This window comes from Schistosoma mansoni, chromosome 2 (assembly GCF_000237925.1).
Source record: "Schistosoma mansoni strain Puerto Rico chromosome 2, complete genome".
Taxonomy (NCBI): Eukaryota; Metazoa; Platyhelminthes; class Trematoda; order Strigeidida; family Schistosomatidae; genus Schistosoma; species Schistosoma mansoni.
Genome location: NC_031496.1, coordinates 20,302,664 through 20,374,752, shown reverse-complemented (window position 1 = coordinate 20,374,752; position 72,089 = coordinate 20,302,664). Strand labels below are relative to the sequence as shown.

Below are 72,089 nucleotides of genomic sequence, written 5' to 3'. Positions count from 1 at the left end.
TGGATCGAATGTTAGATATGAACAATTCCTCACGATATAGTATCGGTGATGGTTAGATAGATTTCGTGATAGAACTGATCCTTAAACATTAACGACCCTCAAATGCCCTGGTACGGCCGAAAGTGGGGAGGGCTCGTTCTCTCTCGAAATGCTCTCACACAGCCACGCGCATACAGCATCTGCCAGAAAAGTCCTACTCATTGCCTTCTCGTGGCGGGGGTTTTGTTTACGAAATTGAGAGAACGAAAAGCGGATGTCCGGCGCTTTAACCGGGCTGGTGGACACAGTGAGTCTACCTAAGGGAATCGAGAAACCCTGATTCCAAACCAATGGTGTACATGTGCCCCAGTACCTGAGGGAACAAATGGCGTATGAACCAATTATTGGTCACCGGTTACCATGGGACTGCATCTCATGAAGCTGCTCCACTGCCTTATGGATTGGACCTTTAGGTCGAAGGCTCGAGGTGTGGCCTCCTAAGGAGACCACCTGCTTCGGTCCGGGCAGTATCCCATTGCCGACACAAGTCAAGTGACTTATATGGCTCATACGTATTCGGTGCCCCTTTGTACTAATGTGTTCAAATAAATAAAATATTAACGTATCGCTTTAACGGACCCACATACAAGAAGTAGTGCATACTAATCAAACAATGATCAAACAGAATTGAGAACTAGCTAGGAGTCAACACAACAACACTGTAGCTAAGATGTCAAAATTATTATCACAGTGCATCAACATATCATGCACTTTTGAAAGAAATTCTACTGAGATTTCTATCCAACTTTCACAGGTGTCAGTCAGTCAGTTACAATGTAGGACCAGGTACATATATGCATCGGTCCAAGTTGCCATACCTTGTTAGCACAACAAGATGAACATCCGATTCATTGAAGTAGTTAATTTAGTGGTGGTAGTATATAAAAGAAAGGTTGTATGTAGGGATATAGTATAGGGAGGAAGAAAGTTATGAAGCAATTTTAATCTCAAGGTTTAAGGGGAGATAAAGAGTGCATACACCTACGCCATTGTGATCGATTCTGAGCCATGTCACCTAGAGTCTCCAACGATTGGTTACTTTCACAGGTGGCAAGTTAATAAATACCAATTTAATTTTATGGAATCGCTGTAAGGTTTTTTCAGTCATTTAGCACCACAAATACTCAAAGTGATTATTATTCTGAATCATATGTTGAACTAAATGTCAATAAAGATGACTTCTGGAGGATAATTTTTGAAAAGCATAATCACTTTCAATTCAACATTGCTTTTGTTTCTTTCGGCTATGCCTCTTAAATTTTTTATACGAAAGTTTGTGACTGTCATTCTGAACTTAGTCTACTTGTAACAACAGGTTGGTAAAAGCCGGATAATGAGTGACTTGAACTTTATGTATTCATGTTTTTTATGTGTAACACGCATAAGTTTATCCTTGGAAAATACTATTTGGATAGCTTACAGATACTACATTTGTCGTGTGATCAGGATAAACAATAGTGTCAATAGGATAAGCTTATGGTCGGTATTCGGCACGCCGAAGATAATTCAGAGGAACTACGTAATAAAACAAGAGAACTGAACACAAACGTTGTGTAAATAGTCACATGATTAGGATTTAAAAATGCAGAAGGAAGTGTCAGATTTTTAACTCACTAAGCAGTAAAATTGGTTTGCACTATTTACTCTTCGGTTAGACAAGTAAACATATGGTCTGAAGTATGAGGATAAGAGAGGACTCGTACGATAGAAGTGATCTAACCGACAACAATGTATTTTTGGACCGAGAAACTATACTTTCTCAACAATTGAGAATCAGTCTCAAATTTAATTATAAAAAATAAACAAACCAATATACTATAGTCAATACTAATCCCTAAAAGCTTACTTCAGCACCTAATCGCTTCCATACAGAACCTAATTCGACGCCGATAACTCCAGCCCCGATAACTATAAGATGTTGAGGGACCTTAGTTAACGATAATGCGCCAGTGCTTGATACGACAGACTGTTCATCGACATCAATCCCAGGGAATGGAGTGACTTCACTGCCTGTTGCAATAAGAATACGTTCAGTTGCAATCCGTTCTTCACTTCCGTCAGCCTTTTTGACCAAAACTTCGTTGGGGTTAACAATCGAACCAAAACCATTTACATGATCGACCTGATTTTAAATGAGTATTAAGATTGAGAGTGTTGGTGTTTAAAAAATTGTTTGGTGGTAGATGAAACAATATATACTACTCAAGAAGATCTTATTAAATAACACTGGTAATCACGAATGGTTATTCTTTTACAAATGATCTACAGTTTTACCGAGGAACAAATAAAAAGCTAGTGTTATCACTAATATTAACAACGAGATACGAATACTCCTAATTGGTAGCATCGACGGTTTCGTGTGTGAAACTAGCTAATATTATATACGGAAGAAACCATTTTCATACCTTTAGGCTGTGAACTAAGACTGCAATGATGACTGATAAGATCGAGTATTCCACGGTAAAAACGGTATAGGAAACGTATTAGTATCATTTAAAATCAGGTACCTAAGTCTACCACTTTCTGACAAATCAAGGGTAAATTTTTACCAATTACTTTGTTACTCTGATAGAATTAACTGTACAGAACCTTTTGGGAGTCATTGTGCACCATAAAAGTAAAATCTTACTAGTTTTACTGAAACGTCAAATTCTTTTAGTTGTAACACTCAAACGGGACTCCTACATAGACTTTCCTTTGGTTTTATATTTTGGCTGAAGTATCCCAGTTGGGTGCAGACTGGACAAAGCTGTACGATTATAAGAACTGGGCCGAAATCGAACAGCAAGAATCTTTAAATGACCCAAAATTGAATTGTATTGCACTATAATCAGAAACAACAATTATTGTGATATTAGTTCTAAAAACCTTGAACGCTGATTTAAAGCACGGCGAATGAACATAACCACATGGAGTTATTATAAAAACTGGATCACTGTTTTCTGTGAAAAACATTTGTATGTGATATTCACAGAAAAAGCTTGTCTGACAACATTTGTAGCTCATTATCACGCATATTCTATAATACAGGTGAAGGTTGTGACACCAAACTCAAGGGAGCCAGGCAGATTTAAAGTGAGCCAAATTTTTATCTTTTGTTTGTTTTAAGAGCGCACGGAAACCTAACGTCTACTAAGTCTAACCATACCTTCGGAATTCAAAACAGGATCTGACACCGAGCAGGCTGTGAAAGACTTATGGCAGAATGGGTATGATGCTTAAATTTTGTTCAAACATACCTTGTTTTGTTTAAATAGGTATGCTATCCCACCAGTTAGACTTGAAACAGCTTTTTCTTTAGCTTTCAACATAGCAGGTAGGTTTAGCTTAAAACTTTCAATATCAATTCCACGGTGTTGCATTTCTGAGGAATTGACGAGTTGATATAAATGTGAGTTATTCAACAACGATTTGCTGGGAATACAACCAACATTTAAGCAAGTACCGCCCAAAGTTTCGTTCTTTTCTACACATACTGTCTATAAAAAATACGATCCAGGTCATGTTACTCATGGATTGCAAACAAACCTTCAAGCCCAACTGTGCAGCCTTAATGGAGGCAACATAGCCACCCGGACCCGACCCAATGACAACAACATCCGCCTTAAGACGATGAGCTACAAACAAATGTATGTTTAGTGATTCTCCGTGTGTTACCAGAAACTGACAATCCTCTCGAGAGGGACTTCATAGTTGATCCTATGTGATGTATCTAAAGGAGCATTTGGTTTTCTATACATAAAAACATACACCAAGGAGTCTGACCATTCTTGCTGCGCAACCTCAAACCCACCCCACTAGCAACGGCTCCACCGAATTTGACGCCAAAACCCATGCATGCCGATTTCAATATCCAACACATACGATATCTTTGTGACTGGCTTATATAAACCGGTAGACTTCTCTGAGGTTACCCCTTGTTGATCCTGTGCAAATTCAGACCTCTTGTAACATCCCATGAGCGGTATTCTAGACATTCTACTGCACTAATTCTTGTAGGTTTGGTAGTTATCTGTGTGTTTGTATATTTTATAAACAGGGTGAGTGGGCTTGTGTCAGGTCAGTAAAGTTTCTGGGTACCAGTGTTTACCAAATTTTCAGGCGAAAAGTTGGTTTACTGCGACATGAAAATTAATAAATAGAAAATTCGAATGCTATTCAAATGCAATTGTTTCAAGAACTAAATAAGCAAATAAATATACATGATAATTATGATAGTAAGTAAAATACGAGACACGAGTCAGATACAGCTATTCCAAGTGTGAGATAGCGACGTGTGAGTTATTACGTTTTTGTGAATTCTCCTCTTGAAGTTATCGACTGAAAGATCTGAGGTTACTTTATCTGGGAGCTCATTCCAAATAAGGAGACCGATTAATGATAAGTAAGCGCGTACCAGGTTTCTCGCTCTTTGACATGCAGTTTTCTAGTATTGTCCCCTGGGTATTCATGCTGAAGTAACCTGGGGTACGTTGTATGATGTAGATCATGATCAGATAACCCCAATTTTCCTACTGTTCTGTCAGAATAAACCCAATTGTTTATCTTCGTAGGATTTGTTCATTCGCCTTATAACCCGCTAAGTTCCCCATTCCTGTACTTGACGTGAGAAATGTACGTCACTTTTGAAGGGAGTGGGAGGAACTACGTTGTGGACTTCAAGAAGAGGTTGTAAGTTTTGAACGATACTAGAAACAATTCTGGGTGACTGTATTAGGTTTTTTTCGCAAAAAGTGAAGAGTTGCCTTTTTTCTTGACTGCATCCCCAATGTATATTGACCTGGTGTGTTTGTCATACCTGGGTTGTTCTCTGCGAACACAGTCGAGAGAGGGTTTCCATGGAGAATGCAAGCTTTTTTCCCACGGGTTTGGATGTTCATGATATGATACTTTGGCGGGTTAACTTTAACCAGCGCCATCATTGTAAAGTCGTTTTGAAGCTCAAGGAGAATAACATGAACCGATATGTTTGCGTTTCAGTAGGTTGTTAAGCTGTCTCATGTTACAAAATAAATTGGACTCCCCGGACCGGCTTTTCTCCAGCCCGTGTTGGACCTCAGGGAGGATGTTGTTTTTGTTTATGTGTTCTTCCATTTGGTCATTTGCCAGTCTTTCCATTACCTTGGTATTGGCAGTGATCCGACTAGCCTGTAGTGGAATGAGTCGTTCTTACTTCTTTTTGGGAAGATCGGAGAGAGTAGCCTGTTCTTACTCTACTTGAAGTTGCCGTGACTCAAGTGAGTGCCTGAAGAGGTCATACGTAGGTGTATTGACGGCTTCCGCGCATAGTTTCAAGATTACAGGGCAAACCTCATCATATCCTAGCGACTTTCCTCGTTTCCCTTCAGGATTCTAAGTTAGAGCTTCATGAAACTGGATAAAGATTGATAATTCCTCAGTGATAAGAGGGAACTAGGATAAAGGAATGTCTAGTGTATGCATATTTCTAATTTAATTTTTCGGCGGAGTTAGCAGTGTTTCTGAAATATCTAGGGGTTTAACGCTAGGGGCATTGAGAGCACAGATCACCTCGTATATGAGTCTTTGTTAATTCATGTACCGACAAAGACATTTTGAGTTGGCTTTTATTTGAGCCACTGGGTTAATCAGGAAATAAATCTTATCAGCTCAAACTTCGACGTTGCATCTATCTCCAAATACAAAGTAAGGGCTTCTGTAAGAGTTATTTAGGTAAACTTCATATTTGTACCAGGCCCTCCCCTTGTCTGTGGCAATCCTTCCTTGTCTCACTTAATCCAGAACCTTTCCTTTTCTAGGAGTGTATTTTGCTTGACGTATGTTGGATAGAATACCTTCCTGATTAATATATTTCATTACCTCCAAGCGGTCATCCAGTATTAGCCTTCAGCGCTTTTGCAAATATGGAGCGTGTTGAAGATGTTCCCTTATGGTCGTACAGCTAGCGAAAGTCATGAACATTATTGTCCATCCGAAATACCTTGGAGGACTATAAAAACAGGTATTGGTTAGGAATTATGTCTTTAAAACGCAAGGAGGTTCTTCCTACCATTTCCGGGTATGAGTAGAAAAGAACGATTACACTGCGACGGATCGATTTTTCCTGGTGGTTATTTGAAAAATGTTTCGTAAAAAGAGTGCAATATCTATAATAGCGTATAAGCGAAGCTATTCCTACTTTCTAACAGATATTATCAGTTTAAACAGCACGCGACTCATGAATAAATGTTATCCTCTGAAAATGTATTCACTTCACATCATTGTGACTTCCGCAATATACATGGTTTCCCTGCGTATGTGCCTTGTTACGTCTGAGTTTCTTCCCTTTTCCATTATTGGAGCCCAGTAGATCGACCTACTTGCAATAGTACAACCCCATTCCAATTCAGGCAACAAAGTGTATTCGCAAATTACAAGTAGTCTGTAACAGCTCAGGTTGGTTGGTTAAGAGTTGACCCCAAACAACCAAGCATATGCTAAAACAGTATTGTTCAAGTATTCATTCACTTCCTTACTTTTTGTAAGCGTTATATTCCCTATTATCTTATATTGAATGTTGAGAGCCTTTGTTTGTCTGAACAGATAATCCCACGCTCCACTGTGACTGCGCGAAGATCGAAATAAAGACCTATTCACTACTTCTCTGGTTTCTTCTATCAATAGCACGAGGGTTACCTTAAGGCACGAAAAGTCAATCAAAATATTGCTCTAATAGTAATTATAAAAATTAAAAGAAAAACCTTTAATTTTTTAGGCTTTCGGAGCAAAAGCTTCCAACTACCAAAACAGATACAGAGTGAGACCAAAATGTTCGAAATCAGCAAACAGGTTCAGAAGTTGAATGAGACAAGTACATCCGGGAACGGCGAAATTATTGTTCAATAAAACAGTTTTAATCGATCAAATGTCTTCAGTACTCTTGTAACATATCTGTTTATCGCTTGCCTTATTTACTGTTTATTTACATTACACTGAAGTCAATTTTAGTTATCGTACGTAGAGTTTACATACAACAAAACCCAATGCTTTACTAATTCATTTTACACTGACCGTTCACCTGTTTATTTGAATGTGTTAGATACGTGTCTGGTCTTTTAATACCAATGTTGTACCAATGGGATTGTTCATGTTGTTATATAAGTTGGGTGGAATTTGTATTTTGCTGGAGACGAAACGTAGGCTACAGAATCGTTTCGTTCACCTCTTTAAATAGAGTCTGCGTGGGGAGCTGTTGTAGCTAGATGAGACATAGTCACAGTCGTTGACGAATAAGCACGATTACTCTCAATCAAATAACAAATACCTAGTTCTCGGCTTGTTTTATTGTTCTTAAATTCATTTCTGTAAGCTAAGGGAAATGAAGAATTATCGGAAATCTGAAATTTATCACGAGTCCTTGTATTCGCTTAAAGGAATGATTTCAATTACTTCCCTATCGCTTTATAAGAAAGATTCAAATGATATTACAGAATCCAATATGTTCATAAATATTTACCGCCCACCATATAATTTCCTCGCTCACAAGTCTTAATGTTAAGAAACTGATTTGGGCCCTCCACGGCGTTCGATAAGGGCAGTTCATCAATTCAACTCAATTAGTCCTACTGGTACTGACGATTTTTTGCAACCCAGTATTTATTGAGTTGGGGTTGACAGGTTTACTTCGGAGCAATGCCATCACTGAAACAAGCTGCTATTGTGTTACCAGAAAGTCGGCCGATTAATTCTAAAACAAAAATCATACCATTGGAATTCAAAGATGTATTAAGAAGAATAAATGAGTCAGTTAGATAGACAAACCAGCAAAAATGAATGGATAGAGTTAAACGGAGATGATAGGAATCGAAGTGAACGGGGAAGAATATTTGTGACCGACAATGTTCTGGTATTAAAAATGAATAAGTTGAGAAACATAGGATGCAGAACTATTTAGTGCAAAACATCATTCTTCACTATCAAATTTGGTTAGCTACTATATCGAGCGAAAGACAGAAAACATTGAGTAGGCGCGTGGTGGACTAACCATCCCTCTTGGCAGTAGACATCCTAGCTGGTAAAACGTTCCTGAAAGAAAGAAAGACCTTATTCAGCTTTTTTCTTTCGTTGATATCCAAACCACTTAATAAACAGGCTCAATTAATTAATGCTTGTAACGGAAAGAGCACGTTGAAAATTCCTCCACAGAATTTCGTTGGACAGTATTGTCGTTTGCTTGTTTCTTCTGACTGTCTTTTGTTCTAACTTTCACTCAGATCTCTTGTTAACAACACCTTATGTTCTTCAGTCTTCTCTGTCAGGGCTTCTGTTATGTGATCCTGGGTGAAGATATAACTTAAATTGCTTAATTTACTGCTGCATGTCGCCGGATCACTGATAATAAAATCGTGTCTGACTAAACTCAGGATCACATCGCGTTTCAGTGTATGACTGTTAACCTTTGATCATCTACTTGGGAAAGTTGCCAGAATCCCTGCAGATATATGATCCACTTTTGTTAAAAATATATTTGTAGATTCTCAGGTATATAACTATTGCCTATTTACTATTCCTTTTTTGTTTAGCACGTTACTTTGCGCTAGAGAAACTCTTGAATATATAGCGCAGGCTGTACCGTTTGAGGTATTTTGTATTTTTGATATGATATGTTCACATTCCTAAACTTAAACCGTCTAAATTGACTACAGGATTTGTGTTATGATAAAATTTAATACGAGTCACTCAAAAACGCTTCATACGTTAAATAGAAGAACATAGTCTGCATTAATGAATAAGTTTTAGTCCGTTAGTTCTACGTGTAACCCGAATATTATTACTTCAGTTGTTACGATGCTAATTATAATTTATTTTTGACAGCAGGTTCATGTCACTTTTATGGGTGAACAATAATTTACAACATGGATTTACAAATGAATTACTGAAGTAGGACTATTAAAAGGGTGAAATCATATGAATAAGTATTTGCAAGATTGATGTTTAAATCGGTATTAATTGCACTTTTCTGCGCTAATACAATAGTAGACGTAATTCTAAAACTGTAGATTTTCCTTGATTTGACTACCTAATCTATAAGATCTCACTTGAGAACCACACTGTCGTCGTTATTGACAGTCAGCAACCTTTGAAGAACACTTTTGAGTTTTAGAATTTAGTTATCTATTTAATATGAAATGGAAGAAAAAATATAAAGTGACGCCGCCTGCATGGTCAGTCATTGTCATACAGATTGATTCCCCTGAGTTCACCATTCTTGACCTTCTCCAAGTGTTTATTGTAAAATGCAAATCTTCTCAGTCACCGTATGTTCGGCTTCAAGGATCGTGTGGTTAGGGACCAATACCACTTTAGCATATGATAACATCATGAAGTATGAACCGATTTTATGCAAACAGTAAGTAAATTGATGTCTTCCTCAAGTCACTCTGTCTGCGAATCTAGCAAACAGCCATATAAACTCCTCACAATGGACATAAGCTATTCATCTCTAACACTCAGAAAGATACAAACAGGTTTTTAAATCCCTTATATGACTTCTAGTTAGAATCAGATATTTAAGGCAACAGCCAAATGATCAAGATTTTTATTCACAAACTGGTATGAGCTGTAGCATAAATTGCTGCGTCACCTTATGTACGAATGGATTTCGTTTGAAAATATTGAAGACACGATCTTATTATTTTATCCAGAATATTCGTCCTCACCTTGTTAGGAGTTAGGGTTTAGGGAAAAAGGTGATCTCCTTGTTGTAAAAGTTTATGTAGACAAAATTAAATATTAGAAACGTAGAATGTTTGTTGGGTTTGGAAGCAATAAATGATTCCGTGGTATTACCAAAAGATTTAGTCAGTGAAGCACTCCACTTATAGTATTTACAAAACAAGATTGACGAGTATTTTCTGAAAAACAATGTACGAAATCGTATAAAATACCTTTAGGCACAGCACTGAAACAGTAAATATAACTACAAATCAAATAAAGAATAACTGAACATTGTCTTATCTGACAAGTTAAATCACAGAGAAAATACAATTCCTTACCACGAAAAATAGAAAAAGGCAAAATGTTGGTTAAGACTAGTTAAGTGCAAGCTTTTCAACAGGACCACATCCGAAAGTTTCAAGGATGCAAAGCAATGTTAACATGGACTGGAAACCAAAACATCACAGACGTTAAATTCATAACCGCTGGCGATTTATTTAAAATTCAGTCGCTGAAATTTTACAAATATGTTCTTCCTGCTAAATATCCTACACTAACTCGGCGCCCAAATACTGTGAACCTATTCGTTCAAATTTGTACGAAAGTTCAGATATGTAGACGGTATAGTAAAAATAATTGCAAGTGAATCAAAAAGAGACAAGATATATTTCAGTAGAGTCGAAAACAGAAGAAACAATATATAGAAAGAAATAACAGAAGATTAGTCTTTTAAAGAAATACGAATGAAGGGATTTTCCAAGATATTGTATAGAGACCTACGAAAATGGATTCTACGATACCATCGTTTTTAGTTCATGCTGCCAAAATCTACATTGACGCCACTATTAGGAGTGCTTTAGGTATTATACTACAGTAATTTCACACTTCTCCACATACAATATCTAAACTTTGCACACTAGCCTGAAAGTTGCGTTCTGCGTTATGATTGTCTAATTCCTAAGGTATACTTTTACCTGGCGGATCAAGCTATTATTACCACACGCCTCTTGTTGGTCTCCATAATAAGTAGCGGAAAATTTCGGTTTGGATGTGCCCAAGCTAAGTGATAAGCATAAACAGTTCAGTGTCGAAGCCTGATATAATCTAATTCAGTACCGATGAATTTAATGCTAAAAGTGACACTTCCATTGAATTATTTTTCGGAAGATTCTGTAGACCAGCAACGATAACGACATTTGTCGTTTTCATTTTGCAAGAGATTCGCGCGAATGTGAGTGTCGCCTGACCATCAATCAAACTGGACAGGTTTTGAATCCTCGAGTAGTTGAATAACCCATTGATGTACCGAAATCGTCTGTTAGATAAGTCACGAGGAAATAATACTTCGTAGAATAAAGTGCGACGTCAAAGTTGAATAAGTGCAATATGTTATAACGTCAAATCGGAATAACATCCTTTTTAGGTATACTGACAGTTGCACTGAATTTTTGTTTGGGTGTCGTTAGTGTAAAAGTTGGATGTGTGGATAAAAAACCTGTGCGAAGACTATGGTGGGGTTCGTGGAGAATTTCAGAGGTTGTTTAGATAATTTTCAAACTCGTATTGCATGTGAGCAAACCAAAAATGGAATTCACATGACTTTCGTTTAATAAGGAAGTCGAGCTATGATTTACCGTGTGAGATAACAGAGAATACAAAGCTTATAGTAAACATTAATTAAGATGGTAACCGCCAATGTGACCAAAGTTTATAAGGTTTAGATAACGTGGACATTTCATAAAAGGCCGATGCAAAGAGCATATTATTTAGCGCTAAGTGATATACTATGTACGACAAATTGTCTAGTTAGGAAATGGACTAAGATTGCTTGTGCACATGCAATAGGTTTTTCCACAGTATGACGACTGCGATTAGACAGTAATTCGAATCTGGATTATATACGAGGTACTGTTGGTTAAATTCTTAGATTAACACAGCATTGCAGACTGAATTTGTATTAGTCTAAAATTAATTGAAGCCAAATACATAGCACTGCCTGACGAACAGTTTAAACAAGATTAAAGATTGCAGGAAATTTATAGTTTATACTCACCCTAAATTTCTAGCACTCGTATCCTCCGTTTTGCAACGGAACTCGGAAATTGGGAATTAGACAGGCGGTGGTCAAGTAAGTAAAACATTCTAAGGGAATGTTTCTGATGGAAGTCTGTTGATAGTGATTAGGCAGAAAGATGGATTGCGAACTGACAGTTAACCTTGTCTCGCTTTTACAAGTAGATACGTTACAAACAGTTGTGCGTTGATGTTGCCTTGTGGCTATGTATACGAGTGGTTGATATTTTGACAGACATATTACAGAGGAGCATTTGCAAGCTGCTAATGCTTGTTAAAGAGCCACAATGGTCGATTATAATTGTAGTTGACTGGTTAGTTTTATTGGTTGAACTAATTGATTAAGCTTCAATAAGCTTCATGCTATTACGACTTCCCTTTACTCAGTAAACGGAACGAAGGTCAAAGACACAGTGGCACGATAGGTCATTCTAATCAGTTGTCCCCAGCCCCGTTAACTAGATCAAGAAATCTTGATGTGACGCAGAGAATATGTTCTACACACACCCAAAAAATACGAGGTCAAGCTTATTTGTACGATGATAGAAACGCCCTTGGGAGAGCCACAAAATAGCGTATAAAAAAAATCCGTCAGTCAATGACAGCCAAGGATTTACTAGTGGAAAATATAAGCTGGAGTGCATCTCCTGGCGCGAAAACATATAATTCAAATTTTAAGAATAAAATGAAAAAATTACTATCTTTTCCGAGTGAGTTCTGGGAGTTTAACTTCTCAAACAAGTTTAAATTCCAATAAACATTGATATGATTCAACGAATTTTCGCACTGATTGATAAACATAGGCAACGATAAAAATGAAAAATGTTTAGTACAGGATGCAATAATAAAGATTATAATGTTAGGTTGCGTTATCCGAAGTCTCGCTCACCAGCGTAGACAAGCAACGTTGATGACCTCTGTCGAATGATTGGAGGCCTACCAGAGTTAAACGGGAACAGTGTCACAAAACAGCTGAATTCTAAGTCACACTTCGTGGTCAGTATATGACGTGGACTACCCGCTCGACGTATTAAAGTACTATGACTGCTTTGAAGACTATATAACACAAAGGACGTTATTATAGAAATATATTAGTAAGAATGAGTACAGAGAAGATAGTGAAACCACCACCATGTGCGCCACTCCATGGTATACGATTGACTGATGGGTGTTGGTCGTCCTTGACTTTGATAGGGATCGATGATCTGCTCGGATGATTTGGCTAGAGCTCAGTGACATTTCACTGCCCCTACAATACTCACTCACCAGATTCAACAACCGTTTGAATCGGTACCAAACATGTTTGGAGTAGTCGCGCGCTGAAGGTTGCAAAATGGTTAATATGATTCAGGAATTGCTGAGCTGTAAGATAAATGTAGAGGAGGCGGCAAAGACTGGTAGGGAAACAGCGAGTAATAATATGTTGCTGGGACGGTTGAATATAAAGCGATTAACCATGCAAATAATAGAAAAAATATGACGTTTCAAAGTTGTATAAAGTCGCGTTGAAATAGATAGTTCTGACATGTAATTAAGTTCCTCAGATAAGAAACATTATGTTTACAGTAAGAGTAATGATGTCACAGTGATAGCACGATAAGTGCATTAACAGTCGATGCCGATGTTGGTACTACCATCTGTTTAAAGTACAAAAGTCAGATAGTATTTAATGATTGAGCGGCATGAGCAATGTGTTACGATTATATCCCTTCCAATTAAAACTGCTGTTTGGAATCCTCAAGAGCAAGGAAATACCAAGAATAAATAGTTTTGGGATTACGAAACACTGGTCAACCGATCACTTATCCTTATTTTCAGAGTAAGAACCTGACGGAGATTGGGCATTGAGGAATGAAAGGTACGCATTTCGGTTTTCAAGGTAAAGTCCTCACAAAAGCCTTTCTTAGTGTGTTCTAGAGTTTAGTAAATTGCTTGTACCTAGCAATAGAAATGTGTTTCAGATTTATCGAATGATCTACACAAACGCTCTCGGGACATCTGTTGCAAATTGAGATATTTCGCATATAAGGATTCCTGTCTCGAAGAAAAAACAGATCTATAATGTCCCATTGATGTCAGTCACCTAAGATTTCTTATGGAATTTTTCAGCATATATTTCTAAGGAAGTTGATGTGCTTGGGTGAAAAGCGGAATTTCATACATTAGGTATTTGACAACGTTGTCTTTACTAGTTTTGGGACATATTTCAGTCAGAATTTCCAAACGGTATAGCAAACGTTTGGTCAACTGGTTAAACGTTTTAAGGCCAATAGATTTTTTAGTCTGCCGGCTTTAAAAAAATTCTGATCCTTAGTATTGCTTGTGGCGGCGCAACTACCTAAAATTTCCCTGCAGGCGGTTTTTCGCGCTAAAGATGGTGGTTGCATGACATTGGAAAACTTTCCAAACAAAGCAGTTTTCAATAAAAATATTTCACGTCATAGGGTGCACTGCTTATATTCTTCAAAACTCTGCAATCTATAGCTTTTCATCATCCTACAAGTATAGTAAATGTCCTAATTATACTAAGTTAAACCTTCAGACAATCGAGTAAGGAATCATAGAATTTTTTTTCTATGGTTCTCCTATTGATTTGTCCATTATGTTGTACCATCAAGTGTAAAATACGTACTTCCTGATGTGTTTTCGTGAATAATAACATTTTTAGATAGCTTAAAGTTTGTAGCTGTTTAATTTGTCTGCAAAATCTATTAGCTGTAATAATTACCTCTGGTTTTACAATAACAGTACTAACCTATGCATAGCACACTCATAAGGAAACGTGGAAACGTTTATTTGCGCCAACTATCATTTTCCTACATAACTTTTTTATGAATAAATAGAGTCTAACGTCTTACGTTCTTTTGCATTATCGGTTTAGTGTGTAAGTGCAAAAGCATCATCGGAGCTGCTGAAATGTTAAGATGTTTTTTCTTTAAAAGTTAGTTTATCTTCTAATCAAAAAGAATGAAATGTTTTCACTGGTAACCAAACTGTGGGATCACCGTAGCAGCTAGTTTATTAAAGCATACCGGAGGTTTGCAATCCAAATGAATGGTTTTCCAGTTGTCTAGTTTTTCGACATAATACTTATTATCTTTCTGGACAACATTGTTCGTATGAATTATGCGGCACCTACCGCTATTATATTATCTTGTTTGTTACTACTGTTAACTATATTATCTTATTGCTTGTATTTTCGGGTGGCCAACATATTCTACCTTTTGTTAACCTTTTACTGTCTGTCTGAAGTCTTCCACAACCTAGCCTTAGATTCGCTGAAGTATTGACATGAGATCTCCAGGTTTTGCCAGATTCGAGAGACTGGTAAACCTAAACCAAGTAAAGCCAGAAAGGTACCTTGAGATAAGTAATGAGGTAGATATACTATCCTTATGTAAATCAGAAATAGTTCACGCAGATTAATCCCAGTCACTGGTTATTCTAGTTCGAACGGATATTTAGAAGTTCTCTTGTAAAATCTACAGGTTACATGTATTCGATCTTATTAATTTTTCAAACATTGTCGGTGTTTGATGTAATCATTAAGTGGGTACTTTATAAATACTCGTGTGTAAAAGAGACAACTAGGTGTAATTATTGATATGCCTCATTCGGAGTTTATATGTTACGACTGTCAGTGAAACCCTGGACAATATGGCTCAAAATCTTTTACACTAGGATTATTGTATTCACTATTTATTATCTAAACTTGGAAGTCAAACACTACCTTTATATTTACTTTATTACGGGTTCATATTTTCCATTTTAATTTCAATAATTTTGTTTGGTTTTCTTTTTGCCCCATTGTGTAACTTGGTAATTTTGGTCTTGGTGTTTTATAAGTGAGGCTTTACTTTGTTGTGCCTACTTGTGTCATAACCTAGTTTAGATTTGGGGAACACAGTCATCATTTACCAAGTGGGAAACTCACTGAAAATGTAAGGAAGCTTTGAATTGGATTAATTTATTTTTAAGCATCTTTACGTAATTTATTACTCTATGTATACTTTAATACTTGTTTTTATATAGACTTGAGACGCAGATTTTACCCATCTAATGAGTAGTGAAGTAAGTACTGGTGATGGATTTATCACATGCTGCTAGGTCCCCAATTACTTCTTAAAATTCACTCTAACTGGTCATACAAAAGCGGTCTCATCGGTGAAATTTAGTGAAAATGGTCAGTGGTTGGCAAGTTCGTGTAAGTACTCGATTATTGGTTACATTTTCCCTTTGAAATAATACAGCAGCTGATAAATTAATCAAAGTATGGAATGCTTATGACGGGAAATTTGAAAAATCTATCAGTGGTCATAAACTGGTAGTCTTCACTTTAATAATTTTTATTTGCTATGCATATATATTATGTTAAAGGGAATCTCAGATGTTTCATGGTCTTACGACTCAAGATTTCTGTGTAGTTCCTCCGATGACAAAACTTTAAAACTATGGGATCTGGTCTCCGGCAAGTGTCTAAAAACTCTTAAAGGTCACAGCAATTATGTTTTTTGCTGCAATTTTAATCCACAGTCAAACCTGATCGTTTCTGGCTCGGTATGTCTTTTGTCGTTGTTTTTTTCTAACTGCTACTGGCATAGTTTGATGAAAGTGTCAAGTTATGGGATGTGAAAACAGGCCGATGTATCCGCACGCTTCCTGCCCACTCTGATCCTGTCACAGCTGTATGTCATTATATGTATGATTTTCTTAAAAGCCTGCTTAGGTTAATTTTAATCGCGATGGTTCACTTATCGCTTCCAGCAGTTACGATGGACTATGGTATGTGGTTTAAACTGTATTTCTTGAACCATTAATCTAAATTTTAGTCGAATCTGGGATACCGGTTCTGGTCAGTGCTTAAAAACATTGATAGGTAACTTGACTTGTGCATACACATACGCTGCTCAATTGATTGATTTTCAGATGATGATAACCCTCCTGTATCATTTGTTAAATTCTCGCCTAATGGCAAATATATTCTAGCTGCTACACTTGATAGGTATTTCAGTTACCTAACATGACTAAATCCTAATAAATTTTCCAAACACAGTTGTCTCAAATTATGGGATTACACTAAAGGTAGATGCTTAAAAATTTATGGAGGGCACAAAAATGAGAAGTATTGTATATTTGCAAATTTTTCGGTTACCGGAGGCAAAGTATGTTTAATTATTTATTTGATGATTGTTTTTGATTAGTGGATTGTTTCAGGATCTGAAGACAACTGCATTTATTTATGGAATTTGCAAACAAAGGAAATTGTACAAAAACTTTCTGGTCATAATGGTTTGTTTTTACATTTTATTTCTAAGCTTTTTAATTCTTTTATAGATGTTGTTTTGTGTACTGCTTGTCATCCACAAATGAACATGATTGCTTCAGGATCGTTAGAGGGCGATAAAACAATTAAAATTTGGACTAGTGATAAGTGATTGTTTCTGGTTTATCCTGCTTCTGGATCATTGTATACTATTTTTTTAAATCTCCAATGCTCTTTGTCTGTATATGTTTGTATCATTTGTTTTTCATGTCACAGGTTATTCATGTGAACTACATGTTCATCGACTCATCCTACGTAAATCATTCACTATTGACATTTTTTGTTTCAAAAAGGAACAATCTATTTTCTATTGTAAATTGTCTGACTAAGATTGTCCGTTTGAGTGTTTTTTTTTTACCGATCCTTGTAAAATGAACTTATTATGAATTCACACCTTAATAGTAAAATACAAATACGGTTACTAATTAATGGATGGTAGATTGATGTAGCTAATTGAATAGTTACTCACAAAACCACGTTTACAATCCCAACTGATTAAACTACCAGGAAGAAAACTAAACGATAATCAATGTAAAATATACTTCTTGATCCTTGAGTGCATGAAAGAATGAAGTGAGGATTTTTATATGAAGTTTAGGAAAATTAGCGGTTTGGTGCTTTGAGCAATAGAATTATGGAGGAATTATTGACTTTCTCCATACCTGTTATCAAAAGCACGAAAAGAATCACATCACTTCGTAAAGTGGTTATCTAAAAAATCTCACTGATAAAATTTCTTAAATCAAAATATTGTGGCAACCTTTTAATCATTAAACATATTCCAGAAACCTGTGACATAAGTAGATTGTACAATCCCTAGTCAACAAATTTCCCATACTTTATACGAACCGAAATAGTGGATTTTTCAGAGGACTAAGGCGATTGGAAATCCCGACTCAAAAACTACGACCTAGACCATTTCTGATCAGTGAACGGATGAATGGAAAACTTAGGGAAGTTTTCTTTGGCGTTAGGATATAACAGCTTAGTTGTGGAATTGTCGTTATTGACGTGAAATAAAACAACTGTAGCATCATATTTGGTTACAGCAGCTAACGTTAACACACTTTAAATTTCAGACTGAAGGTATCATAAGTATCTGGAAGCTTCAGTTATCAAGATTTTTGAATATTCTTGTTTATATATTTTAAGCGGATTTTTAGGCGGGTGTACTTCATATCCAGTTATTCTGACTGAGAAATACACTTTCTCAGTTCATATTTCAGCCAAAGCACACTTAACCTAGGAATTATTACCTACAGACGCAATTCTAAGCTTATCCTCAGGTTGTCGAGCACAGTGTTAGCTTGGCCAAAGTCAGGACAGGTAAGCTATTCGGCTTGCTAATAGTCTGTTAAACAGAAGAAGAGCGACATAAGTAACGCACTGAGTAGTAATTAGAGGAGAGAAAAAGTGAGTCAAGAAAACCTACTATCCCGAATGGGACAAAACGCCCGTCCTGTACTCCACGGTTAGCGATCAACCACCTCTGCTTATCATGCTTGTAACTTAAGATAATCCGTACATATGCCAGAGACTGATCAACTGCAGTCCTTAAAATCAGTGGAAAGATCCAAACAACACAAATAATTAAACCTCACCCAATTGCACAAGCTAGTGGTTATCTGGACTCAGTATCTAAGTGGACAACGCAAAGGAGTTTGAAGAAAATGGCCCTGGGATCGAGTCTCGTAGTGAACGTTAACTCTGGGATGGAGGCACATACAGCTGGCGAGTCCCGAAAAGGACGAAGTGCGCGTCCTGGATCCCTTTGCTGAAACTTAATATCGTTTATGACAAACATGGGAGATTGTGATTAATGAATAAACAATACAGTCATACAAGATCAAAGGGAGTCAAGGTGGTGGTGGGCGTTTGATGCTGACATTGATGGATTCGTGTATCGGTCGTGCCTTACACTTAGTTTGGAATTAATCTGTTCACTATCGAAAAGCAACAGAAAATCATTTTCCTAGGGAAGTGATAGGTATCCGAAGATTCTGGTTAATTGACAATTCTACTAAGTTAGATTCCAGTGTGAAGGTTCACCATAATGTTTATGAAAATATAGTGGAAGACTTCAAGATTGCCATAGGGTTTTGTCTTGAGTCAGTGAGTAGTACAACCTTCAGACTGCTATTCGGTTTGTGACGAACGAAAGAATATTAAACCTATGGAGATATGGAGACCATATAATAATTTGGATTCTTCCGGTTACTTTCCGTGTTATCTGAGCGTCGGCAGTTAATATGAGAAATGGAAACCACAAGGTTAGTATGAGTTGAACGTAAACAAGCCACCTATGATAGTGTCCCAAGATGTAACACTTAGTGAGTTATCTCCACCATCTCCGGCTTCCATGCTTCTAGGCCTCAATACACTGTTGATTCAGAATGGAAGCAGTTCTTCAGACAATCTTCTTGAAAATTCCAGATTTCAAAAGGATCAAGTAGAACTGCACCCACTAAAATGTCTCATAAGTGAAAAGGATTAGCATACGTCACTTTGGTCTTTGCTAGTTGTAGGCTGATATTGTTTAACATCATCATCATTCATATAACTACCCAAATACACGGGCTCCCCCATCATTCTCATCAGTTAATCACAAAGGATAAGCGCAGATGATTAGACGCGATTAATTTGCCGCGTGTTTTTATAAAATTTACTTAGCCTTCCGATCAGGATATTACAATCATCCTAAAAAAGTATTGGAATTCCTTCCAAATGTTTATTACGCCAGCTGTTTTGATATTTATCGACCAAGAGAAACATGACACCCTGGACAAAGTAGCCAGACCAGTCAATCAATCAGACCCATTTCTAAAGTGCTCTACTTGGCACAACACATTCTCAGGATCCGACGGCATATTTCTCTGGAGTAGTAAGTTGTAAAACATCAAAGAAATGTATCAATAAGAGCCCAGTCATAGGGTTATCTTTATTGCAGTTGAATTTACACAGTTACGTATAACACCATCGTTAGCTCACTTAGTATTGGCGAACACAATTGAGGACTTTAATCTAATAATGTTGTCGGAGACAAGATAATAATAACAATTTTGATGAACTGTTACTTTTTTCTAGTCATTTACCATACATACACATTATTTTTAATAATCCCACTAAGCAATCAGCTCCTATGATGATTCGCTTTGTGAAAAGTCGATGAAAGATGATTATTCTCAAATCCTAAACAATACTGTACGTATTTGTTAGCAAGATATAGATTAGAGTAAAGCATGTTCCGTGCAGGATTGTGTTGGTGCCCACTGGTTGGCTGTTTCCCAACCAATCAGCGCTGGCAGAGACTTGGAGAAGTCTCTAGAATCTTATGTAAAAATTATAAGTATGCTAACGTTTTTCATACTGTGATTCCGACGTTCCTGTTCAATCGTATTCTGACTTGAGGATTAGTCAAGTGAATTAGTATCCAAGAATACTAAGCAACAAACGCAGCTTGTCGTAATAAGTAAACTTATAACAGTATTAGATTTATGGATAGGTCAGCGACCAGAAATCGGAAGTTGTGTCAAGTTAAAACCTAGTGACGATCAATACCAGTCTTAGGTCCCAAGACTTTAAAATAGAGAAAATATCTTCTCTTTTCGGCTGTATTTTTTCTACGTTTCTGACTTAGTTACACAGATTTTTTACCATCTATTCTGAAACATCTGTATTTCAAAGATTAACTGACCTTTGGCCTTATCTATTGGGTATATCCTTCACACTAACGTTATCGTGGCTATAATGGGGACACTTACAATTATCCATATGTATTATCATGGGGTTAAATATAATTTGTGCTTTCGAACGATCATTAAAACTATACATATTAAAATGAAGGCAAAAAAATCAATTTTTCTCAGCCCATATGTACCTTCAGCAAAAATACATTGTTAATCAGAAAGAAATCAAATACATATTATTAAAAATAATAAAATAATAATGCATAATTCAGTTAGCTAACAAATCAGATCTATAAATTAATGTCACTGTTTATAGTGTGACCAGATCTCTGGTTTCGACATGATTGAATACAGTATCTAAAGTTTCGTTTGGCGGACCTTCTGCAATTAATCGTCCAGACTGCATGACTATGACACGTGAGCATAAACGACGAACTGATGCAAGTCGGTGGGCTATGAGTAATATTGTGGCTCCTTGAAATTCTTGGTCAAGGACTTGCTGTTTGTATGGAAAATGTAAAACACTGTTACATAAGTGAGATATGTGTTCTTGGTATAGTACATTTTGTTATTAAGTGGGGAATTAGTCATTAGAAGGACTTATACAAGCCAGTAGTTACTTTTTCAACTTATTAGCAAGGAAGAAAATATCAGAATATAATCTGCTCATTCAAATATATTTTTATCACGAGAAATAATGATGAAGAAACAAAGTTAAAGATTGTAATTTATGCAATAAAGGTTAACCTGTATACTGAGTAATTTCTGAACATTACGAGCGCAATGAAATATGTCAAGTTTGTATTTTCGTTTTAATTAATTAACAAAACAAGAGGATATTATAACAAACTGATAAACTAGTTATTCTTATCTCATACGTTGATAACTTAAGGTCATAATTAAAATGTTACTGAAACATGGCGAGGTAGTTGACACTGACAGGTCCGTAAATCTAGACCATACGATTTCACGACCATTTAATTTAAGACAGAAAGAAAAGTGTCAATTAACTAATAAAATACAAGCAAGGTGGGTAGTAATGTACTGAACACAATTTTTTAATTTCCGCTTTGAATTTATGGAAATGAGTTAGCTGTGTATGTCAATCTGATAGTGAAAGAATCCAAAAAGAACCACATCAATACGTTATCTGAAACTGAATATCTTAATGTCGAAATTACAGATAAATACTTCAGCTGGTTGGAAATCACAAAGAATATAGAATTCGATTCATTGGATAATGGAAGAGAGGATTAGACAATAAAAAAAGATATGAGAGCTATAACATCTGAACTTTTAACAAGAATATAAATTTCAGCAATTATGATCCAACTAATGAGAAAAAAAGATTGATAAACTATTTGTGCAGTAATTTAGACCGGATTCCGTTCAATAGCTTAGCCAAAGATATATCACAATCTAGATTCTCTGTGAATTAATTTAGACACTTGGTTGATAATAGTCGCATGGTAGATAAAACCAAGTCATTTCGAGTGATCTATCGTATACCTCTTTACAACAAGCTGGAGCATGCTATACAATAACCAAAGTCTGGACAGTAATGCTAGTTAATTTATCAATTAATGACTAACACAGAATGAAATCTTACATGAATAGTTTCTTCACATTTATTGTCTACTGAAGCAGTGGCTTCATCTAAACAAATGATTTTTGGCCTAGGTTGACGAAGTAAAGCTCGAGCTAAACAAATCAATTGCCTTTGCCCGGCAGATATATCTCGTCCAGATTCACCAACTTCACGAAGTAACCACTGAGAGGCTTGTAAACGACTTGTAGCCAGTTGACATTTCAATAAAACTTCTTCTAATACAGAATCATTTAGTTTACTGGCAGTAATTTTTTTAGGAGAAAAAAAGATAAGTGGAGGTGTTGGGATTATGAATAAATGTGGTAATAATAATGACTAAACTTAAACAAAGAACGGTTAAGGAAAACTGGCGATACAGCCTTGAAGAATTAGATGGTGGTAGATGGTAGAATGTATAGACCGTTTCTCATCCTATTTCAGGATCTGCCACTGTTTTATTGTTTCAAATATCATAGAATAAGCTCGTATACTATGGTACCATCATTATAAATGATAGCTGATATTGAATACACTAGTAGGATATAATCTATTTTACCTACCTTCTATTGATATTATGATGTACTAATCTAACCCTATGGATGAAATACTTATCATTGGTTCGATAAAAATCCCTACTGAGAAAGTAATTTGGTCGTTGTTGTGATGTCTACTGGTGTATGAATAAGGTGGAAAAAAGTAAGCGACAACCGATCTAGGACGTCCTATCAGTTCATTTAGTCATTGACTGTTGGACTGAGTCGTGTTGGTAGGTTTAGATTACCTAGTTAGGGTCAGCACCATTATCGTAACGAGTCGCTGGAGCTGTCAAATGACATGATTTAAAATCGGTCACAATGGTACAGATGCAGTCACTCTTTGTATTGTTTTGGATCTTGAGTTTTATGATCATATTACACCTTTATCCGGTGAACTTATTTTTCCTAGAATTATACTGTCTATACCTAGTCTTTTTTGTTACCATTAATACCGTTACTACTGCTATTACTATGGCATTTCTTTTGATAATTTCACCTCGACGAGCTGATATGGTATGGAAACTTTAACCGATGCACGGATGTGCCAGTTTCTACGTTACGTACGACTGACTGACGTGATTAGTTAACGATGAGATACGGGATTCCATCTCGGCGTAAGTTAGTTTCGACATTAATAAGTTAACAATGTTTTATATGATAAGATTAATCACAATAGAGGGAAAATAATTTCTAGTGAACATACTTCTCAGGATCTAGATTATCTCGTAAACACCCAGAAAAGAGAAATGGTTCCTGGCAAATAGTTAGAATTCGAGAACGAAGTAAGGTGAGAGGAACAGTGCGAACGTCTATTCCATCGACAAATACCTTGTAAGTGAAAAATAGTTAGGGGAAAGTGAAGTATGGTAATACTAAATAATAATAATAACAGTTAAAAAAATAAAGTACATGATTGATGAAGATTTCGATATCATTTGAATTAGATAACAAATAAGTTGGTAAAACGAAGTGATTAGGTGAAACTTATTCTCTGGGAAATCAGCATGCATATTTGATGCATCAGGTGAAAGTGAGCTGTGATTAGTCAATGAAGGTTGACAAAAAGGCCCACTACATTTTTTTTTGCATGAATCACTATGATTATACCGAAACTCTGGTTTACTACTCGGATTTTCACTGGACGAGGACTGTGCCTAATTGTATCAAACATACTATTGTCTGGTCTATACTCTGGTATTCTGTGTTTAGTTGTAAATTAGTCGAGTAGTCTAATTTTTTAGTATCTATTATAGTATGTCCAGTCAGATTAGAGTCGATTATCATACTATCGTATATTCGAATGAAACAAATATTGATTGAATTTCTCCTTGAATGTTTAGACGATTGATTGACATCTTGAAAATGAAGTATTCATTGTATGGTTCTCAGATTTTACTAAGACGTTCTGTAATTTTGTATTCAAATACATTCGATTGTCCCCACTTGTGTCCTCGTTCACTACAATAGTAGGCAAGGGATGAAAATCATAACACAAGTAATATATGGATAAAAAAATATATAATTAATTCCAGTCTTGCATTTATGTTGTAAGCTGATTTATGAAATCAGCTGACCAAATAAATTCGGGCTTCGTAGAAAGACTACCTAATTTTCAAACATCCGTTTGAATGTTCGAATTCCATTTTGATTAGCTTAATGCTATAACTCTTAAGTGTTTGAATTAGATCAAAGTATACAAAGTAGAACTTTTCTTGTCGAGATAAAGATTGTTGGTTGGAAGATCATACATTTACTACTTAACAATCAGAACATACTATTGGTTACATCCTAACTTTTAAATTTATTGAAATTCTTGGAATTTCGAACAGGTATATCATTAGTATAGTGAGTAATTTTGAATTTGATATAACGAGAAGTGGAGTATCATGGGTTTATTTATGATATGATAAGTAACTTAATCACATTCTTTAAGTTGAATATTTTGGACATGAATAATAATGTAAATTCCTTAACATATTCAGTTAATTAGGGAGTGGTTCCACCTTTTGAGATCTATTCCCATGATATTTGGAGAACGATTCCATAAGCAAATGATGAGTTCGAATATATTAGTCATTTTAGTAAATTTACAACACAATTAAGCTCCCACAATTTCTAGGGATACTTTGTATGATGGAGATCGCAGCTCGACAATTAGATTACATCAACATTTAGAAGATGGATATAATCAGTTCAACATTCTACACAGAAAAATGATTGAAGGAATACAAGCAAAAAAATCACAGTGTTGTCAACTACAGTCGTGAATATCTTGATCAGCGGAAGTAACACGCTCATTCAAAACATAGGTACAGTAAACCAATGTTTATTTAAAATGAATTCAAAATCAAGAATGACTTAAGTATGATGAATGTATTTCAAAGTATACAACGTGAGGCACTATAAATATATTTACACATAAAGTAAATCTATGCACACGATCAAGAGGGTAGGTGATATTCAACACAGCATTTAATCTGGGATGGCTTTCTAAATGCTCTAATCTCGTTAGAAAACATTCATCGGTCAACGGCCAATGGAAATGATACGACTGACTACTGGCGAAACCACAGGGGTTGATATGAAGGACGACCTCAAAGCTAACATCTTACTTTTAAGGCAGGAACCTTCTACACATCCCAGTTCTACTAACCAATATGTATACCATTATTTCATACCAGACAAACATGGCTAGTAACTGCTTGGATTTTTTGTGTTACTGAAGATCAGATCAATTCTGATGATAGTTCGCCAGAAGCTCTAATTTCATTAGTTGTGTTTGAGTAGAGAGCCTTTATGAGGTTAATGGTGCTTGTTTGGTACTCCTTTCAGTGACAAACACTGACACAGAACCTCACGATCAACAGAGTCAAATGCCGCCTTAAGGTCGAGACATACTACTTCTCCCAGGAGATTCACTTGTTGACTTAGAATATGCCGATGACATAGTTTTATTTGGTGAAGACGCTGACATAATGTAGAGTCTTCTTATTACTATAAGCAACTATGCAGGCATGTTCAAGATGAGATTCTCCACCTCGAAATGCAAAATGTTACTTCAGGATCGGGTTGCATCGACACCTGAACTAATGATAGGGAGTGAAGTAGTTGAGCGTGTTGACCGCTTCACTTATCTTGAGAGTCTCATCAGCCCTTGTGGTCTGGTGTGTGACGAAATCTCAGCACAGATAGAGAAGGCTCGTCTAGCTTTTGCCAACTTGCGTCTTTTAAGGCGTAGGCGAGATATTCATCTAGCAACCAAAGGACGGGTTTGCTGCGCCGCAGTTTGTTCCGTCCTACATTATGGCAGTGAAACATGGCCGGTAAGAGTAGAGGATATTCGTAGGCTACTAGTGTTCGATCATAGGTGTCTTCGACGCATTGCTCGTATATCCTGGGACCACCGGGTAAGTAATTTAGTTGTTAGGAAACGGGTACTAGGTAAGGGTGGCAAATCGATTGATGAAGTAGTGAAACTTTATCAGTTGAGATGGCTGGGACACGTGTTACGTATGCCCAACGACCAACTGCCCTGACGTGCAACGTTTCATGGTGTAGGAGTAGGTTGGAAGAAAGCTAGGGGCGGCCAGATCAAAACGTGGCACAAATCCATGAAGTCACTGGCAAGTGAACTGAGCCATGTTGGTAGGTGTAGACTACCTGGTTGGGATCCGCGAGATGATAGCAACGGATGATTAGAGACCTTGAATGACATGGCTCAAAATCGTTTGCAATGGCGCAGGTGCATCCACTCTTTGTGTTCTCGCAAATTTTAATCTTCTGAATGTTTCATATCCCTTGCTTTTTTTATATTTCCACTGTTTCACTGGATTGTACTCCTTGAATAACATCTTCAAATCATAATTTTTCCGATTACTGCCTGTACTCTTACTACCTCTACAACTATGGGATTTGAATCAACAACTGCATCTCTGTGCTAATGTGGTATGGCAACTCGAACTGATGTACGTACGTACGAAGTTCTAAGTTGTGACTGACTGACTGAGGATCAGAATCATAAACTTTATTATATTTAGTGATGATATATTAGTATCACAAAGTACCACTTTGGATGTTCGAAGGTGTTGTCAAGGATTTATTATATTGCTTATTAGAAAGCGTACAACAGAGCAACTTGAAAAACCTAAACAAACGTAACATACCTGACCGGTGGCACCTATAAATCCCGTTTGATTGGCTACATATTGGTTTGTATAAGGTCCAGGGAGGTGGTCAACCAGACGTAATAATACTTTGATGAGACTACTTTTACCAGATCCTGTGCGGCCAACAATTCCAACACATTCACCGGGTTTAATAGTAAAAGTGACATCGTCAAGAGCTTTAACAGATTGTTGATTAACTGATTGGGAGTTTTGACGGTAAGTAAGCGAAACATTGTTGAAAAAAATGGATCCAGATGCTGGCCAGTTAGGCAGTAGTCCGGTAGGATAAGCAATACCACTTTTCCTCTCTTTCGGTAAACGAAGGTGACTGTGAGACGAAGAACGAGGTTGAGGCCCCTTCAGAAGAGTAATTACACGAATACGAGGTGATTTCAGATCGTTTTTATAAAAATTGTAACAGATAACATTTAACACAGCAATTTAGTATTCCCATTTCCGTAAGAATTAGAAAGCGTATCTTACATTTATATGTTGGATAAATGGTTTAAGAGCAGGCAGATCTGATAATCCTATTCAACGAAGGAGGTAAGTTGATCAATTTTATAACACTGTCTCTTAAAGGGCTGCCCAGGCTTCGTATTTTGTAAACTTATTGAAGGTTACTGAACTCTTTTTCGTGGTAATATGAATTACAAACATGAATTCAATCACCTAAGCTACAACAATTCGTGAATGAGGAAGCTGACCGAGGAGAAATTTGGAACTGTCCAACCATTACTGATTTCAGGGACGAGAGCTTTGTTACTGTCCGCTTTGTGTAACAATCTAACAGGGAGCGGCTAAATCCGCAGACCATCTTCAATACGTGGCACGGTGTTCTCATAGGTCAATCGTTCAGGTTAGTGACGTATATATTTATACGCAGTGTCGGGGATTATGCCGAACTGCAAAATCATATCACATCCCTTGGTGGAAATTTCGAGTATCAAATGGGTGGAGATAATGGTCTAGAACAATTTCTCTTCACCACAACGGATTGAATTGATTTCTGTTTTCGTAGTAACGGTGTTAATCTACGCTTGGAAACATAAAGTTTTTCAAGTTAAATAACTTACTTGTCTTGACTTTGGTCACCTTAAGACTCAGTAATCAACGGCCTAGGGACTAGTTTAGAAATTTGTCTGTAGATAATTAAATCCTACAGTACGAGTTCGCAAACAATAGTAATATGAATAAAACTACATAGAAATTAAACCTAATTATTTAAAATTACCTTAAGTATATCCTGTGGGGACGAATATATTACATATATAGCTAGTAACTATTTACATCAAATTGTTAGAATGAGACTGACAAACATATACAAGAAATAATTAAATATAATTCTAAAAGAAATTTATATATAACTAAAAGAAGAATAGTAAACTATGAGCTAACCGTGGGTTTAATTGATACAGTATCGTGTTCGATTGGAGTATCATCAGTTAATTCTTGACAGCGTTCTACAGCTACAAGATTTTTCTCTGTTTCAGTCATATCATATACAACACTAGTCATTAAACCAGAAATATTAAGTGCATACACAACCGACAAACCGATGGAAGCTACCTGAAATGAAGAAAAAAAAAGAATCTTGTTGTTTAGTTTGAGATTGGTTGTATTTTATCGAATCTTAGGGACTTATTGAACTGTCTGTGAAACATATGGTTCGTAAGGTGGAGTTAGAGTTCTGCAAACCATGCATTGAAAACTTTAATGATTAGTTAAAGTTATCAAAGAGAGATGGAGAGAGTAAATTGAGCAATCCAACCAATTGAAAATGATATCATGAATGTTTACCATCTTGAATTGGTCGAATTTTTGTTTATGGCTTCCGCATGTTTTTACATGTTAACTACCATAAGAACAAAACATTCTAATCTATACGTAGAAACGTAACTGTTATCCATGATTTTGTGCAGTTATACATTACTGTTCAGTATAGTGTATGCACTATCTTATTTAAACTACTATATTTATTTAAAACTACTGCACTGATTATATTAATTTGATTTTAGAAACAGACGAAATAATAAAAATAAGCTGTAGATGTTTTAAGTAGGATTTTCAAACAGATTCAGATTTGACAGAAGCATTATGTGTTGTGATCAAGCAGGAAATTTGTAAGTTGTACACAAGTAAGCTCAGCACTCAATCATTAAATGAATGTGGAATCAAATTAACTATACCTAGCTTGGCTTTAGGGGTATATTATTTTACTTCTGTACAATATATGTGACTTGTGAATAACTAGTGGTATTGCAACAAATTAATAAAGTTTAGATCCGTGCCGTATGTCCAGGTTCGGACAACAGTATTTGGCCGTGAGAAATGGTGATACCACCTGAGAGTCGAGACTGGAATAGGTAGAACATGGTTGAAAGTCGAATGTTTTAACTATTGGGTTGTCGCTGTACGTGAAAACGATGTGTACAAACTCTGATTCATTGAATTTCGTATCTTTGTGGTAATCGTATTAAGATGAAATAAACTAATATGTACACAGATATATACTTATGAGGTGAATGATATCCTGTCAAGTACCTACACTCATTAATTATATCATCAATTACATGCCTGTAGCTTTCAATAAACGCCACTTCTTATCGGAAATTGAACCATCTAACCTCTGATTAAACAATGACAAGTTTTAATATGGTTTCAATTGTGTTGTCACCTGAGCTAGATGGTTAAATTGCAGAGCTTTCATTGTATTCCTGGACAACATTAGCGTCTACTCTATGTAGAAGTGAGTTTTGCTGCTATTCCACAAGTGCCATATCAGTTTATTCCAATGGCCTTGTTTGTGATTGTCTGTCTTTGTAGATTTTGGTTCTTTTCATTTGTCATTGTATTCACCCTGAATGTTTTTATTGTTTGACCCCCAACCTTGTGATTGATTAATCACTTCTGTATACGTTCATAGATTGGGTGTCTATCACAATCCAATTTCAATCAAAAAAATAATAAGAATTAGAAAAATTCACGGCGAAATTTGTTTGATTTTTATTGTGACAAGACAACTCTTTAAGATTGCACTATTCATTATGCACTTCTTAAAACCACTAGATAACTAAAACCATAATTTATATCTACGATTAAACTAAAATATAACATGGCTAAATAAAAAATGACTTCATGTATATCATTGATATGGAAATATAGTTGAGTACATTTTGAATGATAAACGAACAATAACTTACATGTGTCCAATCAAATAATCGACCAACTAATGATACAATGACCACACCAGTAATCACAGCACTGCCAATTAATTGTAGTCTAATACTTAACCAACAACTAGCAGCCAAGCTAGCTAACTCAGCACGTATTTGATCAGATAATTTACAAGCTGTTAATTGTCGAAAACGGATTTCTTGACCTAAACCATGTATTACTGCTAATCCAGATAAAGTATCAGTATAATGATTATAGACAGGTGAACGAACAATACTGGGAATTGTGAATAGTAATAATATCAACATTAATAGAAAACATTTAAATTTAAAGTAAGAAAAAAAGAAGTGAGATAATGTATACTTTTTCTCGAGATAAGTGGTTTATGAGATTAGGTATGACTAAAAAGTAATTATTCATGAAAAAGTTCAAATAGGACGAAACGCGCGTCCTGGATTCCCCTGCTAGCCACTATCCATCTTTGCTTACGATGCTTGTGAATTTAGGCTATACGTATAGTATGCACATATGCCAATTAGAGACTGACCAGTTGCAGTCCTAAAACATCAATGGGAAGATTCAAACAAACAATACTAAGTGAATTTAAAATTCACCCCATCGCACAAGCAAGTGGCTATCAGGACTCAGTGGCCGAGTGGATAACGCCATGGCGTTTGAAGCGAAAGGTACTGGGTTCGAGTCCCAGAGTGAACATCAACTGTAAGATGCAGGTACATCCAGCTGACGTGTCCCAAACAGGACGAAACGCGCGTCCTGGATTCCACTGCTAGTCACTATCCATCTTTGCTTAAAAACAGTTAGTTACATAACCAATATAATTCAAAATAAACTTATGGTAAAATGATTTTGACTAGATACTTATTTTCGAACATTAATTCAAACATGTATTTTAAAGTAAATGAGTTAGTCTATATGTAAGTTATGTATAAAATGCAAGCAATATTATCTAATTTTTAAAATTTCTAAGAAGGCAAACAGTGAAATATATAAATTCAGGAAAAGATCGATAGCGACATGAAAGTTTTAATTTGTCTAGCTAAGCTTTTCTGTTAACGAATCATATTTCAAATAGAAAGTAAGCTATATTTTTATATAGTTGAGATCATGAGTCAATTGAAGCTAGACCACCATGGAAAACATGGAAGCACTGAACGGCCGTTTCGTCCCATTGCGGGACTCATCAACAGTGCGCATTCACGATCCCGCCTCGCGGGATTCGAACCCAGGATCTACCAGTCTCGCGCCAGAGCACTTAACTCATGATCTCAACTATATAAAAATTACTAAAGTCTCCACAAAACCCCCTTCAGATAGTAAACTATATGTTGAGCAACCGATATTTATAATAAGTATGTTGTTCGTCATACAAGTTTATAATATACACTAAAAGTTATAGTTGTATTCCAAACAAGCATTGAAATTAATATAATAAAAATATTGGATCAATTGAAAAATGTTTATGTATGTACAGTAAGAAGTGTTAGTTATGCAACGAATGGATTTGTAAGTATGTGTTTTTCGATATGTAGTTTTGTTAGCGAGTTTTGACGAAAATGAAACTTGGACACAGATTTCACGATCAATAGACTGTGAACGTCCAGTGTTCAAAGAATTGGAAAAACTCTAAGAGTCCCAGCAGGCTTCTAGAAATATGGCATTCAGATCAATCGGCCATCAATAAACATATCAACGTGGATCCAGCAAATGAAATTATACAGAAGTGATCGATCAGTCACAAGGTTGGGGGTCAAACAATAAAAACATTCAGGGTGAATACAATGACAAATGAAAAGAACCAAAATCTACAAAGACAGACAATCACAAACAAGGCCATTGGAATAAACTGATATGGCACTTGTGGAATAGCAGCAAAACTCACTTCTACATAGAGTAGACGCTAATGTTGTCCAGGAATACAATGAAAGCTCTGCAACTTAGCCATCTGATTCAGGAAACATAATACCACCAAAAGCATTCACATGTAAGTTTCATCACAGACAGATATTAAATAAAGTATCACAAACAACTATTTCATCCTGCTTTGAGACTACTTAAGAGTGTACATCAAAAGAGATCAACGTCGAGAACTCCATGTCTAATAGTGAGCACTCAAATTCACACATACATTCCACTTGTCGATTGGTGAAATTCAAATAACACCGAGGGGTGTAGTGAATCGTTTACTAATTGTGAATCAGCTATTACATAAACATAATTCATGTATGTCCATGAGATCTTATTAATGTCGCTCAAATGTTTTACTATACCGATGAAAATTCCGAAAAGCCTCTTAAATAAGTTGTCTGATAATCTAGTAATTTCATGAAATACAAAATCAAACATACAACTCTTAAGCTTTAATTATTGAACTTGTTCACAAGAATAAGTGGATACGTAGATCTAATGGTTGATAAATTAAACTATTAACTGTATGTAAATAAATAATATATTTGTAATATCCCAATGAGTAGAAAAATGAGATTTTCTGACGTTTCGTGACTCAGTGTAAGCCACTTCTCTGAAAACAATCTACCCAATGCTCAATTTATTCAAAATTATCATATTAACTGTATGGTCACAATTTACAAACTAGTTCCACCTACTTAATAACATAGTAGTATGACTAGAGTGCACGGTTAAAGTGTAACTCAAAGCTAGGGAGATGAACAAGTAATTAATTAATAGGTCACAAAAATATCTATAAATACCTCAATTGAAATATTGACAATAATATATATTCGATTGGGTGAGTTAAAGTCAGTCAGTACTTTGAAAACAAATAACTTATTTCTCGATTGGCATCAATTTTTAACTTTCACGAAATCATTGTTACGTTGTATAACAAACAAATTCTAACAATTATCTTATCTCGAAAAAAACATTACAGAGGTATCTAACCTCCACTTAGTTTATATACAAGATAAACAGTCGTAGGTTTGAATTTCACCTCATTTACATAAGGCAGTCAGAACAAATAATCAACTTTTAAATAAATAACAAATACAACTAATAATCTATAGCATAAACCAGTGTAATCAAAGTGAACTATTATTAGTTCAATAATAATAATAATAACGACAATAATAATAATCGATCGAGATAGGTGATCAAGATGAATTGTACGGTCTTATGCCCCCGAATGCCCTGATACGGTTGAGAGTGGGGAGAGTCCGCTCTCCCTCTCGAAATGCTCTCACATGGCCACGCGTATATAGCCTCTGTCAGGGAAGTCCTACTCACTGCCTTCTCGTGGCGGGGTGTTGTTTACGAAATTGAGAGGACGAAAAGCGAATGCCTGGCGCTTTAACCGGGTTGGTGGACACGGAGGGTTTACCTAGGGGAGTTGGAAAGCCCTGATTCCAAACCAATGGTGCACATGGGCTCCAGTACCCTGAGGGAAAAATGGCGTATGAATCAATCGTCGGTCACAGGCTACCATGGGACTGCATCTCATGAAGTTGTTCCACTGCCTTATGGATTGGACCTTTAGGTCGAAGGCTCGGGGTGTGGCCCCCTAAGGAAACCACCTGCTTCGGTCCAGGCAGCATTCCAGCCCCCACACAAATCGAATGAGGTTTGTGCGGTGCATATGTATCTGGTGCTTCCTTGTACCAATATTTATGTGTTTAAATAAATAAAGTACGGTCTTATAACAGCATTTACAAAAATGTATTAAAACGTAAACAGAATTAATGTCATTATCAGTGGAAGTTTTAAAGTTTGTACAGATTTCCAACATTTAATAAACACTAGGAGATAAATCGTAAAGAGTAACATGAAAACATTATAAAGAAATCATAGAATAACTACGAGACTTAAAAAAAATCAACCATATAATATAAATTGAAAGAGATATCAACCAATGACTGGTAGATTGATTATTATTGTAAAAGAAAAAAAATAAATTAACTCACCAAGAAATTCGCTTTAGATCTCTAGCAGCTCCACGATATTGCCTTTGAATAGACCAGAAAATGAATACAAGCGGTAGCAGAAAGAAAATTAACGTTGGTAGTGATACACAAACAATAACTAATGCACCCAATAATCCAGCTAGACTGGCAAGTAGAATATTTAATTGAAATGGTAATGCGTCATCTACTGTACCAACGTCAGATGAGAAACGATTCAGAATACGACCATGTGGTGTAGTATTAAAGTAATTCAGTCGTCCCTACAATGAGAGAGAATTATATATAAAGACTACAAACGTCCCATAAGTGTCTTAGCATTTATGAAAGAATTTTGGTGAGCATGTTTGGAAAAATTGCAAGGTCAATAATTATGATCATTTACATATATGTATGACGTAAGGAAAGGTTATCGGGTGTGAAATAGCATGTATATGCCTTGGATAATTCTACAAACTTACAGTGTTAGTTATATTTTATTTGAAATGACGAAATATCAGAGTTAAAGGTTTAAAAGCAATAATTTGCACTACGTCTTCTAGTATAAGAATAAATTAGACGCTGAATAGTACTGATTTGTGCATATCAATTACCAGATTATTCAAACCACAGTGGATCTTTAAGGTTACTTGTCCCAAAGTCTGATATGGAAATCCCAACCTTAGTGTTATGTCTTCTACTGATAAGTACCCTTTGGAAATAATACTTCACCTCACTTGTCCCACATCTAAACAAGAATTAGAAGCGGACGAAAACATATTCTGAAGTTTCGAACAATCAAACAAACTAGTAAAAAAATTGTAGTTTATATACGGTCTACATTGGAAATTTTTTAGCACATTCTTAATATAACCGCTGGGAGTGATTTGTTGAAAATGTAACAATCAATGAGCTTTTTCCTGATCTAAGTATGCAATAATCAAAACTCTATCTTGCTAACACTTGCCCTTAAAGTATGCAGGGGTTCCTCGCTTCACAAGTGATAAGCGGTTCCGACATAACAATCAGCGACGACCAGATATAACAAAGTAGCGTTCAATCCACAAGACATATCAGTGGCGACGAGGTGGAAAAAAAGAACCAAGGTCAGACAGTAATCGGACGAAAATCAGTGTAATTATTTCGGGCAATCAGCATACAGAATTGTCGTCGGTGTCCTTGAACGACATTGGTTGTGAATTAGCCATACAGTATTTTCTATTACCGTGCTGATTTATACGGAAACAGAAAATGGTTCTCCCTTCCGATCAATTGCAGTTGATATTTTAATGATAACAACAGCGTTTTAAAAAGAATCAGTTGGAATTTATAGAAAAATTACACATACAGCTGCTGAATCACCCATACTTAGGAGATGTGACGGAAGTTAATGAATTAATTTCTAAATTGCGTACAGAGCTGGAAAATGATTGCAGAATGAATGAATGTGTCAGTATCAGCCTCCATGAATCCTTGATAAATAGTAATTTAAAAGAAACAGTAGTCGTCATACATGATCCGCCAAGTTATCCAAGAATGTCCATTTCAGAAACATGTCCTGCAGTGGGTTTGAATCCCATTACCCCCGAATCACAATAGACAAGCAGTGATTTGTCCAGCTCTCAGAAAGACGATGTCTTGTTAAATGCTCATGAAATTGTTGCGGTACCCGCCTACGAGGAAACAGAAGATGAATCAAACTGCATAATGAAGGCAGTTGCACTAAATGGAGCTCGTCATTCTGTGACAAAAGTTCCTGATGAATCTACTTATCAGGATCCTCTAGTTGTTTTACCAGATATCGGTTATTTTAATGACTCACATGTTTTCGATGAAATTTCCCACAAAAATGAGAAAAATATGTCGGATTATCAAATGAAATTTTGATAGATGCTAATTATCCTAATGGTCCATTATCTAATAATGAGATTTTCAATAAATCTGATGAAAATTTTTCATAAGAATCAAACCCTAATGACCTCACATCAAGTGTCGTTGATCCTCACCATCTAGACAGTTCTAGTGGACTCTCTATTCAATGCGGGAAATATGTTTTTAATAGGGTCATATTAATTGTAACTTGGGGATATGAGGATCCAACACTATTTCGTGGAGTAGGATAAAGTCAAGATTTAAACTTCGAGTCTTCAAATAAAAAAGAAGGGGAGGTGATGTAACGGGGTGAAAAGTTAAGATTAGATTGATATACTCATTACGAATTTTATTCAAAATTACTTCTGTTTTAATTCAATGTGATGATTACTCAGTGTAATATTTGTTTTGTTTTTCAGTGTGATTTTTTATTCTGTATAACATACGATATTCTTATAACATGAACTATACTCAGCATGTGATTTGTTATAACTGTGATTATTTTTCATATATGTGATTTCATCCTAATTATTAATCAAAATGGGTGTACAATGAATATATAAATGAGTGTATTTTTGACTAGGGTCGTCGTGTTTTGAGGTTAATAAATCTTCACTTATACAAGTCTTTGTGTTCTTAATTTCGCGTCGTGGGAATTGCTGGCTTTACGAGTATACGTGATGAGCGGTTCCGACACAACAATCAGCGACGACCAGATATAACAAAGTAGCGTTTAATCCACAAGATATATCAGAGTAGATAGATGTCCCTGTTAGTCGATCAATATAACGTGGCCATATTGATGAACCGATTGACATCTAATAGACCGCATTACCTATACTTCACAAAATTCGACCGGCTACTTATTTGGAGTGTTTACCAGGGTAATTCACAGCAAGTAATTTCTGCTCCACAGTAAACAGCCGTCTCTGTGCCTCATAGCGTTGGTTGGATTGTTTCTCCGTGAATCTGTTTTCTTGAGGCTTATGGACTAGCATCCGACGATTGGTATTGAGTAATGCAAGGATATGCCATACATAAACTGTACCTTGCTATCACCAATCATCGTTTTTGGAAACATAAAACAATTGACTAGTTACCGTAGTATTCTTACTACAGAACCTTGACTTGGATGCTCCATGATAAAAAACTCCCGGTCACTTGCTGTACGTATCAACTTCCAGAAGACAAATTTCTTCGTGAAGTGGGCCAGAGAAGTTCAAGTGTATACGCACTGACACAGAGTTGATCATGTCTGTACATTATTTGATGCTGTTTGTCCGGTGCCAGCTCACAAGTCTCAATGGAACAGATATATGGAGAAACAACCAACCAACATTATGAGACACAAGGATGATTGTTCACTGTGGGCTAGAAAGTGCTTACTATGGTCTATGAACAAGTAGGAACATGCTGACTATTTCACTTTTAACTAATACGTGCCAACGGTTATATTCAGAGGATGTAAAAATATTTTTGTTAACTGTATCTTTTATTCGAAACTTCGCTTACAATTCTTGTTAAGATTCGGGACAAGTCCAGTGAAGTATTGTTTCCAGAGGGTGCTTTGCAGAAGGAGAAATAACACATGAATGGACATAAGTTAGTGATCCATGGTTGCATGAGACAAATATTCGTCAAAAAACTACTTCGTAAAGATGTTAGTCATTCATTTTCTTCATATTAATAAAACATCAAACAGTTCAGATGTATCTTTTAAATAAGTCAAGTAAACAGAAATCGGTGAAAGTATAATGTACTGACGACTCTGAGAACTTTTAAACAAATCGGAATACAGTTAGTATGTAAGAATAATTTATCGTAAAATAATACATCAACTTACAATGTATATATAATTGCATGATTGATGAGCTTAGACACACAGTGGGATTAACGACATTAGATTCATAGTATTTCTGGTATATAAACTCGTCCATATGAAAACATATCATATTACCTGTCGATCTTTTATAAATTAGAATAAATGTTTTAAGCCTAGTCCGCATAGCTTCTACGTTGCTAGTGTGGACACAAGTTGTTAGGTCTACAAGATGTCGCTTATGTATGACCACACGATGAACACGTCCATGTCTGTGAAGGCACCGATACGCTCTCTAGTAGTCTGCGTAAACTGTTTTTCCTGGTTAGCAAGAGAGTTGGGGATTATCCGTTGCGAACATACTGAAAATGTCCTTTTCCTGTAGTTCTATCCCAAATTCCGAAAGTCTGCTACTAAGATTGAGAAAACTAATACTGAACCAATCCACTTCCACATTGCCCTGTTATAATTTCGTTTTCGAACTACAGTTTCATCAATTTCCACGACCCTGTCAACACCTCTAAAGGATAAGTTCAGGTTCTTTAGCATATCAAAATTAATTTCTCGACAGTATTAATACCATTGTATTACTGTAGCTTTTGTTACAACAACTGGGACAGTTCCTTGCGACAATGATGCTTACAGAATCCAGTAGACAACAACTAGTATAAATAGTAAGCAGTTCTGTTCCCATTAAACATTCCAGAGTGATATCATCATTAAAAACAGTAGTAGGACGATTGTACGTCAACACTTCCAATCAAGATATGTTGTCGTATCTTCAACCCTCCATTAGCAATGTGACTGATTCGTTCAAGTTCGTCAGTATATTATACTTTTAATGAAAAATCTTTTAGTGTAAATGAATTAACGTTCACTTTAGTTTAGATCTAGTGTTTTGATATTCTTGTATACCTTCTTCTGCTTCAATTCTTAAATATACACATAATTATTTTAACTACTCTCATTTTCATCACGTTAAATTTTTTGTCGCTAAAATGATAAGAAGTTTAGCAAATTAGATAATTGGAAATTTGTGCCGAATTCCACATTGTTTATGACTGAGTGACTGACTGACTATTGTTTTCATGGGTTTACGTCCCGAATGTCGATTAAGTCACTGCTGGACTGAAACTTTCAGTGTAAGTGTATGGTAGGATTTTCAGCATGCATTATACTAACTTTACACAAGAATGTAAGAAAATAAATAGCAAGTATGATATTCATATTTTTCGTATATTTAATCAAAAGATTTACACAACTTCAGTGCCAGATGAGCAACCCTATTTATAACTCACTAGATTGATCTATTATGTGTTGTAAGGAGTTTAGTAATAGTGTAATGAACAGAGTCGGGGAAAGTAAACCAATTTGTTGTATTAAGCAGAATCACACACTGAGTTTGTGAAATATGAAAACAATACATTGAATACATTATTTGCACAGCTTCTTTGATCTGTCTCTTATAAACTACATGATTGTTCCAGTCCTGTTGCTACTCTGACTGCTTTTGTCTTTCTCTCTCTTTTCATTTTCCTCTTCTGTCAGTAAGAATCCTACTCCCGACTCCTGATACATACTACTTATATCTGTCCGTATAAGTCGCAGACACCACCATACCATTTACATGATTATCATTACTATAATAATAGTAAATTGACCTAGGAGATACATAACGCTTATTAATAGTATGCAACACATTTCCAATACCTATTAAGAACGTAAAATCTTAAATTCATTTGACAAACCTCCAAAATAGTGTCCAAAGCAGATTCATGAACAACAGATGCAGCGACTAGACCGCCGAAAGCAAATAAAATAGCACGAAATATCGTAGCAATAAGATTACTAATCACTACAAATGCATAGATCTCTAAGTAATAATATCCCGTGATAGAATTAGGCTCACTAAACGGCACAACAGAATGTATGCTCGTTTGAAGCATTTCATTAATGGATGAATTGTAATTAACTGCAGATAAATTATGAGTTGAGTGAAGATATTTATATTTTGTATGATTAACTGGGAATAATTCTAATTGGTAAGATGAACCTTGAAACGATGAGATTACTGCAGATAAATTCCCATTTTGTACCCAGTATGATAACCACCAATCAGATGCATTTCGAGTACCTATTATTAAAAGGAGGAGTACACAACAAAATTAAGATTAGCAACAGTGGTACATATATTAAATAAGATATTATAACTTAAGTAAATCAGCTCAGTGGTCTATCGGTTAAGGGCTTCGGCTCGAGACCGGTAGGTCCTGGGTCCGAATCTCGCGAGAGCGGGTTCGTGGATGCGCACTGCTGAGGAGTCCCATAATAGGACGAAACGGCCGTCCAGTGTTTCCAGGTTTAAAAGCCCCCAAATGCCCTGGTACGGTTGAGAGTGGGGAGAGTCCGCTCTCCCTCTCGAAATGCTCTCACATGGCCACGCGTATATAGCCCCTGCCAGGGAAGTCCTACTCACTGCCTTCTCGTGGCGGGGGTGTTGTTTACGAAATTGAGAGGACGAAAAGCGAATGCCCGGCGCTTTAACCGGGTTGGTGGACACGGAGGGTCCACCTAGGGGAGTTGGAAAACCCTCATTCCAAACCAATGGTGCACATGGGCTCCAGTATCCTGATGGAACGAATGGCGAATGAACCTGTTGTTGGTCACCGGCTACCATGGGACTGCATCTCCTCACGATGCTCCACTGCCTTGTGGATCAGACCTTTAGGTCGAAGGCTCGGGGTGTGGCCCCCTAAGAAAACCACCTGCTTCGGTTTGGGCACCCGGGCAGTATCACAGCCCACACACAAATGACATGAAATGACGCACTACACTAACTACACTGCTCTCGTTCCTAATAGAAGAAAGACAATTCACATTATTATTATTACCATTATTATTATTATTACTATTATTTACTACGTCGCTTTTTCACTCCCTTTATCCCCAATTTGTGTAACCTTACTTTCCAACTTATGCAGTAGCTCGCCCATGGTGGAAACTCTGTCCTATCTAAACGATCTCCAGTCACTGTCTGGTTGAAAGTGAATGCTTCCACCGATTATGAATACTGAAGCAGTCTTTCTGAAACCACGTACGCCGTTCAAGCTGGCTTCCTTCAACGTTCACACACTAATGCAGATCAGACAACAGATAGGGCTGGCTATGTCTTTAGAAAGTCTTAATGTTGATGTTTGCTGTCTATCCGAGACCCGTATTCAAGACTCTAGTGAAGTACTACAAATTCGCTCTCCATCTGTCGCCTCGAAAAGCTTGTTTCACGTGCGCTTATCCGGGGACTCTATGGCATCTTCGTCTGGTCTTGCAGGCGTTGGTGTTGCACTAAGCGCTAGGGCTGAGGCAGCACTAATCGATTGGATCCCCATTAACAGTCAGTTATGTGCTGTTAGATTAGAAAGTTCCATCAAAGTGAGAAGAAATCGGCGTGAGAAACGGTGTCTTTGCGTCATCTCCGCCTATGCCCCGACAGATTGCAGCCCGGATGCAATCAAGGATGAGTTTTACCACCAGTTAACAGTTCTTCTCCAGAAAGCGCGTTCGACAGATATTGTAGTATTAGCCGGAGACTTGAATGCTCAGGTCGGGCGTCTAGGCACAGAAGAGAGTCGTTTAGGTGGCCGATGGGGACTTGTTGGTCGCAGGACAGATAACGGGGACCGTTTGCTGCAACTGTGCACAGACCCAACCTGTTTCTAGACAGCACTAACTTCCGGCACAGTCATCGCCGGTGTGCCACCTGGCGTCCTCCCTCTGCATCCCAAGCCTGGACTCAGATTGATCACATCGCGATCAGCTACCGCTGGCGTGGTTGTGTACAGGACTGCCGCTCCTTTTGGAGTACCTATCTGGAGTCTGATCATGCCCTGGTCTGCGCCAATCTCACCTTACTTTTCAGTGGCCGAAGGATTGACCACCACCAACGGATCGATGTTAGTAAACTGGCTGCAACTTCTGTTGCAAGTAAGTATCGAGCGGAGCTAGCCTCTAGGCTAGCTACCATCCCACCGAAAAGTATAGATGAGCATTGGTTGCATCTTCACGACGCCATGAAAATGGCGAGTAAAGCCGCTTGCGGCTTCGCGAAACGTCCCGCTTACAAGCACTGGGTTTCTTCTGGCTCCTTACAACTAATCGAAGCCCGTCGGTCTACTCCGGGTGACAGTGAATATGACCACAAACGAAGGCAGTTACGTAGTGAAATTGGGCAAAGCTTGCGTAAGGACTGAGAAGCCTGGTGGTCGGAGCGTGCTAATGAGATGAAAGCAGCAGCTGCATCTGGTAACTGTCGGAAGCTCTTCCAACTCATCCGAGCCACTGGCAGCAAGAAGTCTGGTGTGAGTGAAACAATCTACGAGGATGTTAGAATGCCAATCACTAACATCTCTCGACGTCTTGGACGATGGGCGGAATTTTTCGAAGGGCAGTTCAACTGGCCTGCTGCTCCGGCAACATCAACCAGTTTGTCCTGCCCCCCATGGCCGGTGACGACTGATCCACCAAACGAGGCGGAAGTCCGCAAGGAACTCCAACTCTTGAAGCGCTACAAATCACCGGGCCCAGATGACTTACCTCTGGCTCTTTTTAAAGATGGTGGTGACTTTCTGACTAAGGAATTGACTGTGTTGTTTGGAAAGGTTTGGGAGCAAGAAAGTGTTCCAACATCATGGAATGAGTCAATAGTCGTCCCTATCTTTAAAAAGGATTCACGTTGTTCCTGCAATAACTATCGGGGGATAAGTCTACTTCCGATTGCGTCAAAACTATTGGCTTCTATCATTCTTCGTAGGCTGTTTAAAACCCGAGAACGATTGACTCGCGAGGAGCAGGCTGGTTTTCGTTCTGGTCGAGGATGCATTGATCACATCTTCACCCTCCGCCAAATGTTAGAACACCGTCATACTTATCGCAGGCCAACAATCGTAGTGTTTCTTGATATCAGGGCTGCCTTCGATTCGTTGGACAGGACTGTTCTCTGGGATTGTCTATTGAAGAAGGGTGTGCCTGGGAAGTTCATTAACATCTTAAAGGCCCTGTATACGAACACCTCAGGCAGAGTGAGGGCATACAACCACCTTTCTCCCTTGTTCCATTCGAGCAGTGGGGTTAGGCAGGGTTGCCCGATCTCACCATTCCTCTTCAACTTTGCCATCGATGACATCCTGGAAACAGCTCTGATGGATGTAAGTAATGGCGGTGTGGATATGTTGCCTGGAGAACGACTTCTCGACCTCGAGTATGCGGATGATATTGTCTTACTGTGCGATAATGCCCAAGGCATGCAATCCGCACTTAATCAGTTGGCAATCAGTGTCCGCAGGTACGGCATGTGCTTTGCACCCTCCAAGTGCAAAGTACTCCTACAAGACTGGCACGATTCTCATCCTGTACTCACCCTGGATGGTGAGGAGATCGAAGTAGTTGAGAAGTTCGTGTATCTAGGTAGCTATATAAGTGCTGGTGGTGGCGTGAGTGATGAGATTGATGCACGTATAATGAAAGCCAGAGCGGCTTATGCCAATCTGGGCCATCTTTGGCGCCTTCGTGATGTTAGTCTGGCTGTAAAAGGTCGGATCTACAACGCGTCGGTGAGAGCAGTTTTGCTCTATGCTTGTGAAACCTGGCCTCTCCGAGTTGAGGATGTTAGACGACTCTCTGTGTTCGATCATCGTTGTCTCCGAAGGATTGCTGACATACAGTGGCAACACCATGTTAGTAATGCAGAGGTTCGGCATCGTGTGTTCGGGCGCAGAGACGATAATTCAATTGGTGTCACCATCTTGAAACACCGACTTCGGTGGCTTGGACATGTTTTACGAATGTCGTCCCAGAGACTTCCACGTCGTGCATTATTTGCCGACTCTGGGATTGGTTGGAAAAAGCGGAGAGGAGGTCAGTGTATGACATGGTGTCGTGGCATGAAAGAAAGCTGCACAGGGCTAGTTTCTGTTGGTCCTTCACGACTCCCTGGCTGGGGTCCGAGAGATGGTACAACACAGTGGCTAGAGACGTTATCAGATATGGCTCAGAATAGAAGCCAGTGGCGATCCTGCTGCAACCTTCTTTTACTTTCTACATAAAGAGTGGTTCTAACTTTCTTAACTGAAAGAGTCTTCCGGTTGTACATTTCAGTCCGCCTTATCTTTTCATCCCTTCTCTTCCTACTTTCATTATTTTGTGTGGCGCATATGTATCTGGTGCCCTTTTGTACCAATATATATGTGTTTAAATAAATAATAAATAATAAAGTAAATCACTTTTCTGCAAAGACGATAAAATATGACCATCGTTTAAAAACCTTCCGCTAATTTCAATACCAGTGGTCAATAGCTTGCATTTTCATTTTAGTAATATTAGGCGCTGCCTATGCCTACATAAGTGAAGCTGGGTTCGAACCTGTAACCTATAGATCAGAAGGTCAGTGATGTTACCAGTTAGCTAATTTATCTAGTATTTTGTAAATATATGCTGTATATATAACAAGGGTACTATTATCGCTACATGAACAGTTATATGTTCCAGAGTAAAACTGATTAAATATTTATAAGAATGGGAGATTTGAAATGACTGTCATTTCCTAAACCAGTATACTGATATATTGATTTGATTATAAATACTGAATTATTTGTAAAAATAAGCGTGTATCAATTAACCGAAATATTTTCAATACGAGTTTGTTTAGTTTATCTAAACAATGAATATGTTTGGGTTAATGAACAAATAACATATACTTGGTTTTCTACTATATAATCTATGTATTAAAAACTTAATTGAACTAAAATAAACAAACATATGTACATAAATAGATAAATAGTAGCGATACATCATGCAGTATAAATTTGTAGATAGTCAACTAAGTAATAGTATGAAAATAAATGCAGTACTCTTTCGGCAGACATAAACAATATATCGTAGAATGTAACAGAATGACGCGATCGTTGGAGTCAGAATGCGAAGAATGTAGCAAAGAGAAAATCAATAAAAGTAGGTAGATTGATTTCGAGGCACATCACTTACTGAGGTCAACTAGTAAGGAACCCAAGACAGGAGGCCTATACTTTCTCATACAGCTCAGAGTACGAGACAACGTTCGCAGCGAAGACCGGTTTATACAACATTGACTTTCGTCAAACTGTGACGTAAAGCAATCAATTTATGGGAAGAAAAAACCATCCTCAGCCAGTATAAATCCCTGAACAAAACAACTCAGTAGATATGTGCATCGATTAATTTACTCAGTTTTCACATAAACTTAGTATTACGACAATTACTTTCGTTCATATTTCTGACACTAACGGTTAACCAAAAGTTATAGATATACTATGGTTAATGACCTGTAAGACTGAAAGTCGTTCACACGGCTGTTTAGTTATTTCTTAGTATCAAAGAAAAGTGAGAAATTGAAAGCTTTTGATAAAAATCTTAATTAAGGATGAAACAACTGGGCTTAATTTGCAACAAATACTCCAGGTAACTTTGACGATTTAGGTGGGCAACTGTTATAAATGTTTAAAAATGTTCTTCTGCGACGTCAGTCACTTAGCCAGTCGTCAGTGTAGAATTATGATGATGAATAAAATAACTTATCGAATTTATTTACTCATGATAAACGAAATAATCTAATTACTGAATAACTCAATTAACACATACCTTGCATTAACAATAAAGATAAAATGATGGAAAATGTTAAAAAGTAGCCAACAGAATGAATATATGATTTGTAAACGTGGGGACTAATGGAACCGACTGCCATATGCTCTATATTTATATTCACATTGTTATTGTTATTATTATTGATTAAATAATTTGGATTGAATTCAGATTGGTTGATACTGCTGTCATCTTTAATAGTAATTAACGGAACATCATCATTTTCCAACGTCGGATTATTATTGTTTTCACTACTGTTATGATGATTATCACTGGATAATGTGGACTCATTATAAGTAGGATCGCTGCTGATATCAAGAACAGATTGATGCACAAGATCGTTATCATAATTGTCAAGGTAAAGATTACCTGGAATTTTTCGAGTAATTATTCCATCTTTCAATTCAACAATAAAATCTACTTGAGCACGTTTATTTACAATCTTCTAAAAAACATAGGAAGAACATTGGGAAAACAAATTCGAGAGAAATATATAAGGTGAACAAACAAATATTATACAAATAGTCGCTTGGAAAAACGCATCTTCACTTACATTGTTCACTAACCAATCCAACTGGTGTGTGACGATAATTCTAGTTTTTCCTGATAAAAGACCAAGTAAACAATTGGTGATAATTTGTTGACCAACATCAACGTCAAGTGCAGATAACGGGTCGTCTAAAAGATAAACATCGGCCTTTTGATAAACAGCTCGAGCAAGAGCAACACGAGCCCGTTGACCTCCACTAAGACTGCTCCCACCAGCTTCACCAACATCTGTGTCTAAACCATTTGGAAGTTTAGCCAGATCAGCTTTTAAGGCACACGCTTCAATTACAGTATTCATCCATGCTAAATCACAGTCTGAACCAAATAAAATATTTTCCCGTATAGTTCCAGAATGAAGCCAAGGAGTTTGTCCCACATAAGCATATCGAAGTCGTGGATTCGTCTTTATACTTTCATTTCTAAGTTCTTCTGAAACAACCGATCGTAGTTCACCCAATATACTTAAAAGTAAAGATGATTTCCCGGAACCAACTGGTCCAATTACACCGATTAATTCTCCCTGTAAATGATCATGAATGTAATAAAGATGTTGAAATGAATAATTATGTGGAATGGGCAATTAAATTGAAATAGTATGATACTATGATGCATCAATGGAAATCGATATATCACTGAAATATACTTCTTATTCGGTACTCCAATTAACAACTAAAAACTTCAAAGCCACATTTTTATCTGACTATAATAGTTCACTTGGTAGCTCGATAATGATTTAGGAAATATCACCTTTAGTAGACGGGAGATAAAACTTTACATCAATAAATTGGTCTTCAACTTTTATAAATACGCGCGTATTGGTTCTAACAGAATTAGTTAAACTTTGAAGATATTGAATAATTAAGCACCAGTAAGCTCAAGTAGTCTGTCATCAACGAACAAGTTTTACAGCCACTTAGTAAAATAAGATGAAATGTTGTTATACACATGGAGAAGCAAGTAACCTCTGATGGCAAGCATCCAAAAATGCAACAAAACAACTACAGGGAATACTGAGGTATCTGCTTTGGGTTGAAATATCCACACAGAAGCTAATAATCGTTCATTCTTAAATGACAACAACATGAAAATCGAAACCCTTACAACAGTTGGATTTGAATTTTAGTGGTGCGATATAATCAACTAATAACTTTCAACTCACCCACTGCACCTGGAGAGTGATATTTTTTAGAACTAAATTATCACAGTTAGTATAATAGAATGATTCATTCATAATGTTTACTGGCATGCTGATAGTAGATTTTTCGGCAAAAGAACAGACAATCGGAATATCTATTGGGATCCCAACATCAGAGAGCGGCGTATCAGTTAGTTCTGATGGAAACAAACCAGATGATAAATAGAAGAGTTTTGTAATGCGTTGCATGGATATAGTTGCCTCCATAACACCATTAATAACCCAAGGAAAAGCATTCATCGGACCAATCAACATTCCAAATAATGCAAGACTAGAGAATACCTTAAAGAGAACAAGATGATGCTGAGTGGATGTGCAGATTTAAGCGGATATTTAAAATACGAGTATTTAGTACTCAAATAATAAGCAGATATTAACTTACAAATCGATATCAGAGTGATTTAGTTTAAAAGATCCAAAATAACAAATTTAAAAGGAAATTTATTTCATAGAAAAGGGGAATAGAATATATAAAATTTGAAAATGATTTTGAGGAGGTTGACAAGTAACTATGACGATAATTAAAAAAACCAAAGCTATCCGATGCAGCTTAGTTAACCACTGAGTCCTGTACATAACTGAAAATTTACCGCTAATAATTTTCAAAAAAACCCTATACCAGATAAGTAAATAATTTTTTTAAGAAACAACAGTGTGAATCTTTATCCATTCTTAACAAACATATGATATGTGTTTCAAAATGATTATTCTGTTAAAATTCATAGATGGTCATTAGTGTGTCAGTGGACATTGAAAACTTTTACCTGCGATAATTAGAAAATTTGAGCATTATTAACTGAAGTCATTGAAGATAGCTTGATTTAAATAAATTTGTTTTTTTCATCAACTAGTATACTAAAAATTAGATACAGGAATGCCAAATCATTAAAATGTTCTATCTACTTTTTGGAACGTAAGAATTCATGACAATTATTTAAGACAGAAGGTGTGGTATAATAGGTTAGCAAGGAAACGTTTCCCAGTGGTCAGGTCTGGCCGAGTGTTGAAATTCGCTTTTAAAATTAAACACGTAGATATTTCATATTATTAAGGGAAGGAAACAACGACAAAAAGCCTTCGCATCTAAATTCGGTGTGTACCCTAACATATATCATGTATACTAGGTTGTCTTAATGATTAAGATAACATAAATGCAACTGAATATTTACCGCAGAAGCTTTTAGTTCGTTACCGATAGCCACATAAGTTGCGAATGTTGAACTGGCCAACAATGCAGGACACACAGCCCAAAAGAATACACAACAAGCGTCCAGCAACTTTTGACCACGTAGAGCGTTCAATTCCTGAATACGAGAATGCATGACATGATTTTTCATTAGATTTTCCCAACATGCTAGTTTCACTGAAAGCGTATTTGATAGAATTTCAGACATCAACTACATTTTCGAAAAGAAAGCAATCATAGTGTTTATTACCAAAGTAAAATTTAGCATCAAAATTAGATTGCATGGAAATTTATAAAATGAGTATTGAGAAACTTTTTACACATAAGTACCAGCTTTAGTGATTGAATTTACAACTAAAGATTTTCACACAGAAATTTTTGGGTTTGAAATGCAGCAAAAATACCGACTAACTACACAGTTTACAACTTCAGGGAACAGATATATAGAGTCAGTATTTATTACGAAAAAATATGCTCAGTTTGGTCAATACATTGAAAATAGTCAAGTAAACGAACTTAACTTTACTAAAACATGGATGCTAATATTTTAGAGAAATTGTTTAGGTAAGTGAAACAAGTAAAAAGGTTGCCTAAATTTTCCATTGGGAAGAAAACAAGATAATTTTGGAAGACCTTGTTTATAGAATATAAGTTTGAGGTATTTGAACAAAAAGCATGTTTACATAAAAACTGTTTTTTTAATCTCCGGAAGACATGGAACAACAACCTTGTGTGATACTTTTTTGAACCTAATCACAATATTATTTGTTGTAAAACAAGTGCGTTACTTGGTGGTTTAATCCTTTTAACTACCATTCTAACAGAAAAGGCGATGAGTCGCGATCACGGTCAGTCAGTCAGCTACAACGTAGGACCAGGCACATATATGCATCGGTCCAAGTTGCCATACCTCGTTAGCACAACAAGATGAACACCGGATTCATAGAAGTAATTAATTTAGTGGTGGTAGTATATAAAGAAAGGTTGTATATAAGGATATAGTATAGGAAGGAAGAAAGTTATGAAGCAATTTTAATCTCAAGGTTTAAGGGAAGATAAAGAGTGTATACACCTACGCCATTGTGATTGATTCTGAGCCATGTCACCCAGAGTCTCCAACCATTGGTTACGATAGTCACGCGGACCCCAACCAGGTAGTCTGCATCCGCCAACATGGCTCAGACTAGAAGTTAGTGACTTCAAGCACTGACGCGATCACGGAAGAATCATCAACCAATTTTAAGATAAACGATTAGTGGTGACAAGGTTTGGATAATAGTTACATGAATAACAAGATTAAAAACAGTAAAATAAAAGTTCAAAATCCTCTATGTCCTTATTTAGTCATATTTTATTGACAAGTAAAGATATCTTAAGAATACAAAAAAGTTGCCTTGGCTATTTTTCCAAATATAAACAAAGTTATTTGGTGTAACGTCTATGTTACCTAGATAAGTTGCTAACTAATAGTAAACTCTATCTGAAAGTCTTGGTCAGAAGAAGCGGTTATGCATAGAGTGGAAACATTTCAAGATACTACTATTTTTTGCATTATGGTGAAATTTGGTGAAGGAGAGCCATTTAAAATCCCTTTTCAAGTGAACTTACAACTTATAGTTTTCGGCTTGTCTCCCCAACAGAAATCAAAAATTTAAGGTAACCGGGGTTATATACAGAACAGAAAATAAGAGATTTTAAAGAAACAAGCACGAAATAACTTGAAAAGCTTTTTGTAATCGCGATTTATTGGTTAATGTTTATAATTACGCACTACGCTCGTAAAAGAAAGCAGATAACTGATATTTAGACAGACTCAATTGTTTTTAGTTGGCTGAACACTTCAATAAAGAAAATTAGTACACTTAAAAGACACATGAGGAGTGAAAGCACTCACTTTAATCCGTGTATCCTTAAATATCATCAAACGGCGACTAAACTTTCCGATTTGTGTTGCCAAAATACGGTTCAGAGGAAGCAACACAAGTAGAAACCCAATGCCTACTAAACAGGCAAGTCCAAGTTGATGGTAGAGTAGTCCGACTGCAACAGATAACTGTAGAGGCATTGCCCACACTTCGTGAATACTAGGCGCGAAATTGACTATTCTATCAGCATCAGAGGTCAGATAATTAACCAAACTTCCTGTTCCAATACAATTGAGTGACGAAGTTCTAAGGGATAAAATTGTTCTGTAAACCATTCCAGTTACACTGACTCTAACTTTGAAGCCGAAACTTGCCATTTTGTAATTATAGGATGTGCTCAGAACTGCTATCTTTAATGACAAAAGCACTAGTCCAAGTCCAACAAGGATGCAAGACCATGAGGGAGTTTTGGAGTCTGTCACATTTAGAATGAAATGATTTAGAACTATTGGACCACATAAACCAAAGCCACTAAGTAAAAGTTTGAGCAAACCCAGATACAGGAATTCACGACCGAACGCCTCATAACTTGCTTTTAAAAATGGAACACAAGCTTTGATAGAATACCTGCCATTAGAAATATCATGACTTTGTCTAATTGGTTCATTGATAGTTACAGATTTCAACTTTAATTTAGGGATTTTTGACTCCAAAGTGTATGTATTCAGACGTTTAGGGATCAAAGGTAGACTTGTGAGTGAATACAATTCTCCGTAATAACCACTACGCACTAGATTATTAGCCCAACAAAAACATAACTTTGAAAAACATGGAGCCGAATCTTCACAGTCAATAACATTTTGTGAAGTGGGTCTTTGTGTAATTTCATTTGACTGGATGCTATTGGGATTTTGTCGTAAGATTCTAGCCCTTCTACGCCTAGGCTCTTCCGTGGGATAGAACACTGGAACCTTGGAAAGTAAATGCAGACATAACAGGAGTAATTGAACATAACAATTAACGGTAACATATGGCCTCCACAGCGCATCCACTTCTCTTCTAAAAGACCAGCAGTTTATGGCTGAGCAAAAGAAGTATACCATTGAAAACGAAAGATAAACCCGAGAACCCCTTGAAGAATATTTGAGGGTTTTACCATGGAGATAATCAAGGATTAGTGTAGTAATCCAGAGTATTACTGTCATGAAATTGTGAATTGAAATAAAACGAGAGTTAATTGAAAATCCCTCCTCGTAATATGGAAGAAAAAGCCCAAGAACAATAATCACACTGCTGCTAGTAATGATTGCTATATCTATGGCCACTCGAAAATAGAAGGCTAAACAATAAAAACTGTCAAATGCCAAGTGCCTCCATAGGACAGCGCAATAAATAAATGAGATAATTGTACACAATATAGTTAAGGGGATATAAACGTATACTTCAAACCAGCAAACCCCAACAACTCCATCATGCCATGGACTAGGATCTAAGCTCCCACATACTAACTCCACAAAAGAGACCTGCATCGCACAGGTTTGACTTTGTGACCAGTTCAGTGGCCTTGAGGTTAAATAGTTGATCACTTAAAAAATAAGTCTGAAAAGCGTATTATTAACCATACTTTACTGTTCAGAGAAAACAGATTGGTGTTTATTCTTGGCTTGAGCACTCACAAAAGCACACTAGAAAAGGAATAACGTAGACCGTAGGCATTCTGTCCTTCCTACTCAAATCTGAATATGAATCTAAGCGGTTGGTCTTGGATACAGTGTAAATGTGAAAGAACTAAAAGACCGTCAAGTTGATACCCAAGGTATTTTAATCCAATCACTCCTATCTTAGGTCATTATGTTCGCATATGTAACACAAACTATTTGATTGCAATGAAAGTTGTCAGATTATCCAAGCATATCAAGCAGTGACATCAAGTCCGACTAATGAAAGGGGAAGCTATCTGCGGATTGGCTTCGAAGATAAAATGAAGTCGTGTACTCTGGACTTGTAAATTATTCTGTCCAAATCTCTTTTAATGATGTGATTTCAGAGCCAAAGATTTCAGAAGTCGAGGATGTTGGTACTGTAGACCATGAACGTTGATGGTCTATGTCGAGATGATTGAAGGCCTACTCGAGTTAAACGGGGACGGTGTAACGAATAAGCTAACTTCGAAGTTACACCTCGCGACCAGCACCTTACGTGGATTGCCCCATCGACCTATTAAGGGATCATGGATGCTCTGAAGACTGTACAACACAAAGGACGTTATTACAGGAATATATTAGTTAAAGGAGATACAAGCGAAAGTAGAACCACTGCCGCATGGGCCAGTCCATGGCATATAATTGACTGATGCGCGTTGATTGTCCTTGACCTTGACAGGGATCGATGATCTGTTCCATATTCAGTGACCCAACTGCCGGATGATTTGGCTAGGGTTCAGTGACAATTCACTGGCCATACAGTACAAGAAAACATATGTGAATTATTGATAGAGGTATCGTAGCACAGAACGTTTGTGCTAGCTAGTCGCCTAAGAAGCTATATTCCACGGCTTCTCGAGATGCGACCTGATTAGACCTATTGATCGAACTCCTTCAGCTAGTGGTGTATTCAGTAAAACTAGTTAGGTAGACAATAATATCAAAAGCCTATATAACTATTTGTTTCGGTGAATTATTTATTGCTACGAAGTGTTATTCACGATTTATGTGATACCGAAAGGTATTACGACACAGATACCAGGTGTCCAATAGTCTCCTGAAGTACATGTATATAACTAACAGATCTGTGACTAATTATATGTAACCGTATATTGGATTAAGGAGAGAGGTTTATTCAATGTGAAAATATATTACATACGACAAAATCAGACAAAACCGGTTTCCAACAACTCCTTTTAGAGTTGTTTTGAAGACGAACATGATACAAGATGAAGGCTACGAGTAATTTTGTTGTTGATTAGATGCAGGGTCATGTGCACGCTACATTTCTTAACCGGTTATCACGTAGATAGACAGAGTTTCACATCAGGTCCTGTCATAATCTGGTGATGATACCTGACCGGGCACCTTTAATCATTTCTATCCAGAAAAACCAACCAGGTTAATTTCACTCTCAAGATGCCTACAAAGTACTTGTTTTAGAGCTATACATATCAGAGCACGTGAAGTGGTGAAGCAGATTTAAGAGTGATGTGAGAGCATCTCATGTGGATTTTAAGTTGCCAAAACTATGACGGATACTTGACCCCAGGTTTGCAGGAGGAACATGTTAAGACTAATGAAACGTACCGGAACCAAACATCAAGTTCCTACTTACCATTTGATGTAAAAGACCTATTTATAACAAGAGATTTTCAGTAACTACTGCAATCCTGAAAGCTGAAAAGGCTTGGTATCCACTCCATCATCGAAAAGAAAACCAGATGTGATCATTTTAGCGGAAATCGGATTATATCTACTGCCTGAATCTTGATTAAGAAATGATTTGTAGCTCGTTAATTAGGATTGTGGATTGAAATAGTGATCTATCACAAAGTCCGGTCCGGTTAAATATTTCGTAATATATTGTAAACATAGTTTATGTACTTTTGCACAATTATTAATCAAGTTGATAGAATTAATACTTTTTGTAATAAATTTTCTGGCAATCAAGTATCATATATGTGAACTGAAATTCATGTTGCAGTAATAATGTCATGCGATAGTGATTATCCCTTCTGGATATGATGCAAAGCCATTCTGACGAAATTAAGTGCTTTCGTAGCTGATACCGCCGTCTTTGTAAGCAATAGGGGTCGGCTTGCCTCCTTCAGTGTCTTTTTCCTACGGTTTCGCGTAGCTTGATAATTTAATGTTTCATTTTTCTGAAATTCCGCAGCTAATGTAATACTCTCAGTACTGGAGCGATTTTTTTAATCAGCTTTTTTTTCTCGGTTTTGACGCTGCTACTCAAGTCAGCGTATCCCCTCAGGCAAACCGGCTTGTTTTATGTCATGAAATATTATTCCGTTTTGTTCTGAGTATTATTCTCTAGATAACGAGAAACAAAGTTAGTTTGTTTCTAGCCAAAATAAATGATGTTGCTGCCTGGGAATCATTAGTTGTTCGCAATTTAATCAAGAGGTATTAGATCAGCACGAACGAATGTATTTTATTTGGAATTCAAAATCAAGCAGTCATCAATACAAAGGAGTCATTGGTTCATTCAAACACCACATCCGTAACAGCTTAAATTGGAGTATAGGTGTCTGTAGTCGATTGTACGTCTCCTTCTTAAGGTCATCTTACGTCTGTTCGACAGTGTATCGGATATAGACTCTGTAATATCTGATTCCTGGAATTGTATACAATCATCATCTCAGTTGTGTAGTGAAACAACTGACATTGAGAATTTTCATCATAGACCTTACAACACTATCCTCCCCCCACGAAATAATGTTGGATCTTCATTTAAAAGATACTTCACATAATGACTAGATTACTCATTAGAAGTGATTTCATGATAAGTATAAACAGAAGTTGATATGAAGTTATCCGAATTGTAATGAAAATCAAGCTCACTTAGTACTCGTGCTTCGCATTGAATAAGTTTCCCAAAATTAGCAAGTGCATTATGAGAATAAATAATATATTATATGACATCAAGATTTAATTCTTTTGAAATATTTTCATTAAATTTATTAAGAGTTTCAATGAAGAATAATGGATCATCAGAAAAATCAGCATCTACCAAAACTGAGTCCCGTTCTTGATCATGATTTGACTCGTTCAACACATTATTCTCAGAGTTGTAAGAAATTTCATCAGAAATATGTGAGTCATTATGACAAACCACATTTGGTACAATAACATGAGAAATCTGATGATAAGTTTGTTGATTATAAACTTTTGTCTCTCAATGATTCTAGGTTTTATTCAACTTTGGACTGTTACACGACGTTATACCGCTACTCGAAGTTTTGGATAAAGATAAGTGGTCATTAGAAATATCTAACTTAGTAGAATCGCAAATTTTAGCATTAGTTTCAGCTAAACAAACCATGGTATTATAAACTGACTGAATGTGTCCAGTTTTAACATATTTAAAGCACCCAGAATTATGAAATACACATGAATTTAATGGGTGAAACATGCCACAGAACAAGCATTTACCAAACTTGTGCATATCTTCGTGAGTTGTTTTAAAACTTAATGAATTGTTATCTGAATAACCTTGATTACGTATTGGACTGCGATGACGTAGTAAAGTAGTGGAATTCCTGGAGAGTGATTTCATCGAATTTGTCTCCCTTACCGCATTCGAAATTTGTATACATTACCTGGTCCAGTAATGTTACATAAGGTAGTGAAATCGGTTTGTCTGGAAATGTAAAAGTCTTTATTAAGCTGTATGCTTCTTTTTCAATGAATGTAAGGAAATGAGCCACAATAATAAAACCCTCAACATCTTCCTTGGTCATAGCCCAGATTTCGAACCTCTCCATGTCATTCTCAAAAGCATTAAAATCTGAATTTATATCGAACCGTTCCATCACAGGCTCTATCGTGACGTCAATATAATATTTAAGGGAATTCGAATTATAGTATAAACTAGTAATCCTAGAAACAACGCAATTTGATCAAGAAGTATTAGATGAACACAAACGAATGTATTGTATTTGGAATTCAAAATCGAAACATCAATACAAGGGAATCATTGGTTCATTCAAACACCACATTCACATCACAATAAACCCTTCTTCAGTAACAATATTCACTGAAGGTCTTCTTAATAAACAACGATTTGATTAGGCCTACTATGACTTGGGATATCATCCCAGTATGCAGTGCATGTCCGGCGCAATTCAGTCAGACGTGAGAAATAAAGACTACAGCCATAGCAAAATACACAGCATAATCTAGCTTCCTAATAAAAATTACATGATAATATGACAAATTCGATGACTACATGAACGTGAATATGATCATTATTTTGGCTTGCGATGCATTGGGTTAACTAACAACGTTGAATTTAAACCTACCCTTGATGTACTTTTGTAGCAACTGAATATAAGCGCCAAAAATTCATCTGATGACCTGTGGTTAGAATAGAAACTCTAAACCCCGAGGGTAGGGTTAGTAAATTTCCTACTCTACTAGGCATTACATTTCAAATTTTTCTATGTTGAATAGTGGAACGTTTGAGTATTTAAATTAATATAACGCCATGCTCTACTTGTTCCCCGTGTTATGTAATTGTTATAACGTATCAATTTGCCCTCTTAATATATATATATATGTCCAATGATACAGGAAATACGTACGAGCAGTCTTGGGTGCTATTCGGTCCTTCCTATCTGCCTAGCCCAGCCGTTAAGTCCAGAACACAAATAACAGCCTCAGCAATATGAATCATTATTTACAAGCATACTGGGTTATATATACTAACCAAACAGACCACACATATCAAAAATAGAAAAATAACATTTGTACAGTAATTGGCCAATGTGGCTGTAGCTAGGGGGAAAGTAATCAATAATAATAGTTCCAAGGTCAAAATAAAGGTTATGATAAGAGGAACACGGAAACGACTAGGTCACTTATTTAACAACTATCCAATAGGAATAGGCATATTATATTTGTCCATAAATAGACATCAGATTTAGGTTACTCATTTAACAACAATCCAATAGGAATAGGCGTATTACATTTGTCCATAAATGGACATCAGATTTATGATTCATAATTCGCCAGGGGATACAACACCTCCCCTTTTTGAGAAATCCGGAGTTGATATCCGGATTTTAAATTTCTCGAATTCACCCTCCCCCACGAAAGACTGTTGGATCCTCATATAGCCAAGTTACTATTAATGCGATATGTTTGTCACATTTAACAGGGAATGCATTAGAACTGAAGAGATCATGAGGATCGACGACATTTGATTCGAGGTCACCAACATTTGATTCTTCTGATATAGTTTCCTTGAATTTCCTCGGAACCTCATTAGTAGATAATGAATCATTAGGATAATCAGTATCTATGAGAGTTGTATTGGATTCTTGATTATCATTTAATACATCTGACATCTTTATCTCATTTTTATAAGAGAATTCAACAGAAACATATGAATCATCAAAATAATCTAAATCTGGTAGAACAATTACAGAATTTTGATCATTAGATTCATTAGAAACATTTTTCGTATCATGATTAATTTCATTTGGCGCCTCTGTATTCAATACACTGCTCGATTTGTTTTCCGTTTCTTCATGGGCGGGTACTGCAGCAATTTTAATGGCGCTTAATAAGATATTGTCTCTCTGTGAACTGGACGATTCATTGCTCGCACGTTTTGTTTCAGGGTTAATAAGACTTGGACCGTGTACAGGGCATGTCTCTGAAACAGGTAGTACTGGGCTACTGGGCTGATCATGTATAACTGCTGCGCTTAAATTATTGCTTTGTATGGATTCATTGAGGCTTTCGCCGGCATATTCATTAGTTCTGTAATCGTTTTCCAGCTCTGTACGCAATTTTGAAATTAATGCGTCAACTTCCGTTGCACCCCCGAAGCATGGGTGATTCAGCAGCTTCGCGTGTAACTTGTCAATGAAATCCAATTGACTCTTTCTAAAGCGCTGCTCTTGTCGCTGGATTAGCAACTGAAATTGATCGGAAGTTAGAGCCATTTTTTTATGCAAATAATAATAATAATAAATCCAAAAAACACCGGCAATTGTTATGGATTATTTAATTCCGAAATGACGTCAGCGGTTGCTGTATTTTTTTTCCAGAATCCCCGTCGCCAATTGTTATAACGTATCAATTTGCCCTCTTAATATATATATATATATATATGTCCAATGATACAGGAAATACGTACGAGCAGTCTTGGGTGCTATTCGGTCCTTCCTATCTGCCTAGCCCAGCCGTTAAGTCCAGAACACAAATAACAGCCTCAGCAATATGAATCATTATTTACAAGCATACTGGGTTATATATATTAACCAAACAGACCACATATATCAAAAATAGAAAAATAACATTTGTACAGTAATTGGCCAATGTGGCTGTAGCTAGGGGGAAAGTAATCAATAATAATAGTTCCAAGGTCAAAATAAAGGTTATGATAAGAGGAACACGTAAACGACTAGGTCACTTATTTAACAACTATCCAATAGGAATAGGCATATTATATTTGTCCATAAATAGACATCAGATTTAGGTTACTCATTTAACAACAATCCAATAGGAATAGGCGTATTACATTTGTCCATAAATGGACATCAGATTTATGATTCATAATTCGCCAGGGGATACAACAGTAATAAACATTAAAACCATACCATTGAGAGCCTTCTGGATTTTATTATCCAACAAATGTACGAGGAGTTAGTAATGACATTCATCTATTCCAAAAGTAGTCCACATATATATGGATCCTTACTGTGGCGGACCAAAAATTATATTAACTCAAAAATAACAGTAAAGTTATTCCATCTAAATGGTAATATTATAGTATACCAATTATAAGTTATAAACACAAATAAAGTTAAGGGACGTTACTTAAGTCAGCAGATTGTTGCGTGTTCGGTTGCTTTTGGTACCAGAATCCACAATTATAGATAATTAACAATTCTAGTGAGGTTGATATGGTTCCAGTAATACAGCCAAACGTAGAATATAATGGAAATGTCATCGCACTCTATAAATGTAGATGATAGGTAATTCAGGGTTCAGTTATCGTAATCATAAGCAACGGAGAACAAGAGACGTGTGTATAGTAGGGTATTTACGAGCGGTTAACAACGTGTGTCATGCGATGGGTGGTACAGAAAGGAAAAGTGTGCTCAAGGTCATACACTTAAGATGTACAATCATTTTGTGGTAAATGTACAGACTGTGAAAATTAGCAAAATAAATGTAAATAATATCGAAAACCATTTACAAAATAGGTTTGTTATGCCTATCTCCATATTACATCCAATTTATATGTTTTGCTATTCACAATCTTTTGCTGCATTGTATCGCTATGTTGAATAGTCGGTTAGGATGGGATTTTTTAATAGTATTAATTTGACTGTTACTTTCTGTCTACATAGAAAGAATTTGACATTTGATACGTAATGTACTATTTTTTGAAAAAAATAATGTCAAAAACAATTACCTTTATTAGTTCGAGTATTTTAAATGCCATGCAAATGTATTTCTACTGTCTACTGTACTTGACGTAATATAAAATCAGTTATTACTGAACTTCGCACGAAAACCTAAAAGTTGATTTCTCAGTTCTGATTCCCTCGTCGTTGCACTGCCGTTTTAACGTTTGTTTCTTACAATTCTTTCTGTATTAGTGGATGAGCTCGCCGTGCAGACTGTTTTCAGGATAATTCAGTTCAGAGTGCATCGATGAATTCACAAACTTTGGTTTACTCGTTGCTTGATATTCGCAAAACTTTTCAATAAAATCAAAATAAATTCTCAACACATATAAGTAGTAAGTGGCAAAATAATTGTTTCTTATTTACATGGGTCACAATAAAAGTTGTATAGGTTGTTACGGAGATTTGACTTAATGACTTTAAAACGGCTAGTCCTTTGATAAATCCGGATAATGTTATGTCAAGATGAAGGTTTGAATATATTGACTATTAGTTATATTATTCATGATAATACAGTAGCAATGTCATTCATAATAACCCGATGAATAAAAAAATTCAGTCTCTGATAACTCATGACTTAATGTAAGTTGCTTCTTTAAAGAATGAATGATTTTCTTCAAACTAACCTGGGATATTACTAGTAAGACCTTATTATTATCATATCATCAAAAATGACAATGTTACGTGTTCGCATGTCAAGCTAACCAGATCTGTAGTGCCGTGCTTCAATAATAGTTCACTTCGATAACCATTATTATGCCAATCTTAACGGTGTATAAAGTCAGAAGGCAAAAGGAAGCGGCAACTACATTTTTATTGATGAATGATGCAGACCAGAAAGTTGTAAGCACATGAGCAAATGTAAGCGAGCGAAGCAAAGACGATGCATAGTGGAGATGGCTGGGAAACCAACTCGAGAGTAAAGCAAAAATAATGCGTATTGGAGGTGGCTGGGATGCCAACTCATTATGAGCATGCATTACTCAATATTTATAGCCAGACAAAAATGAATGACAGACATATGATAAATAGGATACGAAGGGTACATATATACGCTCATGTAAAAATATAGTCAAGGTTAATAAGCGAATAGTTAACAAGACCAAAATATGACTCATAATATATAGGTGAATTGGCTTGGCCAGTAGCTAGAATAAAGTACATGGGCTTAACATAACAACCGATACTACAACAAAACTTACTGAAATTTTACAAGGGCCAAATCATGGAAATATTGTATTAATTTGGCTAGAAGATTTGATCCAACCACGTTGTCATTCCTGTCAGGAATGTATGCTCGAAATCGCTCGCGATTCTGCAACGTTTCTGTCACACATAAACAACATTGGCAAAGCATTGTTTCAAATTGTACTTAGAGAATTAAAATCATCAGTAGACTATATCATGATACATGAAGAAACTTCTGGCGATTACATTTAAAAGAGACTTTGAATGGAGAAACCGAAAGAAATATATTGGAGAATTTGCAACATTAAGTTTCATCAAGATTATTAGACGTTAAATAAAATTTAACTGAATATAAACTATTGATATCTTATAATCATTTGAATAAAATAAATTGGACTTCTAGGGGTTAACCTTTGAATTGATCTCATTTCTGCCATACTGAATTATTAGGAACTTTAACATATAAATATTTCAGTGACTGATTAACAGAATAATCAACGTTTTAACAATGAATATAGTGGTTAGTGTATTTGTAAAAGATGTTGCTGTTAATAAGCAAACCATATTCAGATTTTAAAGAGTCCATAAAATATTTTATTCCTCAAGGTGTTTAGTAAGAACTCTCAGTTACAAACTTGACGGAATTTTTTTTCAAAGCAACAAACACCTAAATGAAATGGATTCGATGCGAGCTTAATGAGTTTAACGGGGAAAGAGTAAAAAAATATCAGATTATGACAGTTAGACATCAACAACTGTAGATCTAATTTTTGTGCTGATTAGCTCGCATTGTCATAAGGGTCCTGCAACTTTATAGGTTTGAACCCACCTCATTAATTATCATACTCATAGACGTTACCACTAAGCTGTTTACATCTCAAGCAATTCTATGTAATGCTGACTTGTTTTTGTTAGTCAGTTTTACCTCTAGCTCTATAGTTTTAGTCAAAGTACGTTGAGACACCGAAACAGACTCAAATGTGACTTTTTCGCAAACGAATTTAATAGGATTCAGCTAAATACGAGGTGGAAAACATAACCATGGTAGCTACTTACTAACAGGTTAGTCTATCAATCATATGAAACATTATTTGGTACATATGTGAATCAGTTCAAGTTAACATAATACATATATGATATTCATATATACTATTTGGCGTCATTTGATCATATGTTTAATAATTTCTAATCACATTTACATCAATACTGGTCATCATCATTATTCCCCCTTTTTTCTTTCTCTTTTCATTTTATAATTTTTTTTCACTAAGCTAAATATAAATTGTTACAAATTAAAAGAAAATAGTCTAAATTTATACTAAGCTTCACAATGTTTATTTCTTTCTATTTGTTTGTCATTTTGATTATTATTGATTTTAAAGATTTTCAACTTATAAGCAAAGATAGATAGTGGCTAGCAGTGGAATCTAGGACGCGCGTTTCTTCCTATTTGGGACTCGTCAGCTGAATGTACCTGCATCTCAGAGTTGATGATCACTCTGGGACTCGAACCCTGTACCGTTCTCTTCAAACATCATGTTATCCACTTAGCTACTGAGTCCTGATAGCCACTTGTTTGTGAAATGGGGTGAAGTTTAAATTCACTTAGTATTGTTTGTTTGAATCTTCCCATTGATGTTTAGCAGTGCAACTGATCAGTCTCTTATTGGCATATGTGTATACTGCGCGCATTGCCTCGATATAGCCTTAATGACCAACCCCAAATGGGACGAAACACACGTCCTGGAATCCACTGCTAGCCACTATCCACCTTTGCTTATAATGCTTGTGAATTAAGGCTATATTTGAAACAGGCTAATTTCATTGAAGTTCATCAATATTATTATTAACATCATCATTTACATGATATTTGTTTAGCTTTATAATACAATGTTGAAATGGACAACCTAAATCGAGATTGTTGTTAAGTACCAATGGAATAGATCTATAGGTGTAGTTAGTGATTGAACATATTGTAATACAGTATTGTGAATGTTAATTGCAATTACATTTAGTTGATTTCAGAAAGAAAATAGTTGAAAATATATTATCATCCCAGGGCATGTATATGTCTGGATAGTTGTAAGTTGTTTAAACTGAATAATCTAGTTTTGAAAATCAACAAAGTGGGAAAAAAATCAAAGTCTTTGCAAAAAAAATAACTGTGGTTACGAAATATTTTTTTTGGTTTTATTGTCAAAATATGTACCTAGATAGTTTCATGTATAATATTGTTACGTCTGGCCGTCTACTACAGGATTTATTTATGTACAGAAAATACAGGGGTTTTATAGTAATTAAGAGACCTTGAGTTTCCATAGCAGCAGTGTGTTAAACAGCCAATCAGGACCTCGTTATTTTAGTAGCATAGCTTCTAATTAATCGCTGATTGGTTGGGGCTCTTTATGAGCCTCTGGAGGCTCTGATAGAGTTTACTGTAAGCCGACTTAACAAATATAGTTTCTATGTAGTCCAATAGATCAATATTACTTATTTTAATTCAGGAATTTTACGATAAAATTTGTTCCACTGGTACCCTGATAGTGTGGAACGTTTTGAATATATTCGATGTGTTTAGTTAGAAATGTTATATTGTAGCATTCCGATTACATTAAATATTAAGAAAGGTTTTCATCAACTTCTTCTGATCTTTTGTTTTTTGAATAGATTTACTCTGGACCAAAATGAAAGTTATTTCTTTAAAATCTAAATCAAAGAATCTTTATGAACCGTATTTGTATTTGACAATAATATTTGCTCGAAATTAAGTTCAAGTGGTATCCGAAAATCAAACTGTATACTTTCCAGTTTGTTCAATATTTAGTGTTACCATCAGGTAACATCAGTGACTGTATTTATGGATGATAATAATGGAAAGAGTAAAATTATCATGTAATTACATGTAAACTTAAGAAATAAGTTGGTATATGGTATTCTACTAGAAATAGTAAAATACTTACGAACTGTTTACAGTTAAAATATTTCTACATCATTATTTGCAAAATTTTAGTCATAATGTGTAACATATAATTGTTAAACCAGCTCATTTGTGAAAATTAATGAGAATAGGAGAAGGTTTTTACTTTATGTATTGATTGCAAATGGACAGTTGTCAGGAAGCAGAAATAATTAGTTAAGTGTTTCATCGTCGGTTAAAAATTCTCAGAAGTCTACATCAATGATCATGCATGGAATCGAGACTGGTAGGGTTTAATCACCGCGGAAGTGAGACATACACCAATGATGATGATAATCTCGAAATACTATGAATTAACTTAAGTTGATAATCTGAACTGTCGTAGTGTGATTATGATATAAAGGTGTGGTATTCGTTTGATTTTGATGTTTCGGTTTCTATAATGTATATGGTGGTGAGTTATCAATTTTTTAAAAGGTCAAAATGTTTTCATTTTAGAAATATAATAGTAATTGATTTTTCTTGGAAGATTTAGTAACCTGTATCGTCGTACAAGTGTGATGCTCAAATTCAAATAATCTTACTAGTGGACTAGAAGCTCAAAGATTTTATTATTAGTTTTAGTAAATTATTCCCATGTATAATCAACTTATCTGAATAAAGTTCTTATCAATATAAACAAAATATAGTTACAACAAATATTATAAACAAAGATGGATAGTGGCTAGCAGTGGAATCCGGGACGCGCGTTTCGTCCTACTTTGGGACTCATCAGCTGGATGTACCTGCATCTCAGAGTTGATGTTCACTAATCAATTACAGTCCTAAATATCAATGGGAAGATTCAAACAAACAATACCAAGTGAATTTATAGTTACAACAGTTCTAATAATCTTACATGTTAACTTCGTTTTGACTCAAAATTTCATGGTCCATTTCAAAAGTGAATTTCATTGAAGTATAGAAGCTTCGAAAAACCTTTAGAATTGATCTTTTCAAAGAAAATTAATCATTAACGTATCATTTACATATCGAAATGTCATTGTGTTTTTGTATTTAAGAATAATTTATTCAATCCTATATTCATTAATCATACCCTTAATGACTTGGTTTTCTAATGAAACATCAAACTTTCGGTTTTTACACAATTTTGTTTTTTGATTATTATAATAAACACATTACTTGTACTGAACACAGTCTAGTCCATTTTAGCTAAATCTTAAAAGTGATATTTATTTAAGATATTTTCATGTCAAAAATACTGTATATATTAAATAATGAAGAAAAATTGGTATGTTGCTAAGTTACTCAAACACATTTAGATAAACATTTTTGAAATTTTACTGAACAATCTTTCGTTAATCATTAATTATTTAATATTTAATTTTAAATAGACATAATATTCATAAGTTTTCTGGTAACCATGGTTACATTATTTATAAGATATATATATATATTTGATAGAAAAATAATATAATAATATATTGAAAATTCATTATATGTGAAAAATTATATTTGAAATAATCTCAGCGATTGAAAATTAAAATAATTCCAACGTTTCGTCCAGCTAACTTGTCTGGACTTCTTCAGGGTAATAATCAAAATCAAAATCATCAAAGTAATATATAGTGATTTTTAAACAATCATATCAAAATTTGTACTACGTTAAAGCAATCATATTTGGGTGTTGCAGTTTTGTAAACAGGATACTATGAGTCATGAATCAATTAAAGCTAGACCACCAAGGAAAACCTGGAAGTACTGGACGACCGTCTCGTTCTATTGTGGGAATCCTCAGAAGTGCGCATCCACGACTTCACCTCGCGAGATCCGAACCCAGGACCTACCAGTCTCGCGCCAGATCACTTAACCGATAGACTATTGAGCCGGTCGTCATCCAACGGTGTTAATGTCTAACTCCAACCAATCCACGAAATTGAGCAACCGTTTACCAATTGTCTTCAGTGAGTTCCTATCTCACTACAGACGTTTTTGAACTCCACTGGTCACTGCTTCTCACTAGAACTCCAGGAAATATCTCTTGAAGTCAGTCACAAGTGAGCATATGATAATAATCAGAAGGGGATGCGCACTGCTGAGGAGCCCCATAATAGGACGAAACGGCAGTCCAGTGCTTCCAGGTTTTCCTTTGTGGTTTAGGTTCAATTGACTCATGCTTTCAACTATGCAAATACTAAATCTTCACAAAACGCCTTCTGATGAATATTTGCCAAATGATTGCTAGCTGAATACCATCCTTTCTGTTTAGACTGTTCTTATTCGCCCATTCACATATGATGACTTCTTTATACTCGGCACCCGATTTTTGTCAAGCTATTCGTTCTAATCTTGACGAATATTCGTATATCTTGAAAATTGTTTTTAAAAAAAGAAAAATTAATAACTCTTTAGTAAATGTTTATTAAAGATGATGGACATTAGATTTTATTTTTAGATTATACCTAACTATAAAAACAGAAATAATTCAAGTAATCAGTTACAAATAATGAAGTTTGTCTTTAACAAATATTTGATTGTTGAAATTTTCATTTTACAATCTTCAGTTGAATAGAATTATCTTATCAGTTAGTACCTTGTGTATGGATTTGATTTATATTTAAAAGAGTGTGTGTTGTGGTCTACTTATATCCATATAAGTAGTATATGGTGATGGTCAGACATAGAATGTATTTTGGCAGAAGATCGATAAGGAAAGAACAGGAATGAAGCGCGATCGATACGAAAATGCATGAACAATGAAATCAGAGAAGATGGACTGATATTTGCAGAAGGAACAGTTAAGATTGAGACCATTGATTGTTATTTTGCAAATTAACTGTTTACTGCATGGTTGTCAGATTTTAGTGAGATACTCTGTGATTTGTGCTTAAATACATTCGATTGTCACCACTCGTGTTCTTGTTCACTGCAAGTGTATCTTAAAGAATAACACGACTTATTATCAAAGCTAAATCTTTCAGTCTTTAATCGAATCCTTAAGTATTCGAGGAATAAATTTTACTCGTCAAATAATTTGGTGCTTCCAAAGAGTATTCGTAACATTTTAAATATTTTAATAGGAAATATACTTGAAGTATGCTTTGGTTTTTAAACCATAGCTTGTAATCATTACAAAGTCGTTATGTTTTAGGACTTGTAGTAGCTATATTTTTCTGTGAATCATGTTAAATACTTTACAGCAACGTTGACAGAAGTGGCTGATCTATCTGAATTATTGTATAGTCATATTTTCAAATCTTGACTTCTGTCTATCAACTTTATTAATATCGTTCAACACTCATAAGGACCACCTTATTATAAGCTTATATGATGGTGTCTAGCAGCGAATTACAGAACACACGTTTCGTCCTATGTGAAACTTGTCAGATGGATGTACCTGAATGTACCATCATCTCAATTTATGATGCTTGTGACTGAAGGCAATATCGAGGCAATCTGCACAGGACACATATATGCCAATAAGAGACCAATCAATCGCAGTCTTAGACATCAATGGGAACATTCAAACAACCAATGCAAAAATAAATCAGCATTTGATTAGTTATGAATATGATAATCAGTTTTTGAGCATAATGAGACTTTAGGCATCTATCACACCTCTAAGATATTAAAAACGAGTTCATACTATGGAGAGGAAATGATTTATTCATAGTACTTATTAGAAATTGTCGTCTAGTCACTTATTCATCCTGTTGTTAATTATTACCATTTTAAATAATCAAAAGAATAGCAAAACTATTTTTAACTGAAAAATATATCTGATAGGCTGGGTAAGTTTAAACATCTCACTTGCCTTTACCTATATGTTGTTTCAAGGTCACAGCCCACATGTATTTGTCTGGGTCAGACGAGCAAATGCATACATACCAAAGATTTATGCATTTATCTATTCGATTTTCGCGATTATAGTTTTGTGGTTGATTCTAAATCTGATCATTCGTATAGATGGTTGAGTAAACGTGTAGGTAGCGAATATTGGAGCTGAATCAGACGTCCTGGATCGTAAAAACACCTTATTGAATAGTAGTAGTTTCATTATACAATTCAGATAGTCACTGTCAAATAATGGAAAAAATAGATAACATGCATACTGGAATTCTTTGAGCTATCTCATCCCTGTTTCACCTTAAGTTGTTTCGAGATATAATAACTAACAGCTAAATGATAATAAGTCTTATATTGTACCGTCCATATCGATCATAAAATTATATTGATGAAGTTTTTAATGTGACCAAATGGCCATTTAACTGACTACCGGAGTGCACACTGTCAGATATTAGACGATTCATAGCAATCTCCAGGAAGTCAATAGGAAGAATAATTTCCTTCAAGATATCAGATATATCATGATGAATAATGTCAATTAAGTCAATAAAGTATTAATTACTTTCAACTACAATATATGGTCATCTAACTTAGTAATGTACTACTCAATGACTTACTAGCATCAAACCATGATTTCCAGTGATTTTATAATGAGTTTATAAATTATAATAAACATATTTAATAATAAACTAAAAATCTCCTATCAAATATCCAATGAAAAGGTAAACAAAGAGAGAGAGAAATAGGAACTATCTTTACAATTACTGTTCATTATGGCTTTAACCTAATATATGTGATTTATAATAATAATGATAATAATATGATACTAATCAAATAGAAATGTTAAGTCATATCATCATTTCACTAATGATTCCGAGAACAACATCAAATGATTAATTAAGTAAATATAATGGAAAAAAATATCTTTTAAATGATTATAATTATTATTGTTATCATTATAACATTCATTCTCGTCAAGATTTTGGATTCATGTTATCCGTTTAGTCATAAGTGTATGAATACGTTTTAATGGGAAAAAAGGAAGATTCTTTCAGTGAATTTCATAATCTTTTCTATATTTTCTATTAGAAACCATTAAATAATTATCAGAAGGGGGGTTTTGTGGAGATTTTAGTAATTTATTTATATAGTTGAGATCATGAGTCAATTGAAGGTAGACCATAATAGAAAACCTGGAAGCACTGGACGGCCGTTTCGTCCTACTATGGGACACCTCAGTAATGCACATCCACGATCCCATACCAAAGAGGCTCAAATCCAGGACCTTCGGTCTTGTGCGCGGACGTTTTACCTCTAGATCACTGAGTCGGCCAGCATTTAATAGTGTTAATGTCTAACTTTAACCAATAGTTGTAGATAAATGGGAAATGAGTCTATAGTTAAAAAGATATTAATATATTTTTATATTTTGAATAATTTATAATGAAGCCGTTAAAGGCACTGAGAAAAAATATATCCACTTTGTTTATCAACTTGTACAAGAATAACTCATTATTCACCTTCAAATGATATTACGCTTTCCAATGGATTATATATATATGTATTCAAAGATAATTATGGTTTTCTAAGTGAAGAACAATGTGATAATGAATGAAAAAAAGTGAGGAAGGGAATAAAAAGTAACTCGTTTGCTTACCTTATATATTGTTTACTTATTCAGTTTTTCAATAACACTTAAAAAGGAGGCATTTTTGTCGTTGTTTTTTGTTTGTTTGTTTACTTGTTTGTTTTGCCTCAAAGTGCATCCTATACACAATATATATATATAATTTCAGAATTAATTTTATCCTTTTTAAAGTAAACTAAATTTTGGATAAAGAACAAGTTTTCAAGAGGATAATAAGGGATGTTGTTGTTAAATGAAAATCATTAAGAAAAAACAAACAAACAAACACAAATAAACAAACAAACGAACACGGTTATTATGTTGTTTATTATATTAATGGGATTCAGAAAAAAAATTTTAATGATGCAAATAAATTTATTAACTGATGACAAAGAGAAATAACCATAAAATTGCATTTTGAAAAAAATTAATTGACTTTGATTACTGATTAGTCAGTAATAAATAATATTCTGAGTAAAAAAAATCGAGAAGTAAAGATACTTCAAAGGGGGAAAACCTATTTATGATTGATATCATTCAATACTTACTTAGTTACGCCTGTTACTCCTAATGAAACATAGGTCACCGACCAACATTCTTCAACCCAATTTGTCCTGAGCCTTCCTTTCCAGTTCTGTCCTATTGTTGTTCATTCTTCTCATGTCTATCTCCATTTCTCGGAGTAATATGTTCTTTTGTCTTCCTCTTCTCCTTTGACCTTCAGGATTCCATGTGAGGGCTTGTCTTGTGAAGCAGTTGGGTGATTTCCTCAATGTGTATCCTATCCACCTCCATCGCTTCTTCCTGATTTCTTCCTCCGCTGGAATCTGGTTTGTTGTCTCCCACAGTAACTTGTGTCTGGTCAACGGATCCGAAGTATCTTGCATAGACAACTGCTAATAAACACCTGTATCTTCTGGATGATGGCTTTCGTAGTCCTCCTCGTCTCCGGCACATACAGTAGAACTGTCTTGACATTTGTATTGAAAATTCTAACCTTGGTGTTGGTTGACAATTGTTTGGAGTCCCAGATGTTCTTCAGCTGTAAATATGCTGTTCTTGCTTTGCCGATCCGCGCCTTCACATCTGCATCAGATCCACCGTGTTCTTCGATGATGCTGCCCAGATATGTAAAGGTTTCCACATCCTCCAAAGTTTCTCCGTCAAGTGTAATTTGATTGGTGCATGTTGTATTGTATCGGAGAGTCTTGCTTTTCTCTTTGTTTATATTGAGACCTACTGCTGCTGAGGCTGCTGCTACACTGGTCGTCTTCTCCTGCGTGTGTGATAGAAGAGCCAAATCATCTGCGAAGTCTAAATCGTCCAGCTGCATCCTAGGTGCCCACTGTATCCCTTGCTTCTCTACAGATGTTGACGTCTTCATGATCCAGTTGATCACCAGGAGAAAGAGAAAGGGTGAGAGTAAGTAACCTTGTCTGACACCAGTCTTTACCTCGAATGAGTCGGTGAGCTGTCCTCCATGAACGATTTGACAGTTTAATCCATCATAGGAATTCCATGTGATATTGACTATCTTCTCAGACACGCCATAGTGTCGAAGAAGCCTCCATAGTGTGATATCATTTAATACATTTGCGTAATCATATTTGTTAGCTATTTCCTAACATACAGGATTTTATTTGAATTATATCATTAACAAAATATTTGAATATGCTAAGCATCAAATGAAAGTTGTATAATGATCTAAAGTTTATTGAAAATAGTTTATGGATGACAGTTATGATAGATTAGTATCTAATTGACGAAAAAAGAAAAAAGAACTTTCGAATCACTTATAACAACTGATTATTTAGGGAAGTACCTAAACAATGGTAGGATGGATAACTAGGTATGGTGTGATATCATTCTAAACTCAACAATCTCCACAACCCTTTACTGAGAATTGATTTTATTCTTCATTAACTTCTGATAGACGTTAATATTTAAAAATCAGCTTTATAAATAGAACTTAATATTCATGTGTAAGTAAAACTAGTAAGGAATGTAAAAAAAAGAGAAAAGGTCGGCTTGTGTTTCTTCATTCTTAAAAGTTTTCCAACGATTGTCAATTCAAAACAAAAAAAGTACTGTTTTCTCTAAAAAAAAAATAAAAAAAATGTTTTACTGTGAGTATAAAGAAAATTATCAAGATGCCTTTTTCAGAGTTCAATGAGATGATTTTTACAGATAAAATATACGACTCAATTGTAGCGTTATTTTGAAATTTCTTGTTCTTTGAATAAATACAGAAAAGAGAAAAAAACAACCGCAATTACGATCTAAAGTAAAAACTTAATTATTACATTGTTCTAGTCGGTTGTAAACGATTGAAAGGCATGATATATCTTAACATTTGAATAATAGGAAATAAAATTAGGATAAAAGAATAGATTCAGAGGTTTTAAATGGTTCACATTCAAGTCTTAGTACATATACTCTGTCTATATATATGCTCAGACAGTATATTCTAGTGATCGTACTAAGATTAAAGGAGAGGCAAAAAGTTAGACGACTCATTCAAACACAAAATCTACCTGAAATCTTGAGATATAATCCTAATGAAGTCTTCATTGTCAAATAAACTGAAATTATATCAAAGCTGGATACAAAAGAAATAGTATTTCTTGTTCATCATGAAATCCAGTAGTCATATTTGAATTTACTGTTCAAATCACAGTACAAATAAATGTGCTTTTCCAAAGTTGTAGTTAAAACCGTTGATGTACAGTCACAGGTGAGGTGAAAAAAACTCTGGAAAAAATAAATCAAGATCATAAATTGACCGTGAGACTCAATTGTACTTCTATGTTCATTCGAACCGCAAACTTGAATTCGGCCCTAATGAAGTTTTAAGAGCTCATTATTGTATATTCCTTAACTTGATCAAGAGAGAAGTAAAGTATGCCCAAGTTTTTTTACTTCATAAGCAGTATGAACAAAATTGTACACATGATTATTGCAGTTAATAGAAAACTTTTCACGTTCCAGTATATAAAACATCCATTGTAATAAATATTTTTATCTTAATCTCATGT

At 35.7% G+C, this 72,089-nt stretch overlaps 3 protein-coding genes and 1 non-coding gene across 5 annotated transcripts in view; 2 read left to right on the top strand and 2 right to left on the bottom strand.

Moving 5' to 3' along the window:
* Smp_046740 (dihydrolipoamide dehydrogenase) overlaps positions 1-3,853 on the bottom strand; it is an 11,157-nt gene extending 7,304 nt beyond the window's left edge. Inside the window, exons 1-5 of the mRNA XM_018796032.1 lie at positions 3,790-3,853; positions 3,697-3,751; positions 3,568-3,656; positions 3,279-3,518; positions 1,886-2,161 (exon numbers count right to left, since the gene is read on the bottom strand). Of these exons, the coding sequence (XP_018650285.1) occupies positions 1,886-2,161; positions 3,279-3,518; positions 3,568-3,656; positions 3,697-3,751; positions 3,790-3,807 (678 nt within the window). The 5' untranslated portion in view covers positions 3,808-3,853. The remainder of the gene's footprint in view (positions 1-1,885; positions 2,162-3,278; positions 3,519-3,567; positions 3,657-3,696; positions 3,752-3,789) is intronic.
* A 12,302-nt stretch (positions 3,854-16,155) lies between these two features.
* Smp_046750 (putative wd-repeat protein) lies at positions 16,156-17,539 on the top strand (the record flags this gene model as incomplete). Its single annotated transcript, XM_018796030.1, has 8 exons — positions 16,156-16,344; positions 16,389-16,472; positions 16,514-16,569; positions 16,617-16,663; positions 16,714-16,789; positions 16,841-16,949; positions 16,989-17,076; positions 17,122-17,539. 8 exons carry the CDS (start codon positions 16,156-16,158, stop codon positions 17,220-17,222), a joined length of 750 nt encoding a protein of 249 aa, XP_018650284.1. The 3' UTR covers positions 17,223-17,539.
* Positions 17,540-21,006: 3,467 nt separating this feature from the next.
* On the bottom strand, positions 21,007-51,857 carry Smp_147250.1 (putative multidrug resistance associated protein; the record flags this gene model as incomplete). Of its 2 annotated transcripts, XM_018796028.1 has the most annotated exons (14): positions 21,007-21,295; positions 22,406-22,643; positions 23,624-23,748; positions 27,084-27,443; positions 28,485-28,655; positions 30,290-30,539; positions 34,199-34,458; positions 39,614-39,837; positions 45,534-45,978; positions 46,087-46,602; positions 47,242-47,559; positions 48,447-48,674; positions 50,358-51,299; positions 51,786-51,857. In XM_018796028.1, 14 exons carry the CDS (start codon positions 51,855-51,857, stop codon positions 21,107-21,109), a joined length of 4,338 nt encoding a protein of 1,445 aa, XP_018650283.1. In that variant the 3' UTR covers positions 21,007-21,106. The 2 variants fall into 2 exon arrangements, with proteins under 2 accessions (XP_018650283.1, XP_018650282.1); XM_018796029.1 differs by lacking the exon at positions 21,007-21,295 and having other exon boundaries at positions 21,945-22,643; positions 45,534-45,950; positions 46,083-46,602.
* On the top strand, positions 30,909-30,975 carry Smp_tRNA_01351_Gln_TTG.1.1. Its single transcript has one exon. It is a non-coding gene (tRNA).
* Positions 51,858-72,089: the final 20,232 nt, after the last annotated feature.